Below are 71,241 nucleotides of genomic sequence, written 5' to 3'. Positions count from 1 at the left end.
CTTTGGTTAGGACCTTGGCACTATATCCAGTGAATCTCCCTTGTCCACATGCTTGTTGACCCCCTTAAATAATTCTAGTAGGGTGATGAGGCCTGATTTCCCTTTGCAAAAACCATTTGGTGATCATGTACATGTTATTACTTACAATACTCTTCTAGTTCACAGCTATTTCATAAAAGGGTGGTGTCTGAACTGTGGGGATAGAACGAAAAGTCTGGGTGTTGTTTTCATAGCTTGCTACATGGTGTTATCTTAAAGGGAACAGATGTGCTGTGATCAAATAGCATTCCCTAGCTCCAATTTCTTATGTCCTTTGTGCATTGTGGTGTCTCCTTGGTAGCCACACCTGCCTGCTTTTCCAGACAGAACTGTGGAAGGGTTTTTCCAGTTTTAGGTTCCAGTCCTTTATTGAAGAAATTAGGAAGTTAAAGGCCTAATTATCAACAGAATATCTGCAAATGTGCTTACTCCTGCACATCCATTTATGTCAACTAAGCCTTGCATTTGTGTACGCATGCAGAATCTGTGCCTCAGACTGTGTATGTAGGGGGATGTCTGCTTTCCTAAACTATATGCACAAAAGCTTATTTGCTCATCAAATGGAGAATTCGATAGGCACTGATGTGCCAGTGGCAGGTATATTTTGTTTTGGCCACATGAAGGGAAGAATTTAGGATTTCATAATGTTTCAACTCTGATACTTTATAAAGTCATTCTACAAGTGTCCATAGCCCTTTACCAAACCCCCGAGCTAGCCAACCTTCCTGCACAATGGTTTTCTCAACACCTATAACTTTCCCAATGTTCCTATGCTTAGGGTGACCATATTTTCCCAAAGAGAAAATGAGACACCCCAGAGGCCAGCTCAAGGCCCCCTCACCGCCCCCCACATGGGGCTGGCCTGAGCCTTCCCTGCCTCCCATCTGCACAGGGCCAGCCTGAGGTCCCCTCCCCCTTCAATGCACAGGGCCGGCCCAAGCCCCCCTGCCAGCATAGCGCCAGCCTGAGGCCTCCCTCTACCCCCCATACACAGGGCAGTTCAAGCCCCCCTGCTATCCACCCAGGGCCAGCCTGAGTCCTCCCTCTCCTCCCTGTGCACAGATAGGCCTGAGCCACCCTGCTGCCAACCCCTGTGCGGCCAGCCCAGTTTTGAAAAAAAAAGAAAAATTGGGATGACTGGGACAGAGCTTACAAAAGGGACTGTCCTGGCTAAAATGGGACCTATGGTCATCCTTGCTCTCAGGCATTCTCCATTTTTTAAAAGCAAATAATTGGACTCCTCTTCCCCCTCAGCACTGGTGTGAGAGGAGGGGCAACCTGAGCTGATGTTAGCTCTTCCTTCACCAAGAACAAACAGGTTCCCTCCACCCCTGGCACACAGCTCTTGCTACTTCATGTTAACTAATGATAATAAACAGTCAAAGTCTAGATGCTGGAAGCACCCAGGAAACAACTGACCCCTTCCTGCCAAACCTAGCAGTCCGTTCCTGTAACTCAGACAGCAGCCTTGCTGCAAGGTAGCTGTAAGCACAAAGCATTCTGGCTACTGGCCTGCAAATCAGCCCTGCCAGCATCTCTGCAGTTAACTAGAGTAGGGTTAGCCATTTCAGACACAAGTGGAGTGAACGCCTTTGAAAAAATATTTTTTTTTACCTTGAAAGCAGCCAGTTTGGGTATCTTATCAAGTTCTTAGCAAATGTGACTGCAGTGAATTCCCTTTGGAAATATCTTGGTTTAAATACATCTTTGCATGTATAGTCAATTTGTTTCTAATTAATATTCCCTTTGAAATCTGTCAACTCCCTTCAAACCCACTGTGCTTCTCTGACTTGGAACACAGAATGAGAGTATTTCAGGAAAGAGTCGCTTAGGCATGTGGAGGCATTAGATACCACTTTGTTATCTTGCTCAGTTTTTAAAATCAATTTCTCCTCCTTCCCTTTGAAGAATTTCCAGGCCAATGACTTCCTCACCGTATCTCCCTATTTATACTACTATTTGGTCTAGGTGTTACTTAATAAGTATTCTGCCCTGAAGGTGCAAATTGAATGATATTTCTGGCCCACATTTCCTTCACTCTATACTTTGTTTTTAAAATAACCTAAACAGTTGAATTCTTTTATCTTGTGTTAATATTTTGGGCCTGATGCTTCTCTCTCACACTAGTGAGAATCAGGGGGCAACTGCTCTGGAGTGAGTAGTTACATCAGTGTGAAACCAAAATGACTTCTTTGAGAACTGAGGGTGCTCTTTTGAGGGGTCACGCTCTTTTGAAGAAACACTGTTCAATTCCTGTCATCTTTAAGGCTCCAAACTGGTTTCTTCTACTACATTTTTTTGGTGAATATAGTGCCTGTGAAAGAGGTCAGATTGCAGCTGTGCAGCCTGAAGTCTTACTATCCCCTGACTGGGCAGTGGCAGTGCAAGCTTCCCCCAACAGCCAGCCTTGGCAGTGTGTGCCAACAATGCCTGAATGAGGGGAATTCAGTCCTCAGCTTCTCCTCAGGTTGCCAGTTGGTGATGGGTTCTGTGATGGTGAATATTTATCCCCAGGAATTGGACTGAGAACTACCACAATAATTACACACCAGTCACCAAACTAAAAGACAGACCCAGTCAGGGGGTAGATAAGACTTCAGGCTGCATAGCTGCAATCTGACATCTTTCACAGGCCCTATAGTCACCAAAAAAGGTAAGAGAAGAAACCAGAGTGTGGCCTTAAAGATGACAGGAATTTAACAATGTTTCTTCAAAAGAGCCTTTTGATGAGGAGGAGCTTTACTTGGACTTTTAGCCACCTTGGAAAAATAAAGAGAAGGGCAAGGGTTATGAAAGAAAAATTAGACTTGCACTTCACTCATCCTGTCACTTTAAGCAGATATTGCACTTGTGTTTTAAGACTGGTTTTTATGTGGTCATATGATTGCTTGACTGAAAAATATACAGTGCCAACACTGACAGGAAAATCTCTGGCTTCAGCCATTTTCTGGTCATGAAAATTTATTCTGACTGAGGAAATAATAAAGTTCTTCACTGGAAAATTTATGAGAGTGATATGCCTCAGGCTGAAAAGCAAAATCAAATTGCTATCAAGCCAACATTTATTCATAATACACGTTGCCTGTCCCAGTCAGAAAAGAATGAAAGGCTGGTCACAAGGCTTTGGGCTTGCAGTGATGTGACAAAAGGGGGTTTAAATGTAGGCAGTGGAGAGTGCTGATGAACACCCAGATCATGACACTTTATTTCTTCTGAGGTCCCAGACTGGTCAGTCCTACCTTTCAGTCTGAAATCACGAGGCAGATGCAGCAGACACACACATTTTGGCAATAGTTAGACTTTATAACACAGTACACTTGCCACGGCAACTGCCCTCAAAGCTGACAGATGGCAGGTTTCAGCTCTGCTGAGACTGGAGCAAGGCATTCTCAGTGACGAGAGAGCGGGAATGGAACTCTCTCCTGGAGATGAGTGAGAGCCTGGCTAAAGCCTGACTATTTTTACAGTACAGTGCGAACACCCCTCTTGGCAAAAGTCATCCTTTGATCATGAAAACAGATAGCGAAGACATGAAGTACTGTGTGAGTATTCTGAATCACAGAGCCTGAGTTTAGGAGTGGTGAAGAGCAAGGACACTTTATGATCAAGCTGAAGGCAAGGTTTAACTTCTGTGTTTGGAGTCTGGACACTACAGCTATGGGGGCATTAGAAATATGATGGGTCATTCACAGTAATGATTTGTGTGTTACTTCCACCAATAAACAGATGCCAAATCCTATTCCTTTTTCCAAAGAGCTGGAAAGACCTGCCTGCAGTGGAACCACATGCAGGGGGCAGGATCTCTACAGCAACTTCCTGCAGAGAACCATTGCATGTGCTAATGCATAGACCCATGCTAATACATACAAAGAAAGTGTAAGTTATTCCAGGCCTGAGGATGGAGAAGTTTTTTCCTCTGCAGAGAGCCACAGTGCCAGGCCATCCTGGATAAACAAAATAATAAATACACTGCAGCAGGAAATGTACTTTGTTCACTTACTGTGATGAATGTCACTTAGTTTTGATTGTCCAGGATAGTTCAGAGTACAGTAGAACTTTAGAGTTACAATCACGTCTGGCATGGAGGTTCTTCATAATTCTGAACAAAACCTTATGGTTGTTCTTTCAAAAGTTTAGAACTGAACATTGACTTCATACAGCTTTGAAACTTTACTATGCAGAAGAAAAATACCTTTTAACAATCTTAATTAAAACAAACAAGCGCAGAAAGTGTTGCCTTATCTTGTCAACTGTTTTTTAAATTTCCTCCTGTTTTTTAGTAGTTTATGTTTAACACTGTACTGTATTTGCTTTTTGGGGTGGTGGTGGGGCAATCTCTGTTCTTGCCTGACTGTGTACTTCCAGTTCCAAATGAGGTGTGTGGTTGACCGGTCAGTTCGTAACTCTGAGGTTCTACTGTATCCTAGGGCCTTAGCCTGCAATTCTATGGCTGCAAAACTGTCCTCCTGCATCTCTCTTCATTTTTCTTTATTGATTATGGTTCTAGCCCTCAGCTGTCCAGAAAGCCTTAAATTAATGTAAATTTTAAATTAGTCTTTGAGTTTGCAGACAACCTGAAACATCTGTAAAATATGTGAACTGTCCTGTTCAGCGGTGATAACTCTGAAGCCTAAAGATGACTGTTTAAATGTCACCACTGTTATGTATTTCACTAACAATGATTTTTTCAGAAACATCCAGGTAACATGACAACCCACAATCCTAAACTGCCTTCCATGCTTCCTTAAGTACCAAAAGCCCCAAATGTGACATGCCTCCCCTTTTCCCCTTGACAACTTGAGGCCATTACACATTGTTAATATAAAATCAGCAGCACATTGAAAAGATGGAAACGGCTTCAAATAAACTGTATTGAATATCAGTAAGTAACCCAGGGATTACTGTATGCATTATTTGTCACATCTAATGAAATGAGAACCTCCATTTTCATATTTAAATAAACACAGTAGCTGCACCAGAATGCCACACCATCCAGGGAGCCTAGCTGCAGAATTAAGGTCCAACTTCTTACTAAGCACACAGGGCCTTGGTCTAAGTACTAGCAGACCTCATCACGTAATCACCTGTTAACCTCTGCTCCTCCAGTAGGGAGAGCCTGCCTGGTTGTGGATGCAAATTAAAGTCTGAGAACAGTGTCACAGTTCAGAGCAAATGCACCTCAATTCCCCCTCCATGGTCACTTGAGGGCACCCACTCTGGGATTCCAGTTCTTCAGCCGTCACCTCTCTTGGATGGAGACCTATGCCACTCTCCCTCCTGACTTGAGTTTTTCCATACTGAACAGTTCCTTGTTTACATTGCAGGTTTCCCACCAAGCCATACGACCTAAACAGGCCTGTGTCTAAGTTTCTGCTTTCTCCTCAGAGGCTATGAGCAGCTGTAATTGCCCAGAGTTAAAAGTTACCACACAGCCCTTTCTAGGCAAGTACATTTATTCTTAAGGTGAAGGCATTATAGTGAAAAAATATTAAAAACAATAAAGGATGTACATGCAGGCTAATAAGCTTACCCAGATGTCACCCCTCTGTCTTACAGTGCATCAATAGGCCAAATCCTTCCAACCCTCCCCAGGTAGGACTGGGGACCTCCTTGAGCAAAAGGGCCTGGGTGTTTGCTGGATCAGAAAGAAGCCTCTGAGTCAAATTAAACTCAGGCTGTTTATCCAGAAGTTCTTTCTCTGCCTGTTGGGCTCTGGAAAGTCCATTTTGAACCAGTTTACATGAGTCTCTTCAGATGGTGGGACTTCTCTGGAGTCCTTACAAGCTGAGTGAATTTGCCTAATCACCTCCCCCTCCCTCAAGTCCTGGAGGGCTGTGTTCCCCCTCCCCCATGGAATTACATATAAACCCTGACCCATAATGATACATAACTTAATACAGTAAGATGTCCCAAAGCTACTGCAGGAAACTGCCATGTCTGTCACAGACAGGTGTGCCAATTATATTTACTTCCTCAGACTATGTCATTTATATAGCACCTTTCATTCAAGGAGTTCTGATTGCTTTATAGACATGAAATTAAAGCTCAGACCTGCTCTGGGGTCATTCATTCTCTCTCATTTTACCTATGGGGAAACTGAAGCACAGAAATAAAAATGACATACCCAAGACTGTGCTGACATTCAATGGCAGAGCTGAGACTCGAACCCAAGCCTACTGACTGACAGCCTAGTGTCCTACTTACAGAACTACATGGCCTAAAAAAGGAACCGGGAGAGGGGGAGGAAGTGTCACAGGGTCTGATCTATGCCCCAGCCAGTCCTCTGGGAATCACCTCTTTAGTGTACCAGGCCCCAAGGACCCACAAAGTTCCACAGGAGTAGACCCATACCCTCCAACACTCTGAGGCTATGTCTACACTACCACTTATGTCAGCATAAACTTGTGTCACTCTGTGTGTGAATAAGCCACCTCCTTGAGCAATATAAATTACACCAACCTAATCGCTGGTGGTGGGCAACGCTATGTCAACAGGAGAGTTTCTCCCAATGATCGTAGCTACCGCCGCTCATTGGGGGTGGATTAATTAAGTCGAGGGGAGAGCTCTCTCCTGTCAGCTTAGAGCAGCTATGCTAGAGAGCTTACAGATTGGACCATTGGCATAAGCATTCCCTTTCTCTCTCTCTCTCTCCCTACAGTGAATCCAGCCAAGCTAAATTCCTGCATGAGGCTTGTACTTTGCCCCATTCAGAGTGCAATGCTCTCAGTGAGTATTCACAGTGACAAAGGAAGCCTTTTCCAAAACAAGATAACTAATTATTAGTCCCCTGGCATACAGAATCTCAGAGGCCAGAGTTTAACACAGAGAGGCAGAAGGTAAGCCATGATCCACCCTGGTCAAACCAATGCCCTGATGGGCCAGACAAGCTGTAATGGGCTCTACCTGTTTCTCTCTGTTCTACCCTTTGCTTGCCCTCAAAAAAAAAAAAACAAAAAAGCCAAAACGTTTTTTCCACTTACCTGCCCACCTTGTTTTTCAGCTTCATTCACAAGTCCCACTTGCTGGGCTTTCCTGCTGTTGGGTGTTGATTTGTGCAGTTGTTGGGGCATCTCTTTCTCTTGCTGGACCCCATGTAGATTTGGGCAGCTCTTTAATGATCCTATTCATTTCCCCCAAATAGCAAGGTGATACACACACCTCCTGTCTGCTGTGCCATTCCAGGAGCAATGTTTACCCTTTCGCAACCACTAGTTAGGAATGCCACATGCAGAGAGAAACTGAGGCATGCCTGGGATTCATAAAAATGTTACAGCAAATTCCCACTTCATCACAGGCAGTTTATGGATATAGTTGTCTATCCTCTGCACAGAATATGGTGTGACTATTTCTGAATGAAACAAAGGTGCTGAATGTGTCCATCACCACATCCTGCTCACACTTTCACTTGGTGGATTCAACACAAGGGGATAGTAACAGTCAGACCCTAGACTGCAGGAATAGGTAGGATACTGTGATACTTAATATACTTATACTTTACACCAGTGGTCTCCAAAGTGGGGTGCGTAAGAGGATCCTTCAGGGTACACAGCAGGAGGAGTGCCACCTTCCCCCCCTCTTCCCACTGGCCAGTTCAACCAGGAGTCCGAGTGGCTTTTTTTTTTTTCCTGTTGCTTCGACAGTTTGGCTGCAGCAGGGGGTGCATACTCAAAATTGTTTTTACTGATGGGTGCACAATCAAAAAAGTTTGGAGACCACTGCTTTACACAGCAGGCATTGAACAAGAAGAGAAAATTTAATTCCTGGTTGCAACTAGTGAAATTATACCAAGACTAAATTTGGTCCAAAGGCTTTTGGGCTTAGCTACCAGGATCTGGGTACCTACAATCTCCCTTCCCTTATGAAGTAGTGTTTGTGTTTTAAAAATACGACACCACCGCATTTATTAGCGACTCTCAGTGCTCACTGTAGTACATACAGCAATGCATTTGTCATGCTCTATTTTGCACCATTAATATTAACTAGGCTCCAAACTGGTAAAATCTTCACAAACACACTAAAACACCATGGGCTTGGGGACTGCAGATGATTTTTGTGTGTGTATGCATATCTCTGAAGCATGCTTGTGATTTTTATGTCAAGCAAAAGAGAGTAAGATCAGAGATTTCAGTGTGTTTCAGATATTGGGGGTCAAACATAGAGGAATAAGAGTGAAAATGGAACATTTTAAAACCTTGAAAAGTGTCTGCATTTTTGCACTGCCTGGCAATGATCTCTGCTAACCTTGTGGAAGGAGAAAGAGATGGATTTCAACAAATTCTTGATGCTGGGACCTGTGGAGTTTAAACCGCCAGGGCTAAGGAAGAAGAAAGATGATAGTCTCCAGGATCCCTATCTGTGCACAGAGGCAAAACAGAGGTGACGGTGACATTTATCCAAGCCTGCACAAGGTCATCCACACTACTTGAGACCCTCTTCTCTTTGTGAGAAGAGATATGGACAGAATAGCTGCACCTGCTTGTGTGTTAACTTCTCACTAATTCTAATGTTTCTTTGGCTTAGTATCTGAAATACACTACTCTGTTCTGCACACGCAAGCTCAAAATCAGTGGGGGAAGGGAACAGAGACAGTGACAGCCCCAACTTAGTACCAGGTAGTTGGTCAATGCCATAAGCCAACCTTGCTCAGGAGTTCCACAGGAATTGCTCTGTACTCTTTGGGCTACAGCAAGAGAGGACTTCTGGCAACATCTTGTGGCCCTAAATCATTAATGCAGGTGTCTCAGGCATCACAGAAGAGAGCCTGGGGAGATTAGCATCTGATAATTATAACACACACAAGTATCTAATGTGAGCAGGGAGAGCTTTCTGGAAAATCACATCTCTTTGATTGCAAAGTATTTTTCCAACAGCTTTTCCCCTAAAGTCTCTATTTTTCACACTGGAAACAGTATTTCCTACATTGTAAAGCTTCCACTGTGTTGTCATTAACTGTTATCCTGTTCTCATTCCTTAAACTGAATTTATCTCCTTCCCACCATTAATTATGGTCCACATTATGCTATTAATTCACTGCAGAAACCTAATAAATGTACCTTTTAGAAAGTGACCAGAACTGATATTACTCCCCTAAATCAGACAGTCACAGTGTTGTATACCTTCAACATGGAAACTGCTGTGCACAACTAGTAACTGATACCAGAGTGCCATCTATAGTTACTTTACAGCAAAGCAGAGGACATGCATACCAGAGATGCCTTGATGGGGTTTGATTTAAAAAAAAAAAAAAAAAGAAGGTGAATTTAGTACCGGTGAAAGGTGCCACACTAGCACCCCTGGAAAAGGGCTCTCAGTTGAGCACAGTGTAGGTACACAGCTAAGCTGCCCCAACCCCGAACTGCAGCTGCCATCTCTAGAAGGGAGAGGATAGGTCAGTCTCCATGGCTCATTCAGTCCCTGGCTTTTCCACAGAGACATCTCAAAAAAGAGCTGATTACAGATGCCCATTAAGGCCAGAGGATTCCATCTTGTCCTGCCAGATGACATGAAAAAGATGCCCCCACACTGTCCTTGATTTTAGATGCTGGAATCAAACCCAGGTGCCCCCAGCATAAGGAGCAATAGAAGTGGCAGTCTCTGCATCACGTAAAATCTCAATGAGGAGAAGATAACTGAGACACACACACACAAACATGGGCACATGCCCTGATTGCTAACATGACAGTTTACCAAGGGGAAGTGGTGGAACTGAGTATTTGGTGAAATTTTACTGTGTTTACAGCAGTGTTAAGCAGATCTCTTAGGACCATAAAGGGTTAATCCTGCTCCCATGAATACAGTCTGACTAAATAGGCTTTGGACAGGATGTATAAGGTAGGTCGAATCATTGTCCCTCTCACCTCCTGGCACAGAGTAAAATAGCATTAGTTGTGGCCAGTGAATCCACACAGCCACAGACCCTTTCCCCAGGCTGCCATGGACAGAGGCATCAAGCTGTGCTCCACACACCCCTAGCACAGTCTCTTTGGGGCTGACACACCCACCACCACAAGAAATCCACAATTTATCTTCTACTACAGGCTTTCTATAGCCCTAAGCATTTAGGCCATAAACTGTAACACTACACTATGTGCCTGGCTCTACCTGATAATACATCAATATCTTTAAAAAATTCACTGCCCAGATCCTCAGGGGACACAGACACACCTGGTGTGGGCAAGCGAGCTTTACTGGGGAGGGAGAGGGAATGTGTCTGTCTTTCTCCTCTCAGTCACAGATTGCCACTGAAGTTCTACCAGAATATACACTGGGAGTATAATCAGAGTCACACGGTTATTCAGTGTTCATGCCCGCTCACTTTTTGCATCCTTGCTAAAAAAGAAAATCCATTGTGATGAGAAATTAGGCTGAGACTCAAATTCACTTCACAAAGGCATCAGAGGGTAACTTTTCATCACTATTGCCTTCATGCAGATTTGGACCAATGACCTAGAGGTGCAAGGTTCTCTAAGTTTCTTACTCATTCTCCATTTGCCATCTCCTCTTCTTGGAGAATCTTAGAGGCACCCTGTCTTCCAACAGAACAATTTACATGCTAAAGAGTAAAGAGACTGAGATTGTTTGAACACGGAATAAGTCACAAAACACTGAATAGTTTTCAGGCCATAACACCTGAGCGAAGGAGTGGTTTTAATGAGATCATCAATGCCGCACTTCAAATCACATACACAGCGATTTATGATAGACCGAGCCTGCATTTCCTTTGGGCATTTCCTTTCCCTTCTCCAGCAGCTGTATGTTGTATTTATCAACATTAGAGAGTTGAAAACTATGTTTTAGCAACTGGAGAGCCTTCAATATTTGTCTCTCTAAGGCTGGGTGTTGACTGTTTCCTACAAGGCTGTCAGAAAGGGTGTAGGTGCTGGTGTCTAATAGCGTTCCTAGCATATGCTAAGGACTGATGTGTTATCCAGATCCTCCTTGTGATTAGTAGTAGATTAGCAGATACCAGACTACACAAGTTACAAATACAGAGTGCTTTCTTTCAACAGTGCACAAGGGATGGGTTGAGATGTGTCAATCACAGACCATGTGGGAGTAGGCAAGGCAGCTTGTGGAGATTCTCTCTCTCCCTCCTCTCCTACAAGGAGATTCAGCTTGAATATAACTAGAGTCCTGCAAACAGGCTGTTACTTTCAGATGTGCTACTTGGTAGCAGCTGTTTTGATTATCCAAGTTTATAGCTTACATATGCCTCTGGCAACAAACCTCAACTAGGTCACTCCTGGAGTTCATAGTCTAGCCCAGGGGTAGGCAATCTATGGCATGCGTACCAGAGGCGGCACACGAGCTGATTTTCAGTGGCACTCACACTGCCTGGGTCCTGGCCTCCGGTCTGGGGGCTCTGCATTTTAATTCAATTTTAAATGAAGCTTCTTAAACATTTTAAAAACCTTATTTACTTTACATACAACAATAGTTTAGTTCTATATTATAGACTTATAGAAAGAGACCTTCTAAAAACGTTAAAATGTATTACTGGCACCCGAAACCTTAAGCTAGAGTGAATAAATGAAGACTCGGCACACCACTTCTGAAAGGTTGCCAACCCCTGGTCTAGCCTAATTCGAAAGTAAATAAGAGGGTAGAATTTGTGCATGTGCAATGATGAGATGTGCAATATTGCCTCTAGTCAGAAAGATAACAGCTCAATACTGAAAACAGCAATTTGATTTACAATAGTGTAGTGTGAAACTCTTAGATAGGATAGTTAAAACAGAGCTATTTGCATACAAAGGAATGCAAATAAAATGGGCCCTATTTAAGGGAGACAAGTTTCCTTTCCACCAAAAGGAGTATTATTTTTAAGTTGAGCCGTGAGCCTTCCCTTTCCTTCCTCCCAGCATGCTTGGCTCCTGACCCCAGCAGCTGGCTTCATCCTACTCCCTGCCCTGCGTGGTTGCCAGATAGAGTGGCGAAACGTGCCGGGGAGTGTGGGGAGTCAGCACAGTGGGAAAAGGACAAAGCCACCCCTCACACACACAGATAACATGTAGGGAAGGGAGAGTGCACTCCTGCTGTAGTGTGTGTTTTTTAAATATTACAAAGTTGGCAACCCCAGTTGAAGATGAAAGTCTCCTCTGGGAAGTGAGTTGAACTTGTAAGCCATTTCCAAAGCAGGGAATAGCATTAGGCCCCAATTGGCAACAAGTAGCTGGAACACTCATTATACTAAACATCTCAGGCCTGCTCCTGCACCACTGAAGCTAAGGGGAGTTTTGATGTTGTCTTTGATGAGAATGGGATCAACTGAAAGCTCACTGCAAGAAAAGTTGCTAAATTTCTAGAAACATAGTTCAGAAAACAATCTGCATTCTCACCATAAAGCAGGAATTGCTTTGATAGAAACTAGCCACAGAAAATATGCACCTTAAACTGAAAGTTACAGGAACAGTAGTAGTCTGACCTTGGGCCTCCAGCAGCCAAGAAAGGAGCCTATTAGTAACTAATAGACACTGTTAAGATAATTAACATTTGACCTACCTTGAGCTAACTGTAATATAGGCTTCAGTGGCTTCCAGATTCCTAATGTGTGAAGAAATAAATCCTTTTTTATTCCAAGCAATTAACAAAAACAAAAATAAATAAAAGTAAGCCTTGAAGCAAGTTATTTTTTTCTAAATTGGGCCCCCATCTTCCCCACCCACATTGCTATCATATACACCCTGAAATAGCCAGGGCCCGTACCGACAACTCCACAAGAGTTTATTTTACTCTCATAGCCTCACATGGGCAGCCCAACCTTCCATGCTGCTTCCCTGACTTTGGGTTTGTCTTTACTGCAGAAAGTTGTGTGTTCTTAGCTCGGGATAGCAGCTCGATTCAACCCCAAGGCTCCCCCTACAGGCTTTAACTTGAGCACTAACCCCAGTTGCCTTGTCCTCACTGATATTTTAACCAGTTAGCTAACTGGGGTTAATAACCTGGGGTTAAGTACATGCTTCCTCCCTCCCCTGGTGAAACACACCCTTTGCCATACAAGCCTACTAGCAGCTGTTAGCTGCTCCACAGCACAGGTACCTGTAAAGCCATACTAGAGAGTTTGTTGTGTTATTACCCAAAGGTCCCAACAATCTGAACTGGGTTGCTAGGCACAGTATAAAACATGGACTTTATTCCTATCCCAAAGTTCTTAAGATGCTGTAAGGAGCAATATTATCTTCCACACATTACCACGTGCTTGGAAATGTATTATGTAAGCCTATCAGAGAAAGGAGCTGCACCTTGGCTCTACCACTTGTCTCCCCACAAACCTGTGAAACCTTAACCATATAGTGTACATACAGGTTTTCATGGTTTCAGAACAAAACCACCACCGAAGGATCCTCAGCATCACCCCTACACAGAGCAAAGGGTCAGACCGATTACCGGATCCAGTAATTTGTGACTTTGTACTCTGGAGCACAATGAGGTAATTGCCATGAGGCTAGTGCATACAAGCAGAAATTTATTTGAATTGAAAATGGACAGGGAAGAGAAATAGCAAATGGAAGAGGCCATTGCCAAAAAATGTTTTCAAGATGGGTACAAGTGTAAAAAACGAGTGTAATTATAAAGAACAGATAAACAATGCATTCAAGTTAAAAGCTCTCTCACAAGAATAAGCACAGATGCCTTAATAAAGCTGACCTTAAAGAAATAACACAATTATATAAATGTTCAGAATTAGGTGTAGAACATCCTCCCCACCTCCCAAAAAAAAAAAAATGTAAGAATGTTCTTAGCCTGGCTCTCTTGCTAGCTACATACAACAACTGACACATTAAAAATATGGTTCAATGCTCAAAACTTTAAAGAAAGCTGGATCATAGCCTAAATAAATACATTTGATACGTTACCTTACTTTGTCTAACTCCCACCTTTGTCTCTCACTCAGAGGCTCAGCATGCGGACAAAATCATAATCACTACAGAAATCAGATCAGTAAGATCTAAAAATCTCTTCAATATTCTTTAAAAAAAGGCAACTATATTATAGCCTTTAACAGGTACTGTTGGATATTTTTCAATAATGCACACTAGGTGCTTAGAACCCAGAGGGATATCCTCCATAGAATACCTTTAGAGTGCAAATTATACAAGCTGTCAAGCTAAACTACTTGACAATGTGTCTAAACTTTTATCAAAGCAATAGAGGAAGCAAAAACAAATTGAACCATAACCAGAAGTGTCGGGCAGTAAGAAAGTAATTTTTTTGTATATGCACTAGAAATACATTAGCTCTACATGCACATTAGCTCTACATGCACAGATGTCCAGGATGTAAGCCACTGCAAAAATGTTTTAGTTAAACTTCTTTTGCCTGATCCTCCCAGACATGCATCTGGAACTCTGATTTCTCAAATTATATGGAAATAAAGAGCTTGCAGGACTGGGCCTCTACTGGTTTATGACATTCACGTAATAGTTTTAAAACGTATTCAAACCCAAAGTCAGTCTAGTTTGGAATCTGGAAGATAGTTTTACTCCAAAACCAGTAGGATGCAGCCAACAAGCTCAACTCAACTGCCAAAAAATGCATGTGAACAGTTCCACTTATTTTACACAAAAGCTATAGCATATGTATGTACATCAGGAAGCTGATTTTAAAAGAAACACATATTATGTCCTCATAATGGTGCAGTCAATCAAGTCTGACAAGTAAACTAAAGGAGGATCTCACACTGTACATATCTGCTCTGTGTATCCTATATAGTCTTAGAAAGCAGTATGATAACCTTCACATTATGGACCAAGCAAATTCATGCTGCTAGGTTTCTAAAATAACTTTTTTAAAAGTCTACATTTAATGAGAAATGTTCTGAATTTCCATGAACTTGAGGCTCCTGGTTGACATGCACTTACACACGGGTCAGTGCCCAAATGAGAAACTTTTGTGCAAAGTATGTAAGAGACATCTAAATGCACTCAACTTCCCCTCTCACCCTCCATAAAGATACAGGCCTTTAAGAGAGAGCTTCAAAACATGTTCAGACATTTTAACAGAAATCAGATGCAAAACACCTGCATTTTAAGTTAGCATATATTTTACTGTCTCAATCACAGCAACCCATACAGTAAGATACACAAAAAATAGAGCATGGTATCACTTGCAATTCAACACAGTTTTGTACTACAGTATTCAATGACAGATATAAACACAGGACTTTTCCTTTTTAAAGCAAATATAGTAGTCCCTGCTATGTTCACTGTATAAGTTACGTGGCATCACAGTTTTAGTTAATTACTGTAGTGAAAGTAACAATATGGAAGTTGAACTAGTGAACTAGAAGGTACATTGAATAGCAGCCAAAACAGGCGTGACACTTCAGAAAGATGAACAGAAAAAAGTAACTACCAAAATGAGAGCCACCCTCACAGACTGTATTTTAGTAGTAAAATTGTTTTAAATTCTTCATTATATACATACTGTATCTACATGTGTTCTATTTTATACATATATATATGTATGTATTTATAAAAAGCCATTAAGATTTTGAAAACCTTAACATCATTCACCTAAGCAATACTGAGCCTAGCCCAATGGTTCCCAAACTGTGGGTCACAATGCACCATCAGTACATGGGGTCACAGAGGACAGACACCATTTTGCTCCTACAGCATGACCTTGCACATACAGTGCAGGCCAGGTCACAGTGCATGGATGATGCCATGCTGTTCTACAAAACAGCATCTTCCATGCTATCTGGAGTCCTGGCAGGAAAGAATTCATTAAAATGGGGTCATGCCAACAAAAAGTTTGGGAACCCCTGCCGTAGCCTTCAGTCAGCAAGATAATACCTGCTTATAACATTTTCAGTTGCAGTCACTTGATTTGTCTTCTGATAACTAACCACATGCCATTTACTTTATTTCTTAATGCAAGTCAGAGTATCCTCTCTCAGCCTTCTATAAAATCAAGTTTTGTCTTTTCTTTTGTATACCTGACACTCTTATGGCTAAAATATTTAAGTTTACAATATTAACCTATTTAATTCCCCGCAACCCAAAACAGTACGAAAACATTGGTGACCAATCATTCATGCATGTTTTTTCCACACAATGGACATTCGGGAAGAAAACAAAACAAAACCTAGAATCAAACTGTTCAAAAATTTATTATTTTAGTGCAAAGTGGATTAATTTAAAAAAAATATAAATAAACACTTTAGATAATTTTAGATATTTTAAATGTTTGATTCCAATACTCAGATTGAGTTCCCTAATATTTTGTCTTAACTAGCTTGTCTGAATGTAAAAGACAAAAAGTAAGAGGAGGCTCTTGCAGATTTTCTTTTCCCATAAGACTAAAGTCTGTTCATAGAAGATGTAGTTTAATTTATTACGTGGTTTGACGGCCAAACTGTACAGCACCCTGCACAATGGAATCCTGGTCTAGGACTAGGGCTCCTAGGCACGATAGTCATACAAATAAATAAGTTTTGTTGCCTGATTCTCGTCTACAACTGATGGACTTACTCCAATGAGAGTCATACAAGCTCTGTGAATTTTAATCAGATCACTGCCTTGCCAGCTGAGCTATGCTATAGACTTTGCAGTGGCTTTAGATGCAGGGTTTTCATCTATGCATACAAAGTTCCCATAAGCATAAGGGAAGAAAATGTGCACTTAGGTCCAAAATCCTGCAGTCCTTATTCAGGAAAGACTCCAATTAATTTAGAAGAGGTGTCTCCTGAGTGAGCGCTTTGGGTGCTTTAAAGAAGGAAGCAAAGAAAACAAAATTTTTTCTGAGCCAATAATATCAGTCTGCCACAGTGACTGTGTAAACCATGAAATACAGTACAAGTAAAAAAAAAAAAAAGCCATCTGAACAAATAACCCAGAGAGGCTTCATAGTTACATGATTTTACCACTTTTAGAATTCAACATATTGAATCTATTTATTAAAAAATAAACTGTTTCCAAATCACCTATTTACAGTACAAGGAATGGGATTTAATACATGTGCAACAGAAGATGAATAAAATCAGTACTGAACTGGAAAGAGAACACTCAAGGCATAATTTAAGTGACATGTATACATATTCACCTTTTAAAAATACCACACAGTAAAAACCAGTAGGATGGTATTGGCAACACTAGAAAATAAAGCAAGAACTCTCTTCAAATTCAGATTGTATAAGCTTGAGATAAACACCTTGGGGGATGGAAGGGAGAAGGAGGAAACATGAGGAGGCGATGTCCTGGTGTTTACATTTTAGAGCTCAGGAAATGCAGCCAAACTTGTCAAAAATTAGTCCTTTTTGGCAACCAAGTAATTTGAAAATACTTCCTGCAAGTATTTTAAAGTTACTCTATCAAAACAGACAGTGATTTCACTATACACTGAAAATGCTGCTCTTAATTTCATACTCTTATGTAGTTTTATTTGGGTGAGGCAATCACTGCAATGTAATAACAAAGATGTGGTGTCACTTAAAGTGCAACAGCTGCCAACTCTGAAAGGAAAATGTGCTCTTCTCCCCATCTAAATTGAAACGCAGTTATCAGATAAGAACCACCTAAATGGTAGCAGCATGAACTCTAATGTATACACAGCATTTGTGAAGCCACTAAAAATGAAACTGGCACCTAGTCGTTGAAATGTATTTCCAAAAACTGGACACATCTGGTTTTTTTTTTTTAATATTTATACATAAAGAGGTCAGTATCATATTTGTTACCAATGAGATCAGAAAATTCCGTGTGTTTTTAGCCCTTGTTTCTCCCCATAAACACAGAATTTCAAGTCTATCTATAAACAAGGTGGGGCAGCTGGGTTGATTTATAGTTTAATTGATTGTTAGGCATGAATCTGTGTAGCTCACTCTTTCTACAGCAGGGATCATAATAGTAAGCATTGAGGCAAGCATCACATGAGACTTTGGAACAGAACGTGCATGTGTTTGAAGCTCCAGATCGGTTACAGAAGCCACAGCGCAGGGTGCCTGAAGGCTTGGATTTTGAACTCAGCTGAGCAGCTCTTTCTTGACTCTGAGTCTGTAATGCATACTGAGATTTCTCTCTTAAAGCAGAGCCAGGAGACGAGCCATCATTTGGAATTGTTTTGATTGAATAACTGCTCTGTTTCACTGCTGGATATTCCTGCCTATAGATGAGCAGATTGTCACACTTTTGGCAAATAGAAGTGCCGCAAGTTATGCCACAATTCTGGCACTTCAGGGAAGTTGTCTCTTTGGCTAGATGCGTACGTTTGTGGTAAATGGGATTGGCATCATTTCTTATTAGCCATACATCAGGTTTACTAACTTCTTGTCTTTTAAAATTTAACATACTTCTAGAATCAGGATCAGTATATAAGTCTAAGTCTTCTTGAGCAGAAATATAGGAGTTGTAGGGGACATTTGTTCTTAACATGCCATTGGGATGGGATGAAATTGGCAGAAATTCATCTGAACACCCATGTGGAGAGCTTGACATAGCAAGAAGAGATGGTGATGGACGTATTATTTCATCTTTAATGTCATCTGCCGTATCAACCAAAATTGGTTCTTTTCTTAGACTCAACGAAGTCATCAATGGTGGTTTCTTGATTTCCCAATAGCTGTCATATGTATCCACGGATTTAGAAGGCTTGCTTACTTTTGGCTTGAAGTACTCTTTAGGGGCTCTTTCACTAGCAGATTTCTGAAGAACCATGCGTGCCATAGAAGTGTTCAAGTTTTCTTTGCATTCTGTGCGCCGTTTCATAGCTTCTGAGCAGCCTCTAACATCTTCATTGCTATTTTTTCGCTCATTTACAACATCAAGCTCCAAATAACCTTTATCCTTCACTTGCAAGTGAATTTCAAGCAGTTGTTCACATTCTATTTTTGCCAAAAAGAGTTCAAATGAAACCATTTTCACTTGGAAGATATCAACCAGCTCTTTGAGTTTATACATGGTTCCCAGTTCTTGGACATACCCCATGTAGTTCAGAATCTGTCTTACATCCTCCTCAGATAGTGTGGACTTTACATAATAAACAAAAGGTCCCGTGTAGGTCTGGAAGGGGGAAAATAAAGGGAAGTTAAGTTATAACCTCAGTGGCAGACTAGATGCTCGGACACTACAGTGCTGGGCACAATATAGGAGCCTTGTTAGTCCTATCTAATCAACCTCTGACAATCAAAGACTACATGTACTCCAAGAAAGCTGAACCCAAATTCTTTAGCTCTCCTGTTTGACAGACTGAAAATTCTGCATCAGCTTCAGATAATTCCAAAAAAGGAAGGTTTTGCTTAAATTTGAAGACCATATGATCAGCATGTAATCCTCTTGTTATTAAATTGTTTATTTTAAGCTTCCCTTAAATATTCCAGTTTTAACGGACCAGAAATTGAATTTACAACACAACTGCACTGTACAAGCTTTGGTGGGGGAAAGATGGAGGTTTCCGAAGTGGGTAGTGGACAGCTAAATATTTAAGAATCTTGTGGCCATATTGGGAACATGGGATCACAAAATTAACTGGATGTTTCTGCTAAAGCAGTCAGTGAAATTGTTAATGTTGACATTAAAATCTTATCCAATTTCAAACTTAAATGTACTGAAATGAACAGTGTTAGTTTGAATCTCAGCAAATAGTTCAGGATGTTTGCAGACTGAAGAAGAGTGCTGCATTGGTTTATGCCATTCACATTTCAAAGGTTTTCATACTATAATGCTTGAAACATTTTTAAATGACAGTTCATATTTGGAGGAAGGATGGATTTTATAGCAAATTCTGCAGCCATGAAACATTGACAATAATCTGCTTCAGATGTCCTATCTGTAATAGACATAATATTTATTATGTGCATTTACAAAGTGCCTCAGATGAAAGGTGCTTCACATGCTAATAATTATTAAGGACAGAAAATCCCTCAAGAGGAGGAACAAGTCTCCTGGGAAAGAAGTTAAAAATACAAGCCCAAGATGCAACACACATGTACATAACAAGTATGTTCTAGGCCGGTTTTTACCAAGGCCTATTAGGTACACTCTCTCTTTTCTAAAAATCCAAGGCCATGGAAGATTCCCCGCCTTGAGAAACTCAATGAGCACTTGCTTTCTGATTCAGACAGAAAAACACAGCAGACAAATGAATCATTTGAAACACTGTCCCAAACTTATCTTTTATGTTTGGGAAACAACTGACCTTTCTTCTGAGCTGCTTAGCTTAATGCAAATATCTGGCCAGGGTTAAACATAACATTTTAAAGCAGAGAGTTCACTCAAATCAATTTGTACAACATGCTTACAGTTTTTCTTTCAGATGACTATGTGTCAAAAAGCTAATGAAGACATAAGTGTCTCACTTCAAAACTTATTAGTATTATTTTTTTAAACAAAATCTCAAACATTGAGCTGATGTGTAGCAGTGGGTTAAATATTTCAGTCTGAGCAGAGCTGACAGCCATCAATATTGTTAACAAAATTGACTCCAATGAGGATGACGGTTTACAGTGTTTGATTTGGAAGGTACATTCTACATTTTCTTGAGTCTTAGTCACGTTTTACATGTCAAGAGCCTACAGGAAAAAAAAAAAAAAAGAAGCTCGTGGGGGATGAGGAAACATATGGATCCATAAGAAATATCCCTTGTGATGCAACATAGCTGAGATGTTTGCTCCGACGGGAGTTCAAATCCTATACTGGGTCACAAGTGGAAACGATCTGGCTCTATCAACCTTGTACACGGTAGTAAAAAGAACGACAATATATGACCAACATCTACATTGTTAGCATCCCAAGAGGTGCCCTAGACTGGAATAGACAAGAGCTTACCTGTCAGGGCTTCAGTGCAATGAGGAACTAGACCAATGGAGAGTTCTACTACTCTGGAATAGTCCCATCCATCTCTCCCCCGCCAAAAAAAATAAAGCAGAAACTAGATTGCACAGTGCTTTTTTTTTTTTTAAAAAAAAGGACACCGTCAAATAGTTTAGTGTATAGAAAAAGGCTTTGTAAGGCTGTATTAGAAGTGTTTATATGCAACTTTCAAAAACAATTTTCTCCTGGATTTAAAATGTCACCTGTAGTGTTCACAACTCAAACACTGCAGCTTTGATCCAGTATAAATGAGAACCAAAAAGACAAGACAGACTCAAAACTGACAGTGGAAGAGAAGCTAATTAGGTTGCTTCCATGATCTAAGCTGAGTTATATGCAATTATTAAACAAATAGCACAGATGATGAGAAGTATATTAGGCTTTTGAAATACTATCAGTCTCAAACAAAGACCCTGACACAGGTAAAGAATTTGAAAAGGACATTAAAAAGAAAAAAAATCAAGGCTCCACGTGATCAGGAATGAAGAAAGATGTTCTTAAAGCAAACTAAAGAAGTTTGCCTGCCAGTGTGAAATGAGTTGAGGTTTCCAATCCAATTCCTGGTAAACAAGTGTCCACTTCACAAAACACTGCACACTGCAATTAGTGCTAAATTAATAGCAGTTCTGGCAGACAGGGCAAATATAGAGTGAACTTAGAAGTCAACTATTCATTCACCCTAGTGGTATTCCCTCGCTGTCAAAGTCAGGATACAACAGCAGGCCAGTGGGAGGGGAGCCGGAGGGGGATGCTTGCACTGATTCTGCCTGTTTTATGGATAGAGAGAGGATTTCAGACTCCAGGACTGCCTATCTGTCATGCAGCAACGCAAAAAACACTCAGAAATAAAGTTAGATGAAACTACAAATCATTGTTCTAAGTATTACCTCCACATGTGAAACGTCTTACCTTTATAGTTTTGAATTCCTTCTTCCAAGGATAAAGAAAGAGATTAATTCCTATCATCTCCAGCATAGTGAATGCACTATGGAGAGAACGTAAATTTGAGGATTTCAGGGATCTTAGTGAATTTTCAATCATCTCATAAAATTTAATCAACCGGAATCTATAAAAGGGATCAATCCTGGGAAGGCAGAGTAAGGCTGAGGCTGCCACTCGCAGATATTCATCATTAACAGGGCGCTGTTTGTTGTCAGAAGCATTCAATTTGGATTCATGGAACTGTACATACTTCTTAAATAAATCGTCTTTATATTTTGAATCCATTGAAATAGGACTTTGGCTCACTCTTGGGTGGCTACCTCGTCTCTTCCATGGTTACTCTGCAACAGGCGGATTATTGAGCCTTTTACAGTTTTCAGTAATCGTGATTCTTCTGGAATAAAAAGAAAAACAAAGATAAGTCATTACAGCTGTACTGCTCCAGCATGCCTGTAATTTCCACATACCCACAGGAGCCTGTGGAGTTGTTCATGGAGCAGTAGATTCCAACCACAAACTCTTCAGGCTTCTGTAATCATGTAATAGGTGTACTGGTCTTTTGGTGCCCCATGGAGAGCCTTTCACAGCCATTATACACTCCTCTCCAACTGCATTCTAGAACAAAGCCAAGTCAGAGACTGATATAGACATTTGGGAGTTAAATCCCAGCAATGAGTCCATAACAATTTCCACAAGTCCCATCTGGCTCTTTGAGCCAAGGCAGCCTTAGCCCCAAAGAAATTAAGTGCATGCGAGCCTAAAGAGAGCAGAGTTGCTTTTTGGTCCGTAAGAATAGAATGGCTTGATGACTAAAAGCAAGGGTATGGTGCGATGAAAACAAAGTGACTTGTTTATACTGTTCTGGGGGCTACTGAGTTAAATTGCATGGAGAACTATAATCAGGGACTTTATTAATCTATTATTTTGCTTTCTCCAGAAAAAATATATAAATAACATGAATTGCTCCAAAAGGGTTCCTTCTACTTAACTCAGGACTTCTGCTGTAATTCTCTCTAACTGCATGGACTACGCAGCCCAGCACTCTAGTCTTTCTAGCTGTACCTTATCTGTGAGCCTCTGTGTGCGACTGATAATCCTATCCAGCTGTGCATATTCTACCTGCCAAGGAGGTGGGGCTGTTCGACACTCATCTCACAACTGTGGAAGAGTTTGCATACAACTGAAGAGGAGGCAGTGGGCAGCAAGTGGCACAGCCAAGATTTTAGCCTGAAACTTGCAGTTACATCAAAAGGCCGGGATCCCTACTTTTAACAACTAGTACGGGCCCTGCTTGGACCCACTATGCCAGTGTAGTACAAAACCTTCGTTACTTATGGTTTTTACAAGTGTATTAATGTGTGTTTCTACTTTAGTGACTTGTTGTCTCTTGCATAGGCAAGCCCTTTACACTGGCTTCCAAATGCTACCAAAGCAGAGATGTATTTGTGTTGCCCTGATGTCATCCAGATTCTACAGAATACAAGCTCTCATTTTTAAAGAAAGTACACATCTAGTCCTTATGGTTGTGAAAACCTCCCAGCTGTGATCCAAATGTAAGTCAATGGAGTGTTGTCTTTCTGAGTCTGCAGTCAGCCTAAAACAATTACTCAAAAGTGTGAACTCCCCAACCTGCATTAAGCCCATGTAAACGCCATCAGTAATTATTCAGTTGCTGATCATTTTAGCAGATGGGAATTAAGAGAGAGAGAGAGAGAGAGCGTGTGTGTGTGTGTGTGTGTGTGTGTGTGTAGAATTGCTGTTGGACAGATCATACATCAGGAAGACATTAAAGAAGAAGAAAGGGGGAAAAAAGAGGACGTAGAAGAAAGAAACCAAGATCAGAAATTTCAATGGCCCCAAATTCAAGAATATTCTTTCACCAAGTAATGCTGAATACAACAATGAGGAAGTGAACAAACAAGCTAGAAGTTTTGCTCAAAGATCGCTTGTACATGCTTCCCTCTTGAAATCAGAGAGTTCTGCTGGGAATTACACGGAATATGGAGTGCTAAATTCATACCTCAGCCAAAGATCCGTACATAAAAATGCAATTGAGTCTTCTCCACAGGATGAATTTACTGCCCCTTTCCTAAAGTTATTACTTTATTTGTATAAAACAGAACGGGATAAAAGCAGCAGAATGCCACTACTCAACGACCACCCCCCTCCCAAATTAAATAATTAGGCTATGCAAAAGAGCTCTGATTGCTTCCAATCAACTGGGACTTTCAAATCAGTCTGGATAATAGACTTAAACAGGAAACAATCCTGCACTAGAATGGAGCTGGATTAGATATCCTAACCTCCATCTCTATTTTCAATAATTGTACAATACAGCATCTTTGTTTCATGAATGGGGCATCATGATTAGGAAGTCCCCTAAAGACAAGTAAGTCCTTCGTAAAGATCTTATGAATCATATAATATCAGGGTTGGAAGAGACCTCAGGAGGTCATCTAGTCCAATCCCCTGCTCAAAGCAGGACATTCATAATCATCTCAAGCTCCCATGACTTGCCATTTGTGGGCATGCCAGAGTTCACCAGCTCATGTCTGAAAATCAAAATATGAGACAAACTACGGCTACGTCCACACTGCACACCTTACAACGGCATGGCTGTGCCACTACGGCCATACCATTGTAAGGTGCACAGGGTAGCCACTCTGTCACCAGGAGAGAGTCCTCCCAGTGACAAAACAAAACCACCTTCAACAAGGGGCAGTAGCGTTGTCACTGGGAGCACGACTCCACCAGTGAAGCACTGTCCACACCAGCTTTCCGTCATTAAAACTTTTGTTGTTCAGGGGTTTGTTTTTTCACATCCCTGAGCGATAAAATTAACAACGGAAGTGCCAGCGTAGACAAAGCCTTAGACAGAAGGCAACAACTTTCAAGAGAACTCTTGTTTTGCCTCTCAACATTTACAGTTTAACTCCCTGAAAAATCCTATCTTTAACAGTTCACTAATCAGCAGGCGGGTTCTAACAGGTGTATGATGGCAACAGTTTACTTCCACCATACATGGTTACAGTACTTGACAAGAAATTCAGTGCACAAATAAACCTGGTTGAATAGCAATGACTTTCCCTGGCTCAGAAGATTGTTAAAGAATATTGAGCCCTTTCCCTGAAAATCACTCACTGAAAGTTGTAACATCTCATGACTATTTGATAACCTACATACTATGAGCTGTAAAAGCAGCAAAGAGTCCTGGGGCATCTTATAGACTAACAGACATATTGGAGCATGAGCTTTCAACGAATGCATCCGACGAAGTCGGTATTCACCCATAAAAGCTCATGCTCCAATACGTCTGTTAGTCTATAAGGTGCCACAGGACTCTTTGCTGCTTTTACAGATCCAGACTAATTTGGCTACCCCTCTGATACTATGAGCTGTCGTCTTAGTCCAGTTCCTAGTGGACTAAAGAAAGCCACTAATATTTCTGTACCCCTTCATCACTGAAAGTCTCAGCACAGAAATAAAAAAATGAATGGGCCATTGAGATTCAGCAGCCCTTTCAATCCAAGGAACATTTACTCTAGCGTAGAGGTGAAATACCATTATAGCAACATGAGGAAAGTTTACAATATGCTGCTACACATGCTGTTACCTTTGAGGCTGAAATAGGATTTCAGTCACTAAGGCTTTCATCAACACTTAAAAAAAAAGAAAACGAAAACTATTGCATTGAGCACAAGAAAATGCTTAACAACACAAAAATGTTTTTGAATGTTAAGGCATCCTAGATTATGATTAAGTTTGTTAAAAGACAGCAGCCTACAGCATACATTAATGTATCACCCTCAATCAAAGCCATCAGTTTTTTTATAAACTGTAGTATTTCAGTTAAGAGTTGACCCAGAAGTACTAAAACTCTTCAAAATGACAAAGCTAAAGAAAGATAGCTGACATATTAAGCATATTTATAAGACAATAAATGTGCCACCTTCAGAACTGTGATTACATTAGAAAAAGCTGAATCATCATTGCTCTGAAATTGCCAATCTATAGGGAAGTCAAATAATTCTGTCCCATTAAGAATAAACAAAACCCACGCAGTCTTATACTGGTCTTTAAAATGGTTTCTAAAGCATCCATCAAGAAAAATCCCCTGACCTACTGAAGAAAATCCCCGTGCTATTTCTGCCATAATTCTTAACTACTCAAATTGGTACCATTCAAAATACTCATGAACTCTTTGAATCAGGACTTTATAAGAGGGATTCCTTGACCCAGGCAGCGAGAACATAGCTTTCATATTACACTGAGCTACTCGGCATGAAATGTGGCTGAACCATCAAAATAATTTTACCACAAACCCACAGGCATATCCCTGCAATTTGAGGTTGAGAGGCTCATGCAACAGGGTCTCATCGAGCAGGCAGCTATTTTTTTTTTAAACCCGAATTCAACTGAACCTATAAAATAAATTGACCCGGTGTACCCAGCTCAGTTTCTGAACCTATAGCTAATGGATTGAAATCCTGATCTAACCTGGTATCCTTCTCAATCCTGTTTCCATGATATGCTGTTTGGGAAAACCAAGCTCTCTCCCACTCTCCTCACTTAATATGTTGCCAATTCTACATTTTCAAAGAAAGCATTCTCCTGAATATACTTCCACTGCTAATCATCAGCCAACTTTGCTGCTAATTCTGCCTCAGAGCCTTCCTGGGCCAGATACAAAGTCAGGAAACTTTATTAGAAATCATTGCTGGCCTTCAGTTACCTGCATGGGCTCCCATCCTCTCTGCTCCTGAGTACATTTACACTCCAAAACCAACCAAACACCACAGCATCAAGCTTCGGAGCTTGGGTCGACTGACTCTGGCTACAGAGCAAAAAGTAGCAATGCAGATTTTCCCAACTGGTCTGGAACTCAATCTCTGAGACCTCTCTCGCTCCTCCTGGGATTTCAGAGCTTCAGCACATCTATACAGCTACCATTAGCCTGACAGTATGAGCCCAAGTCTGTTGACTGGGCTTTGAGACTTGCTGTCATTTGGTAGTGATGGTATTTATTTATGTTTGCAGTGTAGATGTAGCCTTAAGGCCCTTTTCAAAACCTGCTGTGCATGAGACAGTCAATGGAAGAACCTTGTTTGTATACACTACATCGTGGCATTAGTTTTTTCATAGATCCCAAGGGCAGAAAGGAATATTGGGATGGGATCACCTAATCTGACCTCCTGCACAACACAGGACATACAACCTCTCCAAAATAATTCCATGGGCAGATCTTTACACCCTCAGAGGCATTTTCTCCCAACCTCCCAGAGGAGGAAGTCTCCGATTACATTACTGGGGCTGGGGCAGGCCACGGGGAGCCCGAGATCTCTCGGGCCCTTCTACACCTGTGCTTGGCGGGGCTCTGCGCGAAAGGGCTATACCTGCCTATACAAACCTCCCCCGGCTAGTGAAAGCGAAACGCAGAGCCCGCGCCTCGGGGCAGGCCGGGCACCCCGCACCGGTAGGCGCATAAGCGCCGGGCGAAGCGGGGGTCCGAGAAGGACCCGCAGCGCTTACGACCCGGAGCCGCCCGAGAGGGACCGCCCGGGAAGGGGCAGCTGGGACAGGGCCCTGCTCCGCCTCGGGGCTCTCCCCAGCTGGGGCCGCCTCACTCACAGCTTGCAACGAGGGGAAACCGGATCCGGGTCCCGCGACCAGTCACCGCTGCCGCCCGCCTGCAGGAAGCCGCCCGTGCCCCGGATACAGACCCCCGTCCTCCCTCAAGCAGCCGGAAGTGACCCCTGTGGGAGCGAGTAGGGAAGCAGAAGGACCCGGAAGAGTTTTGGCGCATGCCCAGTGCTCTCGAGAAGGAATCGACAGTGGCCTTAGCTCGTGAGGGAGCGGTGTGGTCCGCTCCTCTCTCTTACCCGTGCCCCGCCCTACGGCGAGGCAGCCACATACCCCTCTGTCCAGCCGAAGCGAAACAGCGGTAGCCACAACCCAGCAGCAAATCAGTTTAGAGAAAGTGACGTAATACGGTTGCATGTTCTCATTGCGCGTGCGCCGCTGGTGAGGCGTAATCTCCCGTGTGATGTCATAGAGAGGGATTTAAAGGGCTAGAGTAGCCTCTTTTCCTGCCATGGCCTGAGGGCTCCCCCATAGGCCTTCAGAGTACATGGGGCCTGGGTACCCCTGCCCAGCAGGGCCTAGGCTGGAAGTGGCCTACTGAACAAAACTGGGCTTTCCACAACAGGGCGACTCCGGAGGCAGGGCGCTGATTGTCCTGGGAAGTGCCTGGCCACTGCCAGACCAACTGGAACTAGATTCCAGTTCAGCAGGCGCCTTGTTTGGTGAGGGTGCAGATGGATCAGGCTCTGAGGCACTGGCGAAGGGCTTGTCTACAGTACGGACATGCATCTGACGAAGTGGGTATTTACCCACGAAAGCTCATGCTCCAAAACGTCTGTTAGTCTATAAGGTGCCACAGGACTCTTTTCTGCTTTTACAGATCCAGACTAACATGGCTACCCCTCTGATATAAAATTTAGTTAACTTAAGTCTACATACAACCACAGCAGTAACTAAAGTGGTGTTTCACGTCCACACCATGCTTGTTCTGTCAATGGTGCGCATTCTCCCCAGCAGTGCTGCCACTGACTGAAGTGAGGCATTGTAGGGCACCAACTGCTTGAGCACTCCCCTCACTCTGCCACAGGCTGACAGCCCGAGCTGCTGGCCTGGTGCAGGGCTCACAGGTGGAATATGAGGTTCGCAGGTTCCCTTCAACACAGCAGTCAGCCTGTGAGTGCCCAGCTGGAGACAGGATTCTGGGTACTGACAGGCTCTTCTTACCACAGCAGCAGCCCTGGGAGCCTCATCTGCAGGCAGGATTCTTGGTGCTGCTAGGGTCCCAGCTCCAGAGCAGGGAGGGAGCCTACCAGCAGTGAAATTGAATGGGACTGACAGCCTTGCATGGGACTGACAGCCAACAGGCCATGTAAACAATGCAGTGTCTACAAAGATATTGTATTGCCCTAACTACATGGACCTAACTGGAGCCTCTCACGGCGGTGGAGTTATTAAATTGGTGTAGCGGGCAATTTACATCAGTGGGAGCAACATTGCAGTGTAGAAACTTACAGAGTTAGGTCAATGTAAGCTGCCTTACATTGACCTAACTCTGTAGTGTAGCCCAGGCCTCAATGACTGAGAAGCTCCTCACAGGCTTTGCAACCAATGCCTCATAATAGGACAAAGTTGCCACCCCACAGACTCCACCTTGAAAAGTAAATGCTGTCTCCGAGCTTGGGCCTGGCCATCTGTGGATGATTTAACTGTCAGAAAATGGTATGGAATGAAAAAAATACTGTGAATACTTTTAAAGTTTTGACCTGGTTTAGTGGTTACTGCATGACCTATGCTGCACAGAGATCCAGAGAGGAGGATGAGCTTTGGTCAGTCTACTGCTATAGGTTCCAAAATTCCCAATGCTATGTATTCAAAGAGCATGGTTCAGGACCCCAAACCATGAGACTTGAAAATAAGTGGGGGGGGGGATTAGTTTGCTTTTGGGTTTTGAGCTTTTAAGGTTCACATTCTCCACCTTTTTCTAAAACCATGAGCTAGAAACATACTTTAAAATGAAAATTGAGATTTTCATGTAATTACAAGAATCTAGCAGCTGAGGCTTTAGGAAAAAAACATTAAATATTGCAAGACTTGTGATAAAACGGCAAGAATTGGCAACATAGCATGGTATATTTCTTGGGACACCCATAGCACTCCAGCAGAACTGCTAAAAAACAACCACTTGTGTAGGGTGGGAACAGCATGCTGCACTATAGTGGAAGGAAGAAAAGTTTAGACAGGGTCACTGAGTTACTAGTCCTGCTTATACTCAGGATGGGGTGGGATTTTGAATGATCACAAAGAGTCAGACCCTTGGTCTTACATCTCTTCCGAAAGATATTAAGGACACTTCCAGCAACATAATTTCCTCTCTATCTAGGGAAGGAGAAATTAGTTCCATCATAATTACAGTAAAAAATTAATTGTCCTTTTAAATAATGTGGCTATTCAGTCACAACAATGAAATCAATTGATAAATCATGATACAATTTTTCTACACATTTCTCTAATATCTGGTTGGTTTGAAAGCCACAAAAAAAGCAGCATTATCCTTTTCTAAAAAGGTCAATATTTCTTCTGTAGCCAGAGCAGCCTTGAAGGTAAATGAAGGGGAAAATAGCATTACATTTTGTTACGACAAGACACTCAAAACCATATGCAAGTAATAACATAATGAATAAAATGTGGACAACCTACAGCCTTGAGGCTAATGTCAAAAACCAGGCAGATTCTGCCTGCTGACTACAATTACTTACACTCTGTTGCTTTAGCTATTTTTAAAAGTATTTGTTTTTAGTACAGGAACATTTACCTCTTGTTTCACTTAAGATTAGTCTGAAACTAACAAACTCCATTTCCTGTACATTCTGCTTGAAGGGAGCTAATTTTTGATGTCCAAGCCTGTTCACTTTTTCTGCTATGGTGACTGGTTTCAGAGTGGCAGCTGTGTTAGTCTATATCAGCAAAAAGAACCAGGAGTACTGATCACATCAGCCACACCATCAGAGGCTCGTTCACCTGCACATCCACCAATGTGATATATGCCATCATGTGCCAGCAATGCCCCTCTGCCACATACCTTGGCCAAACCCGACAGTCTCTATGCAAAAGAATAAAGGACACAAATCAGATGTCAAGAATTATAACATTCAAAAACCAGTCGGCAAACACTTCAACCTCCCTGGTCTCTCAATTATAGACCTAAAAGTCGCAATTCTCCCATGACAAAAATTCAAAAACATACTCCAATGAGAAACTGCAGAACTGGAATTAATTTTCAGACTGGACACCATTAAATTAAGCTTGAATAAAGACTGGGAGTGAATGACTTATTATACAAAGTAAAAACTATTTCCCCATGCTAATTTTTCCCCTATTGTTACTCACATCTTCTTGTCAATTGCTGGAAATGGGCCATCCTGATATAACTACAAAAGTTTTTTTCTCCTGCTGTTAATAACCCACCTTAATTGATTAGTCTTGTTAGAGTTGGTATGGCAACACCCATTTTTTCATGTTCTCTGTGTATATATATCTTCCTACTGTATTTTCCACTGTATGCATCTGATGAAGTGGGTTTTAGCCCGTGAAAGCTTATGCCCAAGTACATTTGTTAGTCTAAGGTGCCACAAGTAGTCCTCCTCCTTTTTTTATTCTATGTGAACCATAATAGGCTTGTTGTTCTACTAACCATGTTTAGATTCTAATAAGACTGCTGCTGGTGAGTGCTAATCTGTGTGTTTTACAGCTGAACAGAAGCTGAGTGTTTTGCAAGACCAACTCTGAATGTTTCTCAGGGTCTGGCTACACTATAGTTGTTCTTTCTCTGCATCTTCAGTGCCTTGTATTCCACATATGGCAGGAGACTCCATCTGATAGAGCACTCAGTGAATTCAGTTTTCAGGAGGCCTATAGCACTTTCAGCAGCAGCAAGGTGTTAGCAAAGTCTAAACTATAAGACAGAGTCAGGCACCATAAGATAAGGGCTTGAATCTGACACATTAACATTTTGCAGCTGGTTCAGAAATTGAAACTCAGGATGAAATCTACCCGTGGATATGCATGTGCTGTTAATATGAGTGTTGTGAACACAGTTCTGAGAAAAGAACAGAGGCCTTCTGTCATTGGCAATGTATCCCTGGCTTTGATTTTCTAATTCTGCTAGTTAAGTGACAAGTATCTTTTGGCACATGAATGGAAACATTTGGCATCACCTATACAGTATGTTTTCCTCCTGTATTTTTCCTTCTGTCTTCCTGATTTGAATTTCACACCACTCCTCTCTCTGTAACTTCCTCCCAACCAAATGTTAATTCTGAAACATTCAAAGTTTTACTTAAATCTTGCATAGTGGGACAGTGTGTTAGGACAATATCTGCAACATGCCCCATACATAAATTGCTACCACTTTGGTTAAGAAAAGATGCTTATTTTTTTTATAAAAAAGATTTATCATTATTCTGTTCAGTCACTCATAGCCTTTAAGGTGAGAAGGGACCATAATGATCATCTAGTCTGACCTCCTGCACATTGCAGGCCACAGAACCTCGCCATCCACTCCTGTAATAGACCTCTAATCTCTGACTGAGTTACTAAAGTCCTCAAATCATGATTTAACGCAGTGGTCTCCAGCCTTTTTACGCACAAAATCACTTTTTGAATTTAAGATCAACCCAGGATCTACCCTGCCCCTTTCCGGAGGCCCTGCCCTGTTCACTCCATTCCTCCCTCCCTCTGTCATTCACTCCCCCCACCCTCACTCACTTTTGCTTTCAGGCTGGGGTGGGGATAGAGGGCTGGGGGAGTGGGTGCATGCTCTGGGCTGAGGCCGAGGGGTTTGGAGTGTGGGAGAGGGCTCCGGGCTGAGCCTGGGGCAGGAGGTTGGGGTGCAGGAGTGAGGGGTGCGGGCTCTGGGAGGAAGTTTGGTGCAGGAGGGCACTCTGGGCTGGAGCAGAGTATTGGTGTGCAGGAGGAGGTGAAGGCTCTGGGAGGAAGTCTGGTGCAGGAGGGAGCTCTGGGCTGGAGCAGAGTGTTGGGGTGTGGTATGAGGTGCAGGCTCCGGCCAGGAGGCGTTTGCCACAGGCGGCTCCTGGTCAGTGGTGCAGTGGGGCTCAGGCAGGCTGCCTGCCTGCCCACGCCCCATGCTGCTCCTGGAAGCAGCTAGCTGCTGGCATGTCTCTGCAGCCCTGGGGCAGGGAGGCGGCTCCATGTGCTGCCCCTGCCCCCAGCACCGTCCTTCAGCTCCCAGCCAATTGGAGCTGTGGGGGCAGTGCTTGCAGCCAGCTGCTTCTAGGAGCAGCATGCGGCCTGGGCAGGCAGGCTGCCTGCCTGAGCCCCAATGCACCGGATCAAGATTGGCTCCTCAAGTGATTCACCTGGAGCGGCACTTGGGCGAGCTCGGATGGGCTCAAGGCCATTCAGTCAGGAGTGGAGGCAACTTTTAGTAGCCTGGCAATTGCGATCAACTGGCAGAGGCTCTAGGATCGACCAGTTGATCACGATCGATGTGTTGGTGACCACTGATTTAAAGGCTTCCAGTTACAGAGAATCCACCATTTACATTAGTTTAAACTGGCAAGTGACCTGTGCACCGTACTGCAGAGGAAGAGAAAAATACCCCAGGGTCTTTGCCAATTTGATGTGTGGGAAAATTCCTTCCTGACCCCAGATATGGTGATCAGTTAGACCCTTCGCCTGTGGGCAAGATGCACCAGCCAAAAACCTGGGATGGAATGATCTGTAGTAACTCAGAAGCCTCTCCATCTAGTGTCCCATCGCTGGCCAATGGAGATGTAAGCTGCAGATCAGTTGTAGGCAGTCTCATCATACCATTCTCTTCTTAAATTTATCAAGCTCAGTCTCAAAGCTGGTTAGGTTTTTTGCCCCCGCTGCTCCCCTTAAGTGCAATCTTAAGCACGAAAGATTCACTGTACTGTATCAGACCATCAGTCTGTTAAAGTCTTGATCCTATATCTCACAGCTGCCGTGTTGCTTATGTAAGTATGATGAGCAGGAGCATAGGGGAACCCAGTTCTGCAATAATGGTGTAAACACATCCCTCAGCCCGCGCCGCTTCCTGCAGCCCCCATTGGCCAGGCGAACCATGGCCAGTGGGAGCCGCCATCAGCCAAACCTGCGGATGCAGCAGCTAAAGAAACCAGCCCGGTCTGCCAGGGGCTTTTCTTGAACCACTGGTATAAACCATTCACGTCCTGGGTGTGGTGTTTTGTCTCATCTAGTGGCACCAAGACCACTTAGAAACACAGAGAGAGAGAGAGAGATTAATGAGTTTGTTCTACAGCCTTAGCTAACAGCCAGTAGGCTTTTAGCTCATGTGATAGAGGCTCATGTACTGAAGTCCAGTTTGCTCCTGCCTGCCACTGAGGGTGTTACAATGGCAGTGCTTCTGCATCACTGACAAGTAACTCCCGACTAATAGCAAAATTAAGGCTCAACGATCATATAACTAAATATTTAATTGGAGTGATAAAGACACTATTTAAGACCACCTTTCTTCAGACATGGCCATTCTTCCCTTGGCATTGCTTTTTTTTAACCCTGCACTGTTGCAATGGAGTAGACACACAAGGGGCTTTACACTTATTATTTGCTCATTCCACAGGGCTACACTTTGGGCCTGATCCAAAGCCCATTCAAGTCAATAGGAATCCTTTCACTGACTTCACCGGGCTTTCAATGGCCCCCAGTGCTTAGTACTTGCACCCACACATAGCTTCTGCTCACACTTAACTGCAGTGCAGCAGCCTTATGTTCCCTGTTGCACAGTGAACAAGGATTTACAAGATCAAATCGTAAACCATAAGGTGATCTGCCACCAAATAGTGGCCAATACCTGCCATTTCAGGGGAAGATGAAACCTGCCAATAACACACTTAGTTGTTCAATATTGTGTATGGCATGACAGAGTGTGCCCTGTGGTAAAGTATTTAAGACATGAGGCATGAGATTTGACATTCCTATTTTAGCATTACTACGAATGTTTCTGGCCATATTTTCCAGCCTGTTTTAAAGTTAAGATTTGGTTTCAGCCTTTGATCTCTGGATGCAGTGGATTCTCCAGGCTAACAAGTCACTATGGGGGAGAAAGTATAGTTTTAACTTTACACACACCCCCAGTATATTGTCACCTGTTGACCTCCCCATATTATGGGATGGCGTGAAGAGATGGAGCTGAGCTCCTTTCACTTAACCAGTCTTAATCTGAAGTATCTCAACCACAGCTCCTTATTCTTCAGCACTGTTTCCTCCCGCTCTCTCCTTAGATATGTGCAACCCCAGTCTCTAACCATCTTCAGGATCCATCTCCTATGTATCACTTACACATTTCTAGTCCAGGCTGTTTCAGTAGAAGTGAAAGGTGTGTTCTCATGCTAATTATAATAATCTTACATCTATATAGTACCTGAATCCTACTTATTAATTAGTATTATTACTCATGTTTATTACAATAGTATTTAAAGGTCAACCAAGAATGGGGCCCCATTGTAAAAGGCACTGTACAGAGTAATGGATGGTCCCTGCCCTGAGGAGTTTACAATTCAAATAGACCAGACAGACGCAGGGCGGGGGAAGGGGTACCCCACATGTGCTGAGTGAACAATGTGAGGGCAACAAACATGTTAGTGCCACTTTTGGGGGACAGTGGAGCTACTTAGGAAAGGGAAGAGCAGGAGGATCAGGCAGGGGAGAAGGCAGTAAGAAGGGCAAGTGTAGAGTAAAGCAGAGGTGAAAGGACTGTGAAGGGGAGGGTTAGGGCAAAGAGCCAATCTGCACAGGGCAGAGAACATCCTCTAAAAATGAGGACGTTCTCTGGCTGTCTAGAGGTCTCTGCTCTGGTTGCCAGCTGGAGTCCACAGCTCCGTCCTCTCTGGGATTACCTTTCCCACAAAGGCCACATGGGAGGAGGTGTGAGAGAAAAGGCATCACTTGGGTCCTAGTGCCTCCATAGTAAGTACTGCATGAGCTGTACACACAGAGAATCAGTGAAATGCAGCCGCATCTGTGGTGGAAGGTGGCAGCCAAAGGCCCATGTCACGCCACATACCCATAGAAGGAAAGAGAGAGGAAATTTTAGCTAATCTACCAATGGCTGGTTGCATCTATGCCATGTTGCATCCCTTTTCTCCATTGCCTGGCTGTGCTCCGCTACCCCAAGGAACGCCCTTGTGTGCCTGTGCCCATGCCTGGGTCCTTCCCTGTCCACAACCACATGTTCCTTTACTGGAATCACCTCCTGCCCAGCTGTGACCCCTGGCCACTCCCCTTGCCCGCAGCGCCGTTGGCGGCCCCCGGCCCTGCCAGCCCTTCTCCAGACTACCCACGCCCTTCCCCAGTCTGGCCACGCCCAGCTCAGCCCTGGGCAGAAAAGCCCGTGGCTGGGTGTGGGTGGAGCTGAAGAAACTGGGCCCGCCCTGGGGCGTGGCCTCGCGGCGACGGGGCGTGGCTCGAAACAGCTGCTGTGTTGCGCGTGCGCGTTAGGCCGCCGCCCGTTGCCTACTCGGGTGGGCGTGGCGGAGCGCCGGCGCCTTTGGGCCGCCGTAGCTGTTTTGCGGAAGTGCACTGGGGGCGGCCGGCTGGCTGGCTGGCTGGTGGAAGATGGCGGGAGTGGAGAGCAGCTCCCGGTACCCGGAGGGATCGGCGCTTCAGGACCCGCTGTCCCGCTTCACCTGCCCCGTCTGCTTGGAGGTGTTTGAGAGCCCCGTGCGGGCCCCCTGCGGCCATGTGTGAGCAGACCCCCGGCGATGGCCTGGCGCGGGGCCGGGGGAGGATCTGGCAGCCAGCGGGGGCTCCGTGATGGCAGGGGTTGGGCAGTGGCGGGGAGATCCACGGGGAACGGGGGCGCAGAGTAAATGGTGCCTAGGCGCGGGCACGTAGCGGCTTCTGGAGGGGGGTTAGGAGGGAGCTGCCCGAGTGCAGGGCCGCCTGTGCCCCCTAAGCTCCGCAGCCCTGGGGAGGGGGTCTGAACCCTGCCGGAGAAATGGGCCTGTTAGTGCTGTAAGATCCCTGCGAAAAACTTTCCTTCGGCTTTAACACCCCCCCCCCGGAGCCTGTTAACATCTACGGGCTAGCGAGGCCCAAAGCCACCGGTCATGTAGTTGAGGGGGAGCTTTGCCTGAATAAGGATTGAGCGATTGGGCCCTTATTGGGATCGCTTTTGAGCAGCTAGCAGAAAATCCAACGGGCCAAATGGGCAGCAGCGAGCGCGGGGAACTCCGAAGGCTGAGAAAGGGTGGAGAAGCAGCGGGCAGATTCTTGAAAACGATACCTGGGAGGGAATAATAGAAACCGAAGCAGTTTGGTTGTAGGCAGTGGGCGCTGGCGAAGGGGAAGTGTTGAATGGAATAAGGAAGGAGTTCGGCCTTTTTCTTTTCGGGTATGTGGACTAATCTGCTGTGAAGTGGTGTTAAGTCTTTTATGGAAAGTGACGTGAGGTTTTTTACCCACGAACGCTTATGCCCAAATAAATCCGTTAGTCTTTAAGGTGCCACCGGACTCTTGTTGTTTTTGTGGAAACAGACTAACATGGCTACCCCTCATATTAAATAAAATGTGGGTGATATGAGCTAAGGATAGGAGTATGGTGGGATACTGACAGGATGGGTAGGGTAGGCAGAAACAAGATCTCTGATTGGCTGTGACTAAAATGAAACTTAATTACAGTTCTGTCTGTGCTGGGACAAGATGCCCTCCCTTCCAGTAAAATTCACAGGAGACAGCCTCTGAGAGGAAAAATGCCCTCAGGTTAAACCAGCCTAAGATTAACCACAATCTTCTTACATACCTTTTTAAACACAGTTTTCCTTTTCTGCACTAAGGGCAAAGTTGTGGTCACAATTATCAGTTAAAATGTTCTAGTTACTGTTTTCTAACTTGAAATTTTCTTAGCTGAAACGTACTGTAAGTTTTATGGGGAAGGAACAATGTACGTCCCTTTGGAGTTTGGGGTCTGAAGAAAAGGGCTTTGCAGAGGTATCTGAGACCCCTTCTTTCTCTGCATGCAACTAAGGGGAATAGTTGGGCCAGTTGCGTTTCATATTACTATAACTGAAAGATCAAAAGAATGTTTTTTCAATTTGTTTACTTTGTGTTTTGATAGCACTTTGTTTAGTCAGCTTCACTATGTAATCATTGGTTTGTTTGAGTTTTTGTGTTTGAAACAGTGAAGAGAAACTTTGAAAAGAGGAAAATGTGGCATAAACCACAAATTGGCAAGAGCATTCAGGGACAGGGATGTGACTTGAAACTGCTTTTAAACTGACTAGATTTACAGTGACTTGACTATCCCTTAGCATATCAACAGATTGCTATTTGTCAGTGGATGTTGTTACTTGTGATTTCTATTTTCTGCAGGGTAGGTCTGTGAGTATTTTAATTTGAACAGTGCAAACTTGTTCTATAACATGCATTTTTACAAATCATATTTCTCCCATATTAGCTTTTGCACTCCATGCCTGCAGGAATGTCTGAAGTCTATTGAACCAGTTTGTGGAGTCTGCCGCAGTACCCTGTCTCCTGGCAGTAGAGCTGTGGACCTGGAACAGCAAATTGAAATGACAGAAACCACTTGTGATGGCTGCAATAAAAAAGTATGAAAGCACAAAAAAAGGAAGTACATACATGGCTGAACTAGGCAAACAGCTAACATGGAAATACAATATTTGCACATCCGCTTTCTAAGGAATAAACAATCAGAACTTTAATTGTGATAAATAATCCACGTAGACTGCGTGTAGGGCAACATTAAGAGGTTTTCCCTTTCCCCTGCCTGTTGTTTTTTCCATTAGGAGGTGGGTTTCAAGTAGAAATATACAGTTAACATGAAGCAGAAGATGCAATAGGCTACTGAGCTACATGCACTTCAGCAGGGGTAAATTCTGTTCTGTAAATACAGTACAAAGTGAAAAATGTCTTAAGGGATGGACAGATTGGTTTCTTAATGAAAACTTTCTACTAAAGAAAGGTATAGCAGAATTTTATTCACTATGTTTGGGGTAGTTATTTAAGACAAAACTGTCTACGGGTAATCTTTTCTATAGATGTGAAATTCACAAGAAGATTCTGTGTATGGAAAAATACTTTAATACGTTTTATTTCTAATGGTAGGGAAGTGGTATTTCTTTCTCAGTGGAGTTACTAGTACTTCATGTCAAGAATGCGGTTTAGGAATTATTGGACACCAGGTAGGGTTGCCAGTTTTGTTTGGACATATGCCTGGAAGTTTCATCACATGACACACAGCCTTTATTAAAGATTAATCTCCAGGACAATCCTGCAGGATTGGCAACCCTCACACCAGGTGATAGATGCTATAAATAATAAGAAACACTAACTAACTTTTGTTAGTTTGTTATATGCACAAAGACTGAAATTTCTCCTGTGAATATAGTCCTACATCTAAAGATTAAGTTAATTTCCTCAAGATGAATCAGATTAAGCATTTAAAACTCTTTAAGGGACATTGTCATGTTAAATATACTTTTTCTATCTATGGCTACTAAAAGTCCCCTCCCGATTAAATAAAATGTTGTTGTTTGTTTGTTTTTTTTTTAGTTTCTCATTTTTATGCTGTTTGCTTTTTGTATTTAATGTAGCTTAAGAAGGTGTAACAGCCCAGTGAGTTTCACTTTTGTTTCTGATTGGTTTCATTTTTGTGCCATGATGTTAGATTAGCATCCTACGGAACTGCAGTCATTCCCATTCTCTCTCTGGCCCAGTGATTCTTCTGCTATCTATAAATATTTAAGCAATTGTTGGACATAAAGAGAGAATGGGAACTACTCTCTAGTCTGTTGGTGAAGGCATCCGGCTGTGAGTTAGGAGATCCTAGGTCCAGTCCCCCTGCTCCAATCACTCATTATTTATCAATAGCAGAGCACCTTTCTCAGGAGAGATTGAGGGAGCCCTACATCAGAATACCACATAACTCAGTGGTTAGAGTGTCCTCCTAAGAGGTGGGGGGACCACTGTTCAATCCTTTCTTCTTCTCTGGCAGAGATGGGGGATTAAATCTGGGTTTCCCACATGCCAGGCAAGTGCTTTAGCCACTAGGCTAAAAGCTATCAGGCAGGTGGGCAGCTGCATTACTACTGCCGAATGCCTGTCTTCCCCTCATTTGTGGGCCCCTCTGGGGCTTTGGTGGGAGATGGGTGACCAGACACCCAGAGAGAGGCAGCAGTGTGCATGCGCACAAGCAGAAACATAGGTGCTGAGGGAACTTCCATTCTGAAAAATGTAGGTGCTTACAGAGATTTGTAGTTTTATGTATTGCAGTAGAACCAAAAGTAGGACTTTGGTGCCTAAACACCTTTGTGGATCCCAACCTTCATAACTAATCTTTAAATATCTTTGATCTTCACTTGATGATGCAGCTCTTGAGCAAGACCACACTTAAAACCATTTTCTTTTTAGAATTAATAAAGATGCTAGTGGTTTAACTTGAGTAAATATGTTAACCAGAACAACATAGCTAGCTGGACTTTGATTACTAAAGTTCTGTTTAGGAAAGAACCTTTGTCCTGCATTTCTTTGGCACTCTTAATGTGTCCCTGGCATAATACTCAATGGGGTAGATTTTAGAGTATGTCATCTGACAGGAGCCTACTGCCACTTGATCCTGTTGTTGCAGGGAATAGTGAATGGAAGATCTAGAAAACTGACTCAGTACAAAACGGATATAGTAGTTTTCTGCATCTAAAGGGAATATAAAATAAGAATTACAATGGTCAAGTAAACAAGGAGTCAGTTGTCCTGCACAATATAATGCATTGTGTCATTCATAGAAGAGTGTTATAGCTTCACTAACCTAGCTTCTGTTTTATAGCTGTCTATTCTATTCTGTCCCATGTGCCAAAACATTTAGCTTTCGCTACTTCAGTCTGATCTGAGCATGAAGCTTCTTTCTGTAGCAGTTTGTTTCTAGATTCCACTGTTTATTTGCAATCCTTTTTTGAATTTTTAATTGAAAATAACCTTGCCTGTTAACTGTGTGTCTCTCTGCTTACCTAGATGTACCTCTCAAAGATGCGTAGTCATGCAGCTTCTTGTTCAAAATACCAGAATTATATAATGGAAGGTGTTAAAGCTGTAACTAAAGAACCACCTCGTAACACCAGGTGACTATGCCTCTTGAAACATTCCTTTTTCAGATTGGTTAGAGGGATGCTGCTGGGTAACTGCTGTCCAAAACTAAGGTTTTGGACAGTACTGGTTTTAATTAACTTGGAAAAGTTTTCGTTTCTTTTTTTGTTTGGTTTTAAACATTCTAGTGCATTGCACCTCTGTGCCAGCAAGTGAGACTAAAAAGCAAACAGTAGTAGCTCTTCACTTTATTTTGCACAATATTTACATTAATTCTCTGATACTGATGTTAATGAGGCCTTAATCCTGCAGTTGAGTGCACAGGCATGCTGCTCCATTGACTTAAATTGCCCAAGCAGACTATTGCGGGGTCAGGTCCTAGGTAAAGGAGGTAAGGAAATGACTGTGTTGCTCTATGAATCTGCACAGTAGCATATCTAGCACTTAATTGTGTGCTTTATTAAAGTGCTGCAAAATTATAATGAAAGCAACTTGAAGAATAGTGTGTGTATATATACTTAGATCTAATTTTTGTAAATGCTGAAGAATAAGCGCTGTATAAATTTTAATTGTATTAAGAATTGCGCTGTTTTAAGATGTCATCTGGTAACTAATAAAGAAAGCAGGTTCTTAAATTCAGTTTTCTTGTATACTGTACACTAAGGGTTTAACTTCCGAGTAGTTTGTATTTTAAATATCCTCTGTCAAGTGACGATGACTAGCCAGAGACTCTCTGGATTTTAATTCATCTTTCTATGATGTAATTTTTTTTATTTTTTTTTAACAGGAAGGTTCCAAATCGTTTTACCTTTCCTTGTCCTTACTGCAGTGAGAAAAACTTTGACCAGGAAGGACTAGTTGAACATTGCAAAAAATACCACAGCATGGATGCAAAACAAGTGGTAATATTTACAGTATCAAACTCAGTACAACAGTTTTTTGATGAGGAAATCTGGGAAACTATGGAATCGGGGCCCTCACACACACAAGCACGTGCTTAACTTTAAGCATTTGGGTACTTCTGTTGACTCCAATGGGACTACTCATGCAAATAAAATTAAGTACATGCATATTTGTTTGCAGGATTGGGGCCTAACTGTTAAAAATCTGAACTTGGGTCTGACATGGTCACTGGTGCACCCATTTTAAGCCATTCTTTCATATTTTATTTTTTTCTAAGTATTGCAGCCTCAAAATTAAAATAACATGTAGTAGTAATTTAATAAAACAAACATCTGGAATAAAATACCAATTTAGATAATGTCAAAAAAACACTTTTTTGAGGGGGCGGGTTGGGGGAAGGAAGCCCCGGGACAGATAAACTTTCATGAAGACATTAAGGTGTCTTAGAATTAACAAGTATTAACACATGCCAGTACTGCAGCTTGTAAAAACTCAGTTTAAAGAAAAAAAGTAATCTTAAACTGCCTGCATTTGCAGTTATTCAAAATGGCTCATGTAGAATGAAGTTTTAGTATTAGATCCTCTCTAAACCATTCCGTACATCCTCAGTAAAAGGGTAGATCACTGATCTGTGATGATAAAAATGTCTTGTAATTGATGAAAACTCTATCTGCAGGTGTGGCAGGAAGTAGAACAGAAGCTGCAAAACTTACAGAAATTCAGCTCTAAGAATTAATAGCTCTTTCCTTTGTCCCAACAGTGGCTCTGGTATCTTCAGGAATTGCCTCAAGTGTCTTGGTTTAGAAAGGAATATTCTCTTTTTCCATGCAGACATGTATCTTCTGCAAGAGCATGATGGGGGAGGAAATATTTTTTTTATTCTTGAAAGACAGGGAGAATGAAATACTCAAGGAACTTTATTCAATATTCTAACTGTCAGTACACAGAGGTAGCTCAAAATTATCAGTTAAATTCAGAAACCTGAAATCTGAATCAAAAGAATTCAGTGAGGAACCAAATACTCTAGTGTTAAATGATTTGGCAAAATGTTCTAAATTTGTTTCCTGTGACATGAGTGTCTTATGAGGAGGTCATGGTTGTGTTTGTCATCGCCATAAGCCTATAAAATCTTTTTTTTCCTTTCATTTCTTTTACAGTTCTGTTTTTTAAATCAGATATTTTGCCAGGGAGGGAACTGGATTTCAAGAGGGAAACCTAGATTCCAAGGACTGTTGTAATAAGAATGGTCTCCAAAGAAGTCTTTGGTTCTGAGGCCATTCCCCATGAACTCAAATATAAATATAATTCAGTATTTGGGTAAAATTTGTTTTCATGGCTTTTTCTCTAAGGTTTGCCCAATTTGTGCCTCGATGCCATGGGGAGATCCAAATTACAGGAGTGCTAACTTCATGGAGCATCTTCAACGGCGACATCAGTTTTCCTATGATACTTTTGTGGTATGTAATGAGTGCATACTGTTAAAATCTATTGCCCCTGTAATATCTGTTGTGGCTTGGATTAGGTTTTTGAAGATAGAAATGCCACTAAGAGCTGTTTTAGGATATTTCTTAATCTTGGGCTATAGCAAAATGGCAACTGTTACCATATTTTTTTTAATTGTATTAGTTTAATTGAACTTAGTTTAATTGTATTAGTTTAATTGAACTTAGTTTTTTCAACTGTTTCTGTGAAATCTGTTCCATCTTGATGCAATCCTGACAGAGGCAACTCACCTTATTGTTTTATGAGGTAGACAAATTGTGTTAGATAGCTTGTGTGTGGGCATTTATGGATTTTTTTAAGTACCTTCACTTTGTGAATGTTTGTTCTCATTAGTATCCTTATTCAATTATTATGAAGTCAAGTTTCTAATGCACACTGCCTCTTTTGTCTTTAGGATTATGATGCTGATGAAGATGACATGATGGCACAGGTTTTACTACGTTCCTTGAGGGATCAGTGAACTAAGTGGGAGATAAACTGTATGATACCAGCCTTCCATTAGATGAAAATACACAGCATCCCTGACACCTGTCCCTTCTCATCCCAAGATGATCCCACACATCTGAAAATAAATATAGAAGATTTTTGAAGACTTGCAGTTTCTTGGCTCCAGTATCTGATCTCTCCATATGTTACTACGGGTCTTGTCTATGTTAGTGGTCTCTTTGCTGCTGCTCATCCACTTCAGGGTAGTTCTCTTGCTTTCTTCACTCCAAAGGCTTGACTACACTCGAAACACTACAGCGGCATAGTTGCGCTGCTGTAGCACTTCAGTGAAGATGCTGCCAATGCCAACAGGAGGGGTTCTCCTGTCCGTGTAGGTAATCCACCTCTCGGAGAGGTCGTTGCTAGGTCAACAGAAGAGTTCTTCCATCAACCTAGCATTGTCTATGCTGAGGGTTAGATCAGCTTAACTAAATCACTCAGAGGTGTGGATTTTTTCACATCCCTGAGCGACGTAGCTGGATTGACCTAACTTTTTAATGTAGACCAGGCCTTAGACCTGGTCTGTGCCTAAAACTTGTACTAGTGTAGCTATGTTGGTTAGAAGTGTGGAGAAACCCACACCCCTGACAGACATAGTTATGTCAACAAACTCCCAGTGTAGATGCTGCCATGTTGACATAAGAGTCCTTCTCTTGGCATAGACGTGGTGGTGGTGGTGGTTCCTATACTGGCAGAAAAAACTTTGTTGATGTGCACTGCATCTCCACTAGCAGGCTATGCTGGTAAAAGTTCTGTAGTGTAGACATAGCTTAAGTTTAGTCAGTTGTCTCCACATTACTGCTGCTTGCTCTCATTTTCCTTCCCTTGTCCCTGTATCCTTCTGCTCTCTATATTCCTCTCTGATTTCTTCAGATCCCATAAACACTATAAAGCTTCAAGAAGGAATGGCCTAAATTGACTGAAGACTAGTTTTAAAAAAAACAACAAAAAAACCCCACTTGGCAATATATACTTCCTAAATGTTGATTGAGCATTGGAAGCCATTTTTGGTGAATGGAAACTCTGGTTTTGGAACGCAATTGTCAGAAATGTGGTTTGAATTTTAAGATTACCAGCATTATAAACCCCTGTTAAAGAAAGCATAGTCCATGGTTGTATTAGGTAATCAGTCTAAAGGCTATACGTAATACATTGTAATAAGTAATAAAATATTACTAATACACAATACATTGCCTAAATAATGAGTCTTTAAATTATACGCTAACAATTCTATGCACCAGCATAAGAAACTGATTCACCATATTTATTTAGTTCAGCAGCTGCATGTTACATACTAGCATAAATTATAAATAACTGTATTCTGGTGACAAATTTCTAGCCTAGAAAGTAAAAGTCTGTATTAAAAAGATAGTTCTTACTATTTAAAAAAAAAATCCACAGGATGTATTTTTCTTTGTAAGTGTTACGTCTAATATTAATCAATCTTATGTGCTGTCTTAACTTTTTTTTTTTTTTAGGTCTTCAGCATTGATTTTCTATAGTTTGGACCATTAAATGCAGCCTTTCATTGACAGAGGAATTCAAAAGCAAAACACTTAACTTTTACCTCTGCTTTGTTTGTTTTTTTTTTAACTATAAAATGTTCCTATACATTTTCAGTTGTCCTGTTCCTCAGGACAACCTGAGAGTAACAAATTGGATTAATAATATGCAGTGCTTATACCCACTCTCTGTATGCTTTACCAATTCTAACAAAGGTTTGAACACCTGAGCTTCATTTAAATTAGATTTTCAGGTGTCTTCTGAAAGGTGATTTTAAACAGCTGAAGCTGTACTTAGAATATGGTCTTCATGTAATGTGTAGATACAGGTATAGTTTTGTGGCAGACTGGTGGAAAGCCTCACAACTCAAATATGGCACACAAAGGTACGGTGCATTGCATTTAAAATGTGTGACTGTAACATGCAAATCATAGTGTGTGTAATTACTATTTCATATGCAGTGCCTCACATGATTTATGATGTCCCTTCTCTTGATAGGTCAAGTGTAACACTCCAACTCTTCCCCATACACATGGAGCCAAAAGCTTCATTACTGTTGCTTCATGTCTGTTGGGGGTGAGCTTCAATCTGATATGAAAGAAGACTTAACACTGATTTTGTTATGTCTAATGGTAACTATTGCACTAAAAACTTCATTGTCTGAAACTGAAGTAAAACTGCACCAGGATCTGTGCTTTCAGAATTGATTGGATTTGCATATCTAATTTCAGCACACAGTTATAATTACTTGCACAAATGAGGCACCTAAATGCTTGTGCAATTCAGAACATGCAATTCTGAAAACTAGGGCTCAGAGTATGTTTTGTTGATGCATACCCCAGGGAATTATTTTTCTATAATTATGTATAATTTAATCATCTTTAGAGTCTTTGTCAACTGGCTGTAACTTTGAGACCAAATAAATTTGTTAGTCTCTAAGGTGCCACAAGGATGCCTCGGTGTGTTTTGTTCATCCAGTGTTCAGAAACTCTGTATTAAAGATAGGCTTAGCCAACAAATGGTAGTTTGATTTCTTAACCAGCTGCAGTAATTTCTGAACGTGTGTGAAGTACTCTGCCAGAGCATCTTTCAGCTCATTGTCAGCAGCCACCCTTGAGGCCATAGCATATCCAACATGCTCCTTGTTGGTGTTAATCTAATCTGTCCTATTTGGAACTATAAAGTCCCAGTTTCTAGGAGTGAGATGGCAGTAAAGAGGAGACTTAGCAAGAAGGAGGGATACCATGCAGTTAAGCAAGAGTGGAGGGTGTTTTTGTTCTGAACTAAAGTTTATCCTCAAGTCAGCTGAATAGGTCTGATAGATTTGTCAACCTCCACCTTATCAATTAGTGATGAAAGGTGACACCAACAATCCATGTCTAAACACAGTCAGCCTTGCTTCATTACAATGAATCCCACTGATGATACGTTAAAAATCTCAAACAACTTTCCATGTGAAGGATGCCTGTGATCTACAATACTAATGAAATGTATCTTGGATTCTAATTTCTCCTGACTTACAAAAGCACTATGTCTCTAACTATCTAAGGTACTCATTTGGCCTCTATCATTGCTCATATTTATTTGGTACTCATATTTGAGTGCCTCACAATCTTCTATATATTTATCCACACCTTGGAAACTGAGGCTCAGCGGGTGTATCTCCACTGCACTAAGACTGGTGGCTGCTCCAGGTCAGCAGACTTGGGTTCATGGGGTGCAGGGCCTGTGGGGCTATAAAATTGCAGTGCACACATTCAGGTGTGGGATGGAGCCTAGGCTCTGAGACCCCCTCATGAGGGGGAGGGTCCCAGAGCCTAGGGTGCATCCCAAAAGTCTACATTGCAATTTTCTAGCCCTGCAAGTCTGAGCCGGCTGAATGGTCTGGGTACAGCTGTGCCAATTGTCTTTTATCATAGTGTAGACAGACCCAGACAGGCTAAGTGACTTGCTCACGGTCACATAAGAAATCTTATGGTCGTGGAGCAGGGAATTGAAGTCTCAAGTTCTAGGTTAATGTCTAGCCTCTGGACCATCCTTCCTGTTGGTAATTTCATCATAAAAGATTCTTTCCTAGTATAAGCAGCAAAGAATCCTGTGGCACCTTATAGACTAACAGACGTTTTGGAGCATGAGCTTTCGTGGGTGAATATCCACTTCCTCAGATGCATGTAATGGAAATATCCAGGGGCAGGTGCCACAGGATTCTTTGCTGCTTTTACAGATCCAGACTAACACGGCTACCCTCTGATACTTTCCTAGTATAGACATGGACCTAGTTAAGTGGTGTTGAGTTAATCTGAATAGGAAAGAATCCCCCTTTTTCCTCCTTGTCTAGACAAGGCCTCAGGCTGCATATGGAGAAAGTATCTTCTGAGTGCCCTACTCCAGTGCTGGAAACTACAAAGGAAGAGACTGAAAGGAAGGAGCACTTAAATAAAGGAGCCATTTGTCCATCTGCAATGGTAGATGGAGCTAAATTGCAACTTTTTAAAACAAAGACACCTTTCATCTGAAAGACCTTTAGGTTACCTGCTGTCCCAATCTATGCTCAGGATAGCATGGGAGAGGAGTAAGAAGGAATAAAAGAAGTGACAATTGATGAGATCCACTAAGGTGCTTAAGTCTCATTTTCAGCCATTGCTGTGATCCTTAAATCTGCTCAGCTGCCTAAAGTCAGTAGGGGCCTAAATTCAGTCACTGCCTAAGTTTTTGCAGTAAAAAATCCCTTGGTGCTTGTTTCTGCCTCGGAACATGTGCGCTGCTGCCTCGCAGTAGGGGCCTGGGCTTGGGCCCCTAAGTCCTGGGGTGATTCATAAACTGGGGAAGATAGGCATTCAGGTGCATAATGTGTGGGCAGTGCCAATCCCCAGTGCATGTTCAGAGACTGCCTACACAATTGATGCAAATTCACATGCAGAGCTCAAACAGCCTGGGGGCAGGAGGGAAGGCAGAGGAGGATCTCTCTTTAACTATTAGCTTGTGTAGGGTACTTACCCATGATGTGGGAGACCCTGATTTTTTTTCTCTCTCTCTCTCTCTCTCTCTCACACTCACTCTCACGCACATGATGAGAAGGGGTTTGAACAAGAATCTACCCCATCTCAGATGAGGCTAGGGAATATTCCGAGGTGGGGCTTCTTCAATCTCACTTTAGTTGTTCCACTTTAATTAAGTAATTGAATATTATTTGAGCCAGAGAAAGTTTGAATGATTCTATAAAGGGTACGGCATTCACTTGAGAGGTGTCAAAGCCCTGTTCAAGCCCCTTCTCATCAGGCAGGGCAGGGACTTATACAGGAGTGGGGGAAGTCTCCCACATCCTGGATGAGTACTCTAACCAGTGGGCTAAAGGTTATAAGGGAGGTCTCTAATAGGCAGTTAGGTGCCTGCATGTTAAGGCCAATCTTTCCACAGTTCATGAATCACTAGCAGAGATAGGGTGCCTCCCTATAGCTGGGATTTAAGTGCTGAACTCAGGGTTAAGTACACAACCCTCTCCTCAGCACCTCTTGTTGGCTCTCTGCTTGGCATGCTGGCTCTGTGGATCATGTGTGATCTGTGATTGATCAATGCACTCAAATGTTCAATACTTTGCAGCTGATTATACCCTACACCCACCTCTTTTTCATACTAATTTTGAGACTGTTACTGGGATCTTTTTTGTGAGGGGGGGGAAAAAGAACAACTTTTTACTGTCTTGAGGTGGTCACAGCTGGAGATTTAGCCCCATGGCTCAAATTAACATTAATTGTAATTTCCTGGTTAAACCCCCATGTTTTTGAGTGCTGGCCCATAAATTCCTTTTTCATAATGCCCTTTTCTAGTACATGGAAAATCACATCACAAAGAAGCTATAATGGCCTCTAAACAGCAGAGGGAGTCCTTGCATTTTAGAGAAACTAGGTGCAGTATCTATTTTGACCAATGTGAACTGAAGCCATGTACACATTGCAGGCAGCCTGTCTTGTGGGCCTCTTCTCTGTCAGCTATCATCAACTCCTTTCTTTAGAGTATTCCTTAGAATCGTGCTCCAATGTTTGTTATAACAGTACCAGTCCCACGGAGTTGCAATGCTGGGTCAAATCATGCATCTAAATAAAAAGTCGATCAGTCTTACATGAAGTTTGCCTCAGTGAAGTATTAGAACTTGCTTTTTGTTACAGGAAAGTTCCACTTACAGCTCTAGCTCCTCAGCACATGGAAGCAACTGTCAGAGTTTTGCTTTTACAGTTAAAATACAACAGGAATTTGTAAATGGCCTCCTATTGAGCAGAGAACTTAAAAATGAGAAAATCCTAAGTAGATAATCTAGCTCATCCTCTGGCTAATGCTGGATTTCTCCCTGTGCTTTATAAACATGACTAGCATGACTGTTGGAGAAGAGGCTGCTCACTTCTTAAAAGGAAACCACTCAAGTGGGTACCGGTAACAAAGTCCCCCACAAAAGGGCAGGCTATTAGCACTACCCACTCAATAGATGCAACAAGCAAGTGATGGGCAAACCCTGAGCCCTAAAGGCTATTAGGGCAACAAGGGAGCAACTATAGACAGGCTGAAGGTGGACCTAACAACAGAAAATCAACACAAATGATGCACCCAAGGATATTCTTTGCACCCCTTTGATTTCCACACACCATCAGGCAACGTAGTGGATCTTGCCTGGGTGACTTGCATTCATTCTGCAGAATCCTAGCAGATCTTCAATGATCATTCTATCCAAAAGCTATTTGACTTCAGAACAGTCAGTCCAGGGATGAATTTAGCCCGACGTTTTTCACTGCCTCCATTTGTTTGTGGAGGGCCTAAACCATTACTCATGTGCCCAATGGCAAACCACTCCTCCAGCTGAAGTCAACAAAGCTGAATGAAAGGAGTGACTGCTGCTGCTCTGCTAGTCGGCTTCAGCCTGCATCCTAGCAGAATGCAAGGTCCATAGAACAGCAAAAGGCTAGTGCAGGACGCAGAAGAGAAATTATCTACTGTGCCATTAAAGGATTCCCATCATGTTCTTTCCCCTTCCTTCCTCAGCCATTACAAGACTAAAGTCAACAGCTCTGTTAGAACCAACAGGAACTCCAGACTTTTATAGCAGATGGCTGGACCTGTGCTGTCAAATTTTACAGCAAAGGGGAAATGTAACTAATTTGAGAGGGTCAGTGTGAGGCAGGAGCAAAAACTTTGGCTGAGTCCTTTAAAGTGAAAATTAATTCTTCTTTATAGTGCTAGGAAACTGGGCTATTCTCACTCTCCTTTGGCAAGCTGGCTATGTTTGCCACCCTCCAACTAATCCATGCCTCGGGGCAAACTGAAACATCTGCGGTATGCCCATAACCCCCCACCCCCAACTGTAAGTCAGTATCCACTTGCATTAAAGCTTCAGTGGCGAATTATTCAAATAATCATTGCATGGGTGGGGGGGGGGTAACTGACCACTCATATATGGGGCGGGGAAAGGGACCCCAATCGATTTTGAGGGATTAGGAAACAGCTCCCAGTAAAGAGCTGTGTATTCTGAACAGCCCCAGTGGTTGGTCCCTGATTCTAATTAACCGCCAGGAAAGCAAGAAGCCCAAGCCAAACCGCCCGCGTTAGCTCAGAGCAAGTGCGTCTCATCGCCACCTCGGGGTGCCTGGGTAAGGACTGCCCGCTGCTACAGCTCACCTAGGTCCATCTTTCAACTTGCAGACAGCAGCCAAGGTGAGCACGTTTGGAAGTCAGGAACGCTCCAGGGCTTTGTTCATTACAGATGGGAAATACCGGGGGTCTGAACTTTTCCTGTATAGAATATTCCCAGCTCTGCGGGTTGCAAAGCTCCCTTTCCAAACGCGCCCCGAAGCGGTGCCGGGTTGAAGTCTGCTGCCAGGGTGAGACAATAGCCCTGCCAGAGGTGTGAACTGCCCCAGTTCTTCTCCATGGGGCGTTGGAGGGACACCATCAAATTTAACACCTGCCTGTCTGGAAAGTTTTTGCCTACTGCTGTGACAAGTCACACTCACCCTTCCTGCAATGGAACAACCTCGGGGAGCAGGAGAAATCGCTTCCTCTGGTTTTGCGGGTAGCGCATTTGACAGCGGTTTTCCCTGTCAGTTTTACAGGTTTCCCTGCTGGAGTAGTTCCTTCCGTTGCTTGAGGGAGCCTTTTCACAGGTACACGAGAAAGGGGAGAAACTTAAAACAACAGTGACGTTTCAATCGTAAAATTAAAACCGACCAAAAATGGCAGAAGGAACTCCTAGGCAGGGCTACTACCTACAACTGGCTTTCAACCGGCCAAGGTTGGCTGGTGCCTCAGGGTAACCTGTCGACACTACTAGCTGTTGCGTGGCTGATTGTTTTAGCTGCACCGCTAGTCGGTTCTGGGCTCATTAGGACAGCATGGGCCGGATTTGGGTTGGATCTCAACCTAATCGACCCCCTGCGCTTACAGTCCAGAGCAAGGGAATTTTGTCCGTCCATATCAGCCCTTGTGTGGCTCTGCGCTACTAGTCAGGTTTTCCTTTTGCTGGCTAGAGGATTCCTCATTAGGGAGAAATGCTGAAACACTGAATGTTGGCCCAGCACGTGTTCCATTCACCATTGCTGTCAACGAGAGCCTCTCTGCTGACTTCAGCGGCAGCTGAATCTTGCGGCTAGAGACACTGATTGAATCAATCGTTACAGTTCATGGAGAGACGCCAATTGACTTCAACAGGTTTTTGTTTTCTTTGGTTTTTATCAGGCCCCTAATACCTTAGCTAGACAGCCAGCTAGAAATAATGTATTCAGCAGGAGCAATCAGCAGGATTTACTGGCTGTTTTCTGGTTTAAACTCACTTTTTTCAAGTTTTTCTTCAACTAAAATACTTAATGGTCTGAGGACACATCTATGCCTACCAAACTGGTCCCTGTTAATAATTGCCTCTTCCTTATAGTCAATGCGGCCTGCCTCAAGCAGGATTTGTGTCTCGTGAAATGGAGATGCCTTTGAAATTCAATAGAGGTGCACCTGAGCAGGGGTCAGAATTTTCCTGCCTTTATGGGTATTTGCATCTGGGAGTTCAGTGTGGGGGAGAGCCAGGAGGATAGGATCTGAACTCAGGGGAAGTGGGTCGGTATTTAAACGTGGGAGAAAAGTGTGCGCTGATGGGGGTGTTGAGTCAGTCACCTGCCCAGATCCATTAAAGAGCTTTTTTATTTCCAAGAAAGGGTGAATTTTAGTAAAACTACATGGTACAGCATTTGGGGGGTGTCCTCCCCCCCACCCCCAGCACAAGTGGCACATTTGAGCTGCAATTCCATTTTCCAAATCCTCTGCTGGCTACAGGAGTATGGGGTTGACAAGATTACACGTGGCTGATCTAATTAAAGGTTCACAATTACATTATGCTAACTTGATTTCTGAAATGATTTTCTTTACAATGGAGTTTTCCTTATATTTTAAGTAGATGACCTGTATCTCTGGCTTCAGGCAATGCTGGTCTGTGTGTCTGACACCCGTTAGCATATCCTCACACTCCTGTTTAGCTTTAAGCCAGTCAGATCACCTTGCCAACTGTCTGTAGTATTTTGATTTTTAGATTTCCTAGGACAAAAAACTTGATGCGTTTTATACAAACTACAATTTTCCCCCGGGAAACAACGTGCAGCCACTTTTCTAAATCACTCACTTATTATAAATTCCTTCTTGGATCATCCCCCTTCTGTCAATAGCACCTCACTTTATGACCCTATGGAACTGTCTCCACCTCCTTTAACTTCTCCTAATTGTGTCAATTTTGACTCACTCCAGCACAATAGGAGTTACCAACTTGAAAGGGCAGTGATCTGGGCCCAATCCAAATCCCATTGAAATCAATGGGAAACGTCAGTGGGAGTCTCTGTCCTGCTTTTAAAGGGGGGGGGGGGTCTTCGAAGGGAGTTTGGTCTGAGTTAGAACTGCAGTTTAGCGAGCGTTTGTTGTGCCTGCGGATACATATATTTTTAAAAGCAATGGAACATCTGTCAGTTTGGTTGAGGAGGGACCCTGCTGCTCCTGTCTATATTTTAAGGCGTTGCCAGCTACAGCCATAAGAGTAGTGAATCATTACGGTAATAGCAGCAACGTGATTTGTGCATCCTCTAATTTTATTCTAGATTTTTCTTTAAATAATCCGCTTTGCAAATTTTCATTTTATCTCCCTCTATTCAAAACCACGCAAGAAAGTATTTAAATGCAGCAGTCTAATAAACGAAGAGTAGAACGTGGCTAGGGGCGTTCTCATGTCCAGCAGCGCAGTCCCAGAGTTGTCTGAGAGCTGGGGTTTCTATCTCCTCACCATTTGGGTGAAGTTATTAGTCAAGCCATGTGTACGCTAGAAAAATTGCACCGGTTTAGCCATATCCATTAAAAATCAGTCTAGTTAAACCAGTGTAAACGCCAACTGTAGATGACCATGTCGACACACTTCAATGGGTTTAACACTTGCTTGAATCGGTTTAGTTTAATAGGAAACTGTTTAAACAGAGAGGAGCGGCCTCTTAAATTCAGGGCTGTCCCGTTGATATATGGGTTTGGGGCATTAAAAAAAATGATTGCAGTGTAAACTGTGTAACAACGCCTCCCTGTTACTGGTTATTCCTCTCCCCTCCCCACACCCCTATTTTTAAACCCTTTGAATTTGAACCCTTTCAAAATAGCAGCTCATCATGAAACTTGTCTCCTCCAGTAGCAAGGAGAATAAATCCCGATTTATTCGGATCTGAATACAGTTTTCCTTAAATGCCTGCAGAGGGCGATGCTGACCTAATCTGGAAAGGGCCGGTGAAGCCTCTGTTCCACGTGGTGGTGTATTTGTTTGAAAAAAAAAATAGCAAATAGATTTATGAATTAGGTCAATAATTAAAATCGAATCAGTTCAAGGCGTCTGCTCTTGTCCTAAACTGGGCCTGGCGCACAGAAAGTTGTCTGGAGCAATGAAATAGAAGATGTTTGAGAGGAGGTTCTTTGCTGATTGCTTTTCACTTTAATTTCTATCACCTTGTAAACTTCCCTAGTCTAGCTCGTTTTTTGGTGTCTTGCCTGTCTCACTTTCCCCCGGTGCTTGATGATGTGCAGATACCAATCTAGCAGCTCTTTAGCTTGCTTCCAGGCCTCCTCACAGATATCTGTACCAACGGCCCAAATTATTCTGGGGCTGAGCCTCTTCAGCCTACCCCCACATTGCCCAGGGCTTCCCAGGCCCGCACCTGCTGTCCCTGGAATGCGGAGGGCGCAGGTGGCATCTGGTTGACACGTGTGAACTTGCAGCCTAGGAGAGGAAGCAAAGTTCACCAAAGAGACAGGAGTTGTCTTGAAATCGGTGCTAATGCCTCCCTCTGTAGCAGTTCTTTAAAGACATGTGCTGCTTTGGGGACCTAAACACCCAGCTGGACCTGAGCACAAACATATTAGCTTGCGCAAGTCTCCCCAGAGAAACCCTTTTTTTCGGAGCAATTTGCGAAAGCTGGACCTCACTGGGTGCTTTCTGTGAGAGGTCCCAGCTGTAGGGGCTGGGCCTGGGATTTGGGTCTGCTTCTGGTGGAGGGAAGAGCCAACTTTGATGTTCAAATGCGGTCTGGATTGAAACTCGCCCAAAGTCTGTCCATGACAGCGCTTGGACTGTGTCCCTAGCCAGTACAGGGATCAGAGGCGGAGAGCATGTCTGGGTGCTTGAAACCGGAGAATATCTGGGCTAAAGGGTGGAATTGACAGCAACAGAAAGGAGCTTCCTTGGGCACCGTCAGCCTGACTCTGTGCGTCTCCCACTTGCTGCTTTGCAAAGGCGCCTCTGACCGGTAACTCGGGGGCCCTAGTTGCTCTTCTCTGTGCCCCACACGTGTGGGGGGGCTCTTGCCAGCCCCGGACCATGGGACTCGGTGCAGCCGGTGCGTGCAGAGACGGGCTGGCCAGATCTCTGGGCGGAAGCCTCACCTTGTCCTGGCCCAGGGCCCTGGGGCTCCGGGAGCTCTGGCAGTGCTGGGGCTCTGGGGCTGGGCGAGAACAGGCTGCACCCACTGGCCCCCAGGACGGCGGAGACCCACCCCGCCGCCGGCCATTGGCTGCCAAGTGACAAGGGGCGTGTCTGTCTCGCCCCCTCCCGGGCCCATATTAGCAGCCGCTCGCTGGTGGGTTGCCGAGGTGGGTTGCGGCAGCCGGGGGACTGGCCGGCGGGGGCGGAGGATTTTAGGGCCAGCGTCCCTTGAAGGCCCGGGTAGCTGGGGAGAGCGAGTGAGCAATCGAGCAAGTGGAGACGCGCCTGGCCGCAAGATGCCGCGCTCCTTTCTGGTGAAGAAGCATTTCTCGGTCAGCAAGAAACCCAACTACAGCGAGCTGGAGAGTCAGACCGGTAAGTGTCCCCGCCACGGGGGCTGCAGGGGGGCGCTGCGGGCTGGCCACGGGGACAGGAGCTGCTGGGGGCTGGGCACGGGAGCCGCTGGGGGCTGGGCACAGGGACTGGAGCTGCTGGGGGCAGGAATTACAGGGAGGCGTAAGGAGCTGGACACAGGGCCGGGAGCTGCTGGGGGCACGGGAGCGGGAGGCGCTGGAGATTGGACACGAGGGTAGGAGCTGCAGGGAGGCGTAGGGAGCTGGGCACGGGGACTGGAGCTCCAGGGAAGCGCTGGGGGTTGGCGGGGGCGTCGGGAGCTGGGCACGGGGACTGGAGTTGGAATGGGAGCTGGGCAGAGGGAGCAGGAGCTGCAGGGAGGCGCTGGGGACGGGGTCCGGGGCTGGAAAAGGGCACTGTCCGCGCTGTGACTTCGCCAGGCTGGTGCACCCCGGGCACTGGAAGCTGCGCGTGTTGCGTCCAGGGCGCCACCCACGTGCGAACACCGCGGCCGTGAGCGGAGCCAGGGGCGCGGCCTGACTGGTACCGGCCTGGGCCTGCGTTGTCCGCGCAGGGGTCTGCCGGAGGGAGCCCGGCATGTGGCGGCTGCCCATGTGCTGGCGCCGGGAGGGCCGGCTGGGCGCGGTGCACAGGCAGCGCACCTGCCTTGCAGCCTGAGTCACGGGAACCCTTGGCCCAGTCTGCGCCCCGCGTTAGACACGCCGCCCTCGCTGATCCGCTAGTAGGGCCGCGCTGCAGAGTAGCGCCCGGCGCTGCGCACAGCACCCGCGGTCCGAGCGTGGCCCGGCCAGGAGCTCTGGGCCCCCACGGCAGCCGCGGGAGCGGAGGGACCCCGCTGTGCGCTTTCCCTGCGCGGTTCGCGCTGCTGGGGCCCGATTCTGCCCCCACCCCACAGAGTTCAGTCACAGGTCCCGGGATCAGGCCCCTCCCCAGCCTTGCGCTCTGAATGTGGCTGCGCATCCTGGGACTGGCTAACCGCCGCCCGCTCTGCTTCTTTCCAGTGATCGTGTCGCCCTTTCTGTACGAGAAGTGCCCCCTGTCCCTCATCCCCCAGCCGGAGGTCCTGAGCTCGGGGGCCTACTACCCCCCGCTTGTGTGGGACACGGGGCTGCTCTCCAACTTCTTCACCTCGGAGACGGAATACAAGACATGCGCCGCTTCCCCCAGCCCAGAGTCCAAGCCCCTAGACCTGACCTCCCTGTCCAGCGAGGAGGATGAAGGCAAGACCTCTGATCCACCCAGCCCGGCCTCTTCTGCCACCGAGGCGGAGAAATTCCAGTGTAGTCAATGCAACAAGTCCTATTCCACCTTTGCGGGCCTTTCCAAGCACAAACAATTGCACTGTGATTCCCAGACCAGGAAATCTTTTAGCTGCAAGTACTGTGAGAAGGAGTATGTGAGCCTGGGGGCTCTCAAGATGCACATCCGAAGCCATACCCTGCCCTGCGTGTGTAAAATCTGCGGCAAGGCTTTCTCCAGGCCCTGGCTCCTGCAGGGCCACATCAGAACCCACACAGGTAACAGCTGACTCTGGAGTTTCTCCCTTATCTCCTCCTGCTCCTGCCTCAACCCCCAGGCCTGCAGCCTGAAGCGAAGCAACAGTTTTGTATCTTATCTGGGGAAGATAAGGGCTTCCCAAACCCTGAGACTTCTCTCTATAAAATGCCCTTTAAATACCTTTCTGCTAAAATCAGAGGGCAGATTCGTAATGGGTGTAAAATCAGGATAACTCCATTCGGTTCATTTTGCACCCTTGAGGATCTGGCCCCAGGTGTTCTAAAGAGTGCAGGGAGAATTAATGTTGAAAGCTTGAGCAGAGATGCACTTTCAGTGACAGTTCTGTGGTTTGGGTATGTTCTCACCCTTTTGTTAAACAGCTAACCCGCTTACCTATGCAAGACGCACTCCTGCTCCTTCTCCCCTGCCCCTTTCCTCCATGCTTTTTTAGCTCCTGGAGTAGACCACCTTGATATGAACACTGGCCTGTTACCCAGCATCCCTTTAATCCCCAAGCATGTGAATCCCTCGTGAATCAAGGAGGATAAGCTTAGTTCCAACACAAAAGCATCATTTCAAACCTCATTGGTTTTCATTGTTTGGCTAATGGTACTATTGAGCAGGGAGAAGGGGACACTGAAGGCTCATGGTCTGTGTAGGCAGGTGCTTTAATGTAGCAATGCTGTTAGCATCGTGCACCTGTTACTGTAGTGCCTCAGGCAAAGCAACAGACTTGCAGCTGCCAGCCTGTTGAAGCTTTTAGCTTTTAATCCAAGAAGTATCGCATTTACAATGCATCTCCCTCAGCATCCTTTGTGCTTGCCACAGGGATAGTTTAATTGTTGCTTGGTGCTGATTTCACACCCTCTTAAAGTACTAAAGATGATGTTTGAAGGAAACTAGAAAGACTTAATTGTGCTTTCTGAATTGAGCAGGCACATTTCTTTCTCCAGCCTTTCTGCCAGGAATTCACCCTGCTTTTCAGCACTGGGAGGTGGATGAACAGAAAAGGAAATAGCTATGCTCCAGTTCTAGAGCCCTCTGCTTTCAAGCACTGCCTGCTGTGACACAATAATACTCACTGTGCAGTCAGGTTCAACGACACCAAACCTTCCCATGAAATATTTGTGTCCTTAATTACTTTGTGAAATCATGAGGGTTTTACCTTTCCCTGGCTTTACTTTTTATACAATCTTGTGGAACTGTTTGGGAATGCTCTCTTCACTACTGAATTCCTAAGTGTAGCATTTTGTCTAAGTGGATCACACACATACCAATGTACATGCATTTATACAGAGAGATTTAGAAATGTCCTTTAAAATCTCAATGAAGTGCTCAGTATTTTTTCAAAGAGCTTTTAACAAACTTTGCCCATTGAATGGCTCACTCTTTGATATTCTCTATGTGTTGATGCACTATTTAATTGTGAATGCTTCTCTTTGTTTTATAGGTGAAAAGCCTTTTTCCTGTACACACTGCAATAGAGCCTTTGCTGACCGCTCTAATCTCCGAGCCCACCTGCAGACTCATTCAGATGTAAAGAAGTATCAATGCAAAACCTGCTCCCGGACTTTCTCCCGAATGTCACTACTTCACAAACATGAAGAAACGGGCTGCTCTGGAACTCGCTAAAGGTTCTAAACCCCAAGGACTCTGACATGCAAATACATGTATTGTTACTAGTTTCTATAGGAGGTAGTTTCCTTCTTATTGCCATTACAGTGTCTATGAAGCCCTGTATATCCAGCTGCTTTGGGCCTTAAATGATATTTTTACCATGTTCTTCATCTTTATACCTCTGGCGCAATTTAAAGGTCTGATCCTTCTTCCATTGAAGTCAGTGGTGAAACTCTAATTGACTTCTGTCACCACAGGATCAGACCCTCTACTATGATTGACTGTGCCTTATATAAAATGAAGGCATGAAGAGTTTCCCTCCACTTCAGCTAAATTCAGTGGATGCCGGATCAGGCTTATTGATATCAATCTGAGTGTTGCTATAGACTAAACAGGTGCCTGTTGGTTGCTGAAGTCACCCAGCACCTTGCAGGATTGCGCCCTGAATCATGACATACAGCTGGTCTGAAATATATATCACAGTTGTCTGTGTAGTTTTTTGTTTTATTTTTTTAATGAAGGACAAAAGCGAAGTGTTAAACATAAACCCCTTCTCCTTGATTATGTATATGCCGCCTGCAGAAGGTGTAACTATGCAATAATACAGTATCACATTAGTTCTCAAGCAGCTGCTTCTCCCCCAACACAATGACAATTTGCAATGCCTACAAGATTAACAATGTCCATAAAAGGCATTGGTAGCCATTTCAAACAAGAATCCTGTTTACAGAGCAGCTATGCACTCAAGCACCTGTTAATATGACTCTTAACAACTGCTTTTCAAGAGAACTGTGACTAATAGCAGGCACTTGTCAGATGATACAATGGTGGCTTGTGCAAAGCACTGGCCATTGACAGGTGTGTGCCAAAAGAGCTATTTATGGTTATTGACAGGTGCCTAGTGAATGCATCTTTCTTTGTACATTTGTTTTCACACAATCATAACAGAGTATGTTTACATTTCAAAGGTACACTGGTATTTATATTTTTGTGCCACAATTTTGTACTGATGAAACTTTTTATATAATTATATACAGTTTATTGATATTCAATAAAATGGTTAATTTATAATATGGTCTTGTGGCTACTTTTTTCTTTTTAAACAGCGACTGCACACTTGAAACTGCAACAAAAATATATACAAGGGACCAGACTGTGACTCACTCGTGTGTAGACTCCTTATCAGATTTTGTGTTAATAATGGCTCACTAATGTGAACAAGGGGTACTCGCTGTCTGGCTCAAAAACTGATGACAACGCTTTAAATTCCTGAAAGCTCTTATGAACCTATGTAGCTGAAGGTAAATGGCAACGGTAATCTGACCATAGCACCAGTAGTAGTAATATGTCCTGAATGCACATGAAAAGGGGTAGTAGGTGGCTGTAATCATGGAGATGTGTTTTAGATAAAATTTGTGATGCAGCTGCAAAGAGCCTTTGTTAGAGTGAAATTAAAAAGTGGTTCATTTGGGGAAGTACATGATATGTCTTAATCACAGACACAGCTCACCCTTTTCTCTTTTCAGTTGAGTCAGAGACAGCAGACATGGAAAAGACCTATTAGGTCATCTCCCATCCACCAAACAATGCATGAATGTTCTCACCGGTTATTTTCTAGTGCTCTTTTCCCAGAAATATCCCAATCACTTCCCTTGCGACACTATTCAAGGATCTTAGCCAATGCCACAATCAGAAAGCTCCTCCTGATATCAGCCTAAATCTGTACCCTTTGTAGCGTTGAAAAGGGGTGGATGACCCTGTGACAAGCACAGTGCTGGGGTGCAGGTTATCTGCCTGCCACTGCAGTCTTAAACTTCATGATTTATGGCTTGTTTACACTTGAAAGTTGATTTGGATTGAGGTTGAATGTGAATTTAAAGCATGACCACTATTCCTGATTAGCTCCAGGTGCAGACAAGCCATATTATAGAGTAGTCTGAGACAACCTAGTGCAGCAAATGCCTAAGACTTGTCAACACTAATGCTCCCACCACCATGTTCAATGGTGGGGCTGTACCACAGTGAGAGATCACTAGCAATGCTTGGGGAGAGAAAGCATGTCTAACTTCCTCCATCTCTAAAAGGGATAATAATGCCCCTTACCCCTGAGATGGAACTTGGTTCATGTAATGTTTGCAAAATGATTTCTTTGAGACCCTTGGTTGGAAAGCAAAACAGAATTATAAATTATTAGTAAATCATTTCTTTCCCTTTTCCTTTACTGAACTTGAAATACTGTGGCATGGCAGAGTGGAGTTAATTGGTGACTCTGATACTATACATTCTGTATTTGCCTTGGTGCCATTTCCATTAATGGAGCCATTTTATGGGCCCAATCCTTGCACTCCCAAAACACTCATTGCAGACTATGGGAATTTTGAATGCTTAAAGAGTGCCAGATTGGCCAGTTAATTGGCTGGAGGATGTAAATCTATATTTTACAGATTGGCTTTCCTACAGGCTAAATTTTTCGTTGCTGTCCCATTTTCCCCCACCCACCCGGTTTTCATGATCTCTGAGATATGGTTTTTAAATCAGAAACAAGAGTGATGTTTCACTCCCAGCATTACGTGTCTCCATTTCACCTTTTTAAATCATTGGAAATGGATAAAATCAATTCAGCAGCTTCCAGTCAAACACTTACTGCATAATTTCCTTTGGGTTTCAAAAGGCATTTTTATAAAACAGGAAGATGTGTGGTTGTAAAATGGAACAGATCTGCTGTGCAGTCATTCTTTAATTAAGTGCTCACCCAGCATAAACCAACTTTCCCATCGGAGCCTGGCTCGTTACAATCTTTATTATTGAGTAAGGGAGGAAGTTGGAGTTTTGTTGGATTATTTCCCCCCCCTTTTCCCAACAGGAAACAAATGACATTAAAAAACCCAAACCTAGTGAAATTAAAAAAAAGAGACAGAGCATTTCACTAATTACTTTCCGCTTTTTATCTATAAAATCCTGGATTTGCAGTAGTAACTAAATTGTTAAAAAGGGGAAAATGTCTAGAAGGGACCACCTTAAGGACTAGGAAAGGAGACAGAGGTTAGGTCTGGGCATTCAGGGAACAAATATTTATAAACACGCTTTTTATATGTAGAAGGAGTGTGTGTTATATGTGCTTTGAGAGCCTTGATTGGAAGGTACAAAATAACAGCTGAGTGTTTTATTTTTCAGTTCTTTGATACGACTATTCAGTTATTATTTTGTTTAGTGTTCTGACTTTGTGTGGGTGTTCAACTAAATATTAAGGGCCATACCTGTCTTTGGTCCATGCTTGCCATAGCTCAGGGTGTAGGGCAAGGCTGGCATAAGGCCCAAACCAAACATTTTTGTGTAGTTATGTGAATGAAGAATCACCCCACTAGTTCACATTGCACGTACTGTCAAACAGAGTTAAATATGCTGGCCAAGCACCTAGCAATCCTGTTCCATTTGTTAAGAACATAAGAATGGCCACAATGGGTCAGACCAAAGGTCCATCCATCTCAGTGTCCTGTCTGCTGACAGTGGCCAATGCCATGTGCCCCAGAGGCAATGAACAGAACAGATAATCATCAAGTCCTCAGTGGTTTGAGCATTGGCCTGCTAAACCCAGGGTTGTGAGTTCAATCCTTGAGGGGGCCAGTTGGGGATTGGTCCTGCTTTGAGCAGGGGGTTGGACTAGATGACCTCCTGAGATCCCTTCCAATCCTAACAATCCATGATTCTAAGTGATCCATCCCATCACCCAATCTCAGCTTCTGGCAAGCAGAGGCTAGGGACACCATGCCCATCCTTGCTAATAGACATTGATGGACTTGTCGTCCATGAACTTATCTAGTTCTTTGTTTGGGACTGATGGTTTTTCCTTGCATTTACATCCATTGAGGCTAAATCCTGCCTGTGCCATTGGCTTCAAGGGGATTATATTAATATGCGTAAAACAGACCAAAAAGGGTTTGTTCCACATGTGAAAAACCTTATCTTCTGCAATTCTTGGGCTAAATTGTGGCCTACTCAGCTACATTCCGGTCTTTGGATGGATGAGGTTTGGGATGCAGGGCTTTTTGAATTAAGGGATTGGGGGAGGATAAATATAGTTTGAAAACAGCAGAAACAAGAAACCCAAACTATTTGGAAACATGACAGGCCAATGATCTGGCCTTGCCCATGTTATAACTATATCCTGGTGTAGAGGATGGGGCAGGATGTGGCCAAAGCACCTTGCACTTCATGGCCAGTTATTGTTGGTGTAATTTAGAGCAGCCTCTAAGGCTGTGTTTATACTATAGACCTTACAGCGGCAGAGCTTTACTGCTGGAGCTGCACCGCTGTAAGGTCTCCTTTGTAGCTGCTCTATGCCAGCAGGAGAGAGCTCTCCCACCTGCATAATTAAACCACCTCTAAAAAGTGGTGGTAGCTATGTCGGTGGGAGACGCGCTCCTGCCAGCATAGTGCTGTCCACATAGGTGCTTTTGAAGGTGAAACATATGTCGATCAGGGGTGTGTTTTTTCACACCCCGCCTGACAAAAGTTTTGCTGACCAAAGTGCTAGTGTAGACATAGCCTAAAGCTATTTTAAATTATGCCTGGGTCAGTAATGGCTCTTGGTCTATCTCAGGATCAGGGAAGTGGCTTAGAACCACCTCCCCTCACTCCCTTGGAATCTGTGCTGATCACAGCTCAGCCAGAGCCCTGGATCAGCCTCACTATTTTAAAAACATGTTTTGAACCACAAATACGACTTTGGAGATGTTTTAAAGTCCTTTCAGTTTTTATATACATTAATTCTATTGTGTCACAAACTGGTGAAAACCTAGACTGAGCCAGTGATGTTAAGAAATCACTTTTAAGTGAGAGATAGGGTTATATAGCGGGTAAAGCATTGGACTGACTCTTAGGAAACATGGGTTCTATTCCCATTGCTACCACTGGCCCATGAGGTGACTTCAGACAAGTCATTTCACTTCTTTCTGCCTCAGTTTCCTCATCTGTAAAATGAGGATAATGATACTTAAGGCTTGTCTACACATACACTCAGGAAAATTAATCCAAATGAATTTTTAAAGTGGATTAGTTAAACTGCATTAAATCTCTGGGTGGACAGTCTTGTTTAATTCTGAAGTTAATTAAGGAAGTGAATTAAACTAAACTGAATTAAGGCCACCACAATTCTGAATAAGAGTTCCCACAATGTCTTAATGTAGTTTAATTAATCCACTTTAAATTCACACTTTTAATTAATTTGGATTCACTTTCCTGAGCGTTCTGGTGTAGACAAGCTCTCACCTCTTTTGCGAAGTCTTTGAGATCTACAGATGAAAACTGGTAGGCATTATTTTAATTATTCAGGTTTTCTTGTTTATTTTTTACAAAACAATACCTCCATGTTAGCTATAATGGCAGAACACACCTTCAGAAAGTGATGCCCATTCTGAAAGGATTCTGCAGTCATGCATCATATCATAAGCCAGGGAGTCATCCCTGACTCGCTAACTGGCTCTGTAAAGTGCAGACTTGATGACTAAGGCAGAGGTTCATGCTGAAGTATGGGCTTGCTTTTTTTTTTTTTTAATTTCCAGAAATAAACACAGCGTAAAGCTGGTCTCCTGAGCCCATGTGTTTTACCCAGGTAGGAAGGACTATAGTTTCTGAGGAGGGCAGGAGACCTGTGATTAACAGGAGGAGCCATTTGGTGACCACCTTGTGTGACCATCTGCAAAAGATTATATTGTCAGTGCTAATAAAAGCTGTGATTCAATCAACTTAACTCCAGGTATCACAAGGGGCCCCTGCACACAAGGGGCTGCAATTGTTGAAGATCGTGAACCCCAGTGAGCAGGGTTTGTTGGCTCTGCATTGACATTCTCTTTGAGCTGGAAGTGTTTTGTTTTGTGTTACACTGACAGAGTAAATGTTTGAACTCCCAGTTTTAATTTCCACTCACTCTGAAGTACCTTTCAAACAAGCACATACGTCCTCCCTGCTTTTAGGCAAACCAAGCAGTGCATTTTCTTTCTGTAGGTTTTCACCCCCCACCGAGTGAATTAAGGTTGATTTGAAAGCAGGGCCAGCTAATATATCTGTGTCTTTATCAGCAGCCCAAGAGAAGGATGCGCTAAACCGCCCCAACCAGGAACAGCTTTAGAACTTCTGGTGCCCCAAGCTACTCTAAATTACACTGCCCCATACAGGGTCAGAGATGGGAGAGTTTAAAGCAAAACAAAAGCTTTAGGATTTCACTTTACTTCAAAAGAAAGTTGCCTATAGAAGTATTCTTCCCCTCAACCCCACCCCACCCCTGTTTCTTGCAACACTGACTGGTTGGCAGAGTCCTCGTGGTCCTCACTTCTTTTTAATTCTACCTTATTCAAGCAAAACTTCCAGTGAATAAAACCTCTTCCCACTCCTTCCCCTGGCTGCTCTGGTCATTCAGGGCATGGGGGGTGAAGTGTTCAAGTTTCCTTGGCAGACCTAGGAGCAGAATCTGATCACGCTATTAATGTATAATGGCCCTTTTCACACAAGCTAACTGTTGGAATGATTGTTTCTGATATTTACATGGTGAGGATTTCTAAACTTGTTAAAGCTTCCTAAATAAATAAATAGTTTAAAAAGCCCACCATGTTATTATCACTAATATTATTTGTATGTCACCAACCCAATATGGGCTAAGCACTTTACAAAGACATGTGAGGAAAAGATCCCTGCCTAGAGGACCTTACAATCAAAAGGCTCTATTCTGCTCCCTGTTTCTAAAACAGTTTCATTAAATGGGGGTCATTTTTTGTGCATAGATCAGCTGAACATGTCTACATGTGAGCAGGGGGTTACTACACACCGAGTTGTAGTTCATTGGCAGGCATGCAGTAAATAAGCCGCAGCAAAAGTGTACATATGGACAGCCATTAAAATAGTTTCAATCCTTGTCATTGAGTCCGCAGGACAGTTACATTTTGCAAAGTAAGCACATGGCATTCTGGGGGAGTATCCTGTGTTCCTTTGCTCCACTGCTGGGCTGCGTGCACGCTGGATTTCTCTTGAATATTGTGGGATATATAATGGAAGCCAGGTGGAAGCCAGTGGAATTCTGGGAATTGGTGTCAAACTCCAAAACTCTCATGATTCTGCTCCCACAGAGTACTTTGAATATTCTCCATATAATCAAACTACTTCCCATAAGGTATGTGAGAAAGTGGACAGAACTGGGCCCTAAATTCAACTTTACCCAGGGCTGACAGGAAAGAATGAGACAAGAGGTATGAAAGGAAAGATGAGAGTTACAACAAGGACTGACTATTTAAACTATAGGACAACGTTGGCACAAGAACAAATGGGCATCAACTGGCTGGTAATAAATTTAGGCTGGAAATTAGAAGGTTTCTAAGCATCACAGCAGTGAGGCTCTGGAAGAGTAGGGCAAACAACGTAACCAGTTTTAAAATGGAGCTTGATGAATAGGTTCATGTAATGGAAATGTTTCACCAAGTTCAACTTTATTTGCATGGTTCAGAATCTGAGGATTATAATGGATATTGCTCCATGGCCATTTTGCGAATGCAATTCCTCCCCTCCCACTTTCCAGTTATTTCATTAAATCCCTGTGTTCTGATTTTAGAGCAGGCTCAAAAAGCAGATTGCCGAGTAGCACAGTGAGGGCATTTCGGTGCATTGTTGTGCTGTGCGAAAGCTAAGGGCCTGCTACATGCTGTGTGTCTAACACACACTGATGAGAATTTCTTCTTCTTAATGGGAGGTTTAGAGACAAAAAAAAACAAAAAACCAGAAAAACTGGACTGTATTTGAACCAAGGAGACAGGAAACGTAGCAAGCCCCTTTCATGCTCAGCTGAGCTTCAGGGCTCCTGGTGGAGGTCTCCCCATGGACTAGCAGTCAGGACTGCATTTGAGTTACAGCCCATTAGAAAAGTTTATGCATGTCATTTTGAGCAGTTTTGAAGCCTGGTGCATTTTCTCTCCTCATGCACAGACACTAATGGGATTTAGTGGGCAGAGGGGCCCAGATTAGCTGTAACACTTTCACCTGTCAAGGTCTGAGAGGTAAGAAGAAAAGAGAGCTTGAAAAGTACCCAGGCTCAGTTTAGCACAGTACAGCACAGCACTCATAAGCATTCACCACACCAGCTTCATCAGCAACAATGATTGCCTCCAACCCTCTTCTGACAATCTGACTATCCGCCAAGGATTGAACAGCCTCTAGGGATTGAACTCAGCTCTCAACAGGACCCCAACAACCTTCAAATGAATGGATGCCAAGCACAAATTTACTGTGGATCCTCCTCCCAGACCCCGCCCCTGCAGATTGTCCACCCTGACCCATGCCACGTCACAAAATCTGTGGCTCTGCCCACCTCCCCACCAATCCCAGTGTCTCTGACCCTTAGTGTATATATCTGGTGTCTCTGGCTACTTACTGCAGCTGGTTGGGAAAGTAGCTATTGCTGCTGTCTGTGCCTCCCTGGGAGCTGAGGATGCCTCTCATTGTATGTTTGTTTACTCCCAAGGACCCTGCAGGACTTCCCATGCCAGATCCCAAAGGGAGTGCAGGATGCAGTGCAGCAGCAGGCCGAGGGCAATTTTCGGAGGGCAATTTTGAAGAAGCTTCCAGCTCCTTGTTCCCAGCAGCAGCAGGAATTTCCTGCAGTGAGGAGGGTGCCTGGCAATTTCCCCCACCCACTGCTAATCCTCTGCTCCTGCCCCATCCTGTCTGCACTTCCTTGCTGCTTCTGTCCCACTCACACCAGGCTGTCAGACGAGGAATGGCCCTGGAGCCTGAGTCTTCCCCCTACACCAGTGAGAGATCCCTACGGGACTTCATGGAGTTGTGGGTCCTTGGCAGGATTGTCATCCAGGCTGCTCACCCTTAAGGTGATGCTTCTATTGTCAAGCTTGAGCTGCACTGGCAGGGCAGTATGAGGGGAGTTTGCTCTGCTACTGGCTGTGTTGTGCTTGTTCTGCGTATAGAGAGAGGATTTCAGGCCTCTGGCTTTTTTTCACCCCACCCCTTTCCCTAGCAATACATTCCCAAGGAAAAGTAAAACAAAGAAGAAAAACAAGCAACCACAGTGGGCCAGATCCTCAGTTGGTATAACTCAGTGTAACTCCATTGACTTCAGTGGAACCATGATGATTTACACCATCTGAGGATCTGGCCCATGGCTTGCAAACCTGCTGTGTAAAAAAGGCAGCATAAACTTTGACTTAACTCAAAGTGTATTTGCCCAATTCTCCCAGTGGCTCTTACCTTATAGAGAAAAAGCTGAAAAACCCCAAACAGAACCAGGGCAAGAGCCCACCAAAGACTTGTCAATAAAATGGATCTCTAGGCCAATGTTTATGCTTTGGAGCATTGAATAACATGGGTTTTGCAAAACAAGCCAAATGGTCTTTAAACAGTGTGCAACAGAGAAATTAGCCTGAAGATTTCCCATCTCGTACACCTGGTGATTACTGGAGGGTTTGAAAGATTTGTGCATCTATTCCCTGCTCTTTGAGCAGGGCAGCAGGTGCAGGGACTAGTTTAGCTTTAAACATAGCTTACATGTCAACATACGTCTATGGCAAGAGACTTCATCCATTAACGGTTGGCCATAAGGAGTCAAGTTCACAAACAAGCTGCAGGTGTAGCTGTTGTTTCTCTGGCTCTGTGCTATTGAAACAAACAATAATCCTAAATTAATCTTTAATTAGATGATAAAGAGGTAATATTGGATTGCTCTCGGGTTGTGGGGTGCAATTCTTTACACTGAAACAAAGAACTTCACAAATATAGAGAGTACAGGCGAAACGAGAATGTGAGAGAAAAGGAGATGAAAGATTAGATAAAAGAAAATGGGATGGATTCATTAAATAGATGCATTCATTTTTTATTTCAATGTTTGAAATTATTCTTTGGTTTTGGAGCAGGCTTTTCCCTTCTTTAGTAGAAAATTTCATCCTGCTCCACTCACTCACCCTCCATCCCGCTAAACAAATCTCACACCTATATGATTGTATTCTTGGTCTCATTTAAAGTCAGCCTTGGCAGTTCCGGATCTCTGCTGTGCTTCTACTCCACCCAGGATGGGCAGCGTGTGATTGGGCAGGGAAAGAGCCTGCCTGATCGGCATGCACAGTTATCATGATTGCATGTGCAAATCGGGTAACTGCAGGCACAAATGACCATGATGAATCCATATGAGTGTGGCGCCATGACATCCTCATGTGCGGATTAAGTACACAATTACACCCCTTGCTTGCATAAAAATCAGGCATTAAATCTTCATTACTGGAGTAAATAACAAAGAAAAGTCATCCCCATCCCATTGTTCCTGGGCTGTGCTTGGTCCTCTGCTGCCTGTTTAAGTAGATGAGCCTAGTTGGAGCAACATCCCTCTAGGACAGTCAAATCTTCAAACTATTTATTTAATCTCTTTACAAATGTTGTTTTAAAGGACAGTTACTAGCATGAGGAGTGGTGGGAGTCCTTGAGTTTGCGGTGCATGCAGATTTTAAACGACTGCAGAGAAAAGAACAAGCACAATATTGTTAGGTATTAACTGGCCATTTCTTACGTTTCATTCTCAAATGGTCCGAGTGATTCTCAGGGCAGTCACTGCTGCATCTGTCCATTGTTTAGGCTATTCCTCTGGTTGCTTTTAGTTCGCACATGATACGTTAGGAAGTCTTTGTGTTTTGCTGATCTGTGAACCTTTGCAGATGATGCACTGGCCAACAAACAGACGTGTAAATCTACTGAAATTTAAAGGAATGGCCACCAAAGTCAGCTGCAGAAATAGCCCTACAAGAGTCCTGGAAACTTTATTCTGTGCCCTGTTAATGACAGTCCATTTAAAACAAAATCACTGGGATATGATAGCTGCTGCTTCTCAGAAATAATGATATAGCCTTACAAAGTTTTTATCCTCCATACAGTAATAAGTAGAAGTTTCACTGGGGTCAGACTATGGTTTTACAATAGCCATGTTGTGCTGTAACTTCTTGGAGATCTGCCTAGAAAATCATCAGAAAGTATTTTAAATCCAGCATAACATACATATTTATGGATCACCTTCTGTTTTACTGGGCTCACTGAAAGCAATGTGAGTCCTGTTTTACTTTTCTCAATAAAAAGGCTCACATTTCACATGTGAGGAGATTGGCGTCTCCCAAGCTAATTAATATGGGTTCCCTTCCACCTCTGGATTTTCCACGCAGGGTTATGCTGGCGACACTTTGTCTGTTGCTTCAATAAAGACCATGGTGTTGAACATTAGTCTCACTTGTTGACAATATGCTGGAGGCACAATGGGGCATGGCAAGGAAGCAGTGGTGTGTAGCAGGATAGTGGTAACCTGTTATAAAGAGCTTCAAGGGCCTGCATTATGTCATTACTCAATTAGCCTGTTGGTAATAGCCCTTCATTAAAGAGATAGTTTCTATTCAGTGGCAATAATCCACTTTCTAAAGAGGGGCTACAGACATTGATCACCTTTCCCTGCTTTATTGGAGAGGCAGAAGTTATTTATTTATCTATTGAAACTGGCTATTTAGAAAATATGTCATGTATTTGTAGCCATGTCAGTCCCAAGCTATCAGAGGACTGACAAGGTCTTCCAGCCCCGAAGAACTCCATGTGGCTTGATAGCTTGTCTCTCTCACCAACAGAAGTTGGTCCAGTAAAAGATATTACCTCACTTACCTTGTCTCTCTAACCAGATAATAAACTAGTTCCAGAATCCATCCCAGGTCAAACCTTGAGAAGGCCCTAGATTTAAATGAAAAAATGCCTCATCACACTAATACTATAAACATCGGCAGCCATATTCAAACTCAGGTGCATAAAGTCAGGCAACTAATGGGTCTCATTTTCAGAGGAATTGAACACCTGCAGCTCCCAATGGCCTAAAACGTCAGGCCACTTATTTAGCCATATTCTGTGGCATAATTTTTAAGAAGAAGGGTGTTGACCATGATACCTTGGACAATTCCAGAATAGACCTTGGATTTAGGAGTCTAACTTTAGGCAACCACAGTTTTGGCCACACCACCTAATAGACTTGGCTGAGGGTGAGGGGAATCAACGGTAAAAATACATGCTCCAAGGCATGAACTTTCTAGGAATGCCCATCTCTGCAATGATGTGATGAGGGTCATTTCTATTGCTAGTCAAATTTTCAACAAGAATGGACTGTAATTTCTCTTCTGCTTCCTGTTCTTTTTATCTGTGCCTATAAGGGGCAAGACTGATGAGCCCATTATTGTTCCATTGAGCTAAAACATGCATTGGACCCCAGAGATATCTCCGTGCTATGTAAAATTTCCTGTCCAGCACAGTCATACTCGGAGTGCTACTCTATGGCAGGAAGTTTGAGTTTTGCACACACAGCTTATTTCAAGAAACAGGACTTAATACGCAAAAAAACTGCTTGGATTCATTGTACGTTCACACAGCATGATTTGTAAGCTTCCAAACAGGGCCACACAGCTTTTCAGTGTTCAGAGGTGACGCAGAGGTCATAAAGGTAAGCACACATCTTTCCGTGAAAGTAAATGTAGGTGGAAATTAAAAGACAGATAGGAAACAGCATTAGCACTGCGTGCAGGAAACCAGTGTTTGTCAAGAAGTAATGTCATAGTTATAGGCAGCAGGGCTCAAATGGTGAATATTTAACAAGGGGAATTTGTTGACTAGTTGATTAGATCAGACAGACAGGAAATGAATTGAGATGATTATGTATCTACAAATAAAAGCTAGTTGCTTTGATTCAGAGATAGTTACAGTGCAACCCATGAGACACAAGCAGCCCAGCCCATAGACGTCTTCAATCCCGCTGTGCCCAGTGAAGACTGAAGGTTGTATGCAGTGTAACCAGCAGCTCAGATCAAGATGGAGCATTGCATGCCAGTCCCTGTAATCTCCATACAGGCCATGACTTCA

The 71,241-nt window shown here is 43.4% G+C and overlaps 3 protein-coding genes across 5 annotated transcripts; 2 read left to right on the top strand and 1 right to left on the bottom strand.

The window, feature by feature from the left end:
- Nucleotides 1-15,878: 15,878 nt before the first annotated feature.
- Nucleotides 15,879-27,747, bottom strand: SPATA2 (spermatogenesis associated 2). 3 transcript variants are annotated; one of them, XM_030533282.1, is made up of 3 exons: nucleotides 27,671-27,747; nucleotides 21,759-22,185; nucleotides 15,879-19,040 (listed from the first exon to the last, which is right to left on the bottom strand). In XM_030533282.1, the coding sequence occupies exons 2-3, from the start codon at nucleotides 22,074-22,076 to the stop codon at nucleotides 17,787-17,789; spliced, it is 1,572 nt and encodes a 523-aa protein (XP_030389142.1). In that variant the 5' UTR covers nucleotides 22,077-22,185; nucleotides 27,671-27,747; the 3' UTR covers nucleotides 15,879-17,786. The 3 variants fall into 3 exon arrangements, with proteins under 3 accessions (XP_030389142.1, XP_030389143.1, XP_030389141.1); XM_030533283.1 differs by having other exon boundaries at nucleotides 27,705-27,745; XM_030533281.1 differs by lacking the exon at nucleotides 27,671-27,747 and adding an exon at nucleotides 27,420-27,610.
- Nucleotides 27,748-35,917: 8,170 nt separating this feature from the next.
- On the top strand, nucleotides 35,918-45,700 carry RNF114 (ring finger protein 114). Its single transcript, XM_030533199.1, has 6 exons — nucleotides 35,918-36,115; nucleotides 37,828-37,978; nucleotides 40,398-40,504; nucleotides 41,257-41,371; nucleotides 42,722-42,829; nucleotides 43,270-45,700. The coding sequence occupies exons 1-6, from the start codon at nucleotides 35,988-35,990 to the stop codon at nucleotides 43,333-43,335; spliced, it is 675 nt and encodes a 224-aa protein (XP_030389059.1). The 5' UTR covers nucleotides 35,918-35,987; the 3' UTR covers nucleotides 43,336-45,700.
- A 9,319-nt stretch (nucleotides 45,701-55,019) lies between these two features.
- Nucleotides 55,020-59,345, top strand: SNAI1 (snail family transcriptional repressor 1). The gene is made up of 3 exons (XM_030533198.1): nucleotides 55,020-55,209; nucleotides 56,211-56,726; nucleotides 58,157-59,345. Exons 1-3 carry the CDS (start codon nucleotides 55,131-55,133, stop codon nucleotides 58,336-58,338), a joined length of 777 nt encoding a protein of 258 aa, XP_030389058.1. The 5' UTR covers nucleotides 55,020-55,130; the 3' UTR covers nucleotides 58,339-59,345.
- The last annotated feature ends 11,896 nt before the right edge of the window (nucleotides 59,346-71,241 follow it).

Source organism: Gopherus evgoodei, chromosome 14, assembly GCF_007399415.2.
Source record: "Gopherus evgoodei ecotype Sinaloan lineage chromosome 14, rGopEvg1_v1.p, whole genome shotgun sequence".
In the NCBI taxonomy this organism is placed as follows: Eukaryota; Metazoa; Chordata; order Testudines; family Testudinidae; genus Gopherus; species Gopherus evgoodei.
This window is presented reverse-complemented; position numbering and strand designations above follow the sequence as displayed.

Excerpts from the sequence above, each read along its gene's own strand:
- SPATA2 (XM_030533282.1), bottom strand. The coding sequence starts at position 22,076 with ATGGATTCAAAATATAAAGACGATTTATTTAAGAAGTATGTACAGTTC. Across the intron at positions 19,041-21,758 it reads AGGAATTCAAAACTATAAAG|ACCTACACGGGACCTTTTGT; the intron begins GTAAGACGTTTC and ends TCCCCCTTCCAG.
- SNAI1 (XM_030533198.1), top strand. The coding sequence starts at position 55,131 with ATGCCGCGCTCCTTTCTGGTGAAGAAGCATTTCTCGGTCAGCAAGAAA. Across the intron at positions 55,210-56,210 it reads CGAGCTGGAGAGTCAGACCG|TGATCGTGTCGCCCTTTCTG; the intron begins GTAAGTGTCCCC and ends GCTTCTTTCCAG. Across the intron at positions 56,727-58,156 it reads CCACATCAGAACCCACACAG|GTGAAAAGCCTTTTTCCTGT; the intron begins GTAACAGCTGAC and ends TTTGTTTTATAG.
- RNF114 (XM_030533199.1), top strand. The coding sequence starts at position 35,988 with ATGGCGGGAGTGGAGAGCAGCTCCCGGTACCCGGAGGGATCGGCGCTT. Across the intron at positions 37,979-40,397 it reads GTGATGGCTGCAATAAAAAA|ATGTACCTCTCAAAGATGCG; the intron begins GTATGAAAGCAC and ends CTGCTTACCTAG. Across the intron at positions 42,830-43,269 it reads TTTCCTATGATACTTTTGTG|GATTATGATGCTGATGAAGA; the intron begins GTATGTAATGAG and ends TTTTGTCTTTAG.